The sequence below is a fragment of the Ranitomeya variabilis genome, chromosome 7 (assembly GCF_051348905.1).
Source record: "Ranitomeya variabilis isolate aRanVar5 chromosome 7, aRanVar5.hap1, whole genome shotgun sequence".
NCBI lineage: Eukaryota > Metazoa > Chordata > Amphibia > Anura > Dendrobatidae > Ranitomeya > Ranitomeya variabilis.
In genome coordinates, this window is record NC_135238.1 from 9,704,067 (window position 1) to 9,765,014 (window position 60,948).

At 46.8% G+C, this 60,948-nt stretch overlaps 2 protein-coding genes across 3 annotated transcripts; one reads left to right on the forward strand and one right to left on the reverse strand.

Annotated features, from left to right (window-relative positions):
- Positions 1-24,390: 24,390 nt before the first annotated feature.
- LOC143785183 (uncharacterized) lies at positions 24,391-41,013 on the reverse strand. Of its 2 annotated transcripts, none has more exons than XM_077273892.1 (4): positions 40,173-41,013; positions 37,521-38,415; positions 36,758-36,889; positions 24,391-24,903 (listed from the first exon to the last, which is right to left on the reverse strand). In XM_077273892.1, the coding sequence occupies exons 2-4, from the start codon at positions 37,711-37,713 to the stop codon at positions 24,626-24,628; spliced, it is 603 nt and encodes a 200-aa protein (XP_077130007.1). In that variant the 5' UTR covers positions 37,714-38,415; positions 40,173-41,013; the 3' UTR covers positions 24,391-24,625. The 2 variants fall into 2 exon arrangements, with proteins under 2 accessions (XP_077130007.1, XP_077130008.1); XM_077273893.1 differs by lacking the exon at positions 24,391-24,903 and adding an exon at positions 35,956-36,662.
- A 5,813-nt stretch (positions 41,014-46,826) lies between these two features.
- On the forward strand, positions 46,827-60,062 carry LOC143785185 (up-regulator of cell proliferation-like). Its single transcript, XM_077273895.1, has 4 exons — positions 46,827-46,939; positions 51,687-51,986; positions 54,421-59,154; positions 59,488-60,062. The coding sequence occupies exons 2-3, from the start codon at positions 51,704-51,706 to the stop codon at positions 59,127-59,129; spliced, it is 4,992 nt and encodes a 1,663-aa protein (XP_077130010.1). The 5' UTR covers positions 46,827-46,939; positions 51,687-51,703; the 3' UTR covers positions 59,130-59,154; positions 59,488-60,062.
- The last annotated feature ends 886 nt before the right edge of the window (positions 60,063-60,948 follow it).

The window sequence follows — 60,948 nt, forward strand, 5'->3', positions numbered from 1 at the left end:
CATTATGTGGCCAAATTTTATGCTAAGCATCTCAAAATTGTTTTCCTAATATTCAAAAGCCGTATTGCTATTCATATTTTTCACATTGACATGCCTTAGTGGAGCGCCCCCAGACGCAGGGCCGCGGGGTACTCGGTACCGGGCTCCTCTGTCTCAGTTCTGGGGTTGTCACGGTGGCTAGACCTGGTCCGTGACTCTGCTAAGGGGCATCCAATGAAAGTTGTAGGTGGTGGTGCGTGGTGCAGGTCGCCATGAATAACGAGGACACAGGGTTGCAGTCTCTTTACCTCTTTACTGAAGGCTTCAGGATCATCAATCCGGAGTACAGTTAACCGGGCTGCGCAAGTCCGGCCGGTCCGATGGCACCTCCCTTTGCAGGTGGAAATCTGTGCCTACCTTCTAGCGCCTGTGTGTTGTAGTACTTCCCTGCTGAGCACCACGGGATAGTCCTCACAACTGTTGTGTCTGTTTCTGATATTCTTTCCCACAACTTATGTCTGTTCTGATGTTCTTCTCCGTCCCCCAGATGATATGATTAGGACGCACCCGTATGACGGGTAGGCCTGGAGTTCTTCCGGGACCCTAGAGTCGCCCCTCTCCCACAGTTGCCCCCTATGTCTGCTTAGGTGATTTAGGTGAGACAGCCAACCTATAATTAACTGTCCTGCCGTAGGTTTGAAGTAATGCTTGGAGCCCAATACCAATAGTAGGATGTTGTCTCGATCTTACAGCACGACTCCTACTGGTGTTATCTCCTTTTTGCTGCGATCTCGTTTCTCACTCAGCACAATATACCTCGCTTCTTGTCCTTTCTTGAGATACCGCCGCGATGTAGTGCAGGCGCGGTTCCTTAACGTTCTTTCCTGGTCGCTAGGCCTCTGTCAGGATCCCACCCCTGACAGGGACCCCCCTGAATCTTCCCCTGCAACACCCTCTGCCACAGGATGTTGCCTGGTTCCAACCCAGTCAGCTTCTGTCTAACTTCCTATCCAACCCTCAGTTTTACCAGATTGTGAGGAGTGGCCTAATACATAGCACCCTTAGCTCCCCCTGGAGGCCAGACTGTGAAGTGTATTGGTGTCTGTGATACCTGGTCAGGTGAACTCCTTAAGTGCCATCACTCCCCTTAGCGGCGGAGCATCAGTACTGCAACGACCAGGACCCTGGGGCGCTGCACTCCCCCCCGGTTAAATCCAGTACTCCCGGACTGGGAAGAAAACAACAATACATGTCAGCAAAAGACACACAAATTTTGGAAATGCAATAAACCAGTAATAAGAAATAATAACAGTGCTTCCCTTTATGGGAGGTGAGGGCTCTTAAACGTTACAAACAAGACATGGTTAAATATTTTTAAATAACACACTATAAATAACTTTTATTACCCAGCCGGGTATTCTACTAAGTGCAAATTCTGAACAATAATTTAACTTTGCCTCTAAGGACGTATAAGCTGGATCCACTAAAGGCTTACTATAAAACTCCTAAAATATAAATTAACTCTTCTTCATTTCTCTCTTCTAAGTGCAACACCTTCTTCTTGATTTGTCTTATGCAGGACCGCCTGTCTATCTGCCCAGGCCTACTGCCTCTTTTTGTAGTACAGGATCACTGAGCCATCTCTCTATGGCTCCTAGGAGGACTCACCCACTAACCCCTACGGGTTCACTTCCTGTCCTCAATCTCTAGCAACATTATCAAACATTTTCTATAACTAACTAGCTACATATAACTCGCTATATAAAACATTATTACTGTTCATTTTCTTTTAAGGCAACATTGTAAATTAAATCCAACTGGTAAACATCCCCTTTAAGAGGGGACCAAGTCTCTTGGAGGTAGTGCAACTGCTCAAGTTGCAAGTCCGTGTAAGGCAGGAACTCCTGTACTGTTTCCGGGAACAGTTTCTTCGCAAAGAGTTCTTTTTCTTGTAAAACCAGTAGGGGGCACCCTTAACAGGGTGCAAACTATTTACAGCACAGTTTGTGAACCATTCACCATTCATGATTCCGCAGTCTTTTCCAAATAGGGGGTTAAAAGGAGCAAAAAGGGAAAACAAAAGCAAAAATAAAAGTGATAGGGATCCCGGGTAAACAAAGGGATCCCTTTAAGAACAACCCTGGTCGGGTACTAGCAGCAGAAAACACAGAAGACGAACAGTTAACTATTTACAGTATGTAGAACTTTAGGGCTTCATTCTTATTGATCAGGAGGTGGCCTCCTTGTCCCAGACAGGGGTCTGGGTGGCCACCGTTTTAATTCCGGCGCCAGCTTGGGCACCAGTTACCACCGCGGCCAGGCTTCCGGCCACCACAGCGGTGGTGGTAGCAACAGTGCAGGTTGTGGTCTTTACCACGGTGCAAGTTGGAGTAACCACCGTGGTCTTGGTAGTAACGGGGGATCGGTCGCAGGAGGGCTTCTTCACTACAGGGGGCTGTTTTGCTGGTGCAGCGCCCCAGAGTCCTGGTCGTTGCAGTACTGTTGCTCCGCCGCTAAGGGGGGCTATGGTACGTCTGATGGCACTGAAGGAGTTCATCTGACCAGGTATCACAGACACCAATACACTTCACACTCTGGCCTCCAGGGGGAGCTAAGGGTTCTATGTATTAGGCCACTCCTCACAATCTGGTAAAACTGGGGGTTGGATAGGAAGTTAGAGAGAAGCTGACTAGGAATCGAACAGGCAACATCCTGTGGCAGAGGGTGTTGCGGGGAGAGACTGTCAGGGGTGGGATCCTGACAGAGGCCTAGCGAACAGAGAGAACGTAACGGGACCGCGCCTGCACTAGATAGCGGCGGTGCCCTAAGAAAGGACAAGAAGCGAGGTTTATTGTGCTGAGTGAGAAACGAGATCAACGCAACAAGGAGAAATACCAGTAGGAGTCGTGCTGTAAGACGAGGCAACATCCTACTGAGGCGCGTAGCCGGTGGCCGGAACGCCGAGGAGGTACTAGGCTCCAAGCAGTACTTCAAACCTACGGCAGGACAGTCAGCTATAGTCGGGCTGTCTCACACCAATCACCTACGAAGACATAGGGGGCAACCAGTGGAGAGGGGCGACACTAGGGTCCTGGAAGAGCTCCGAGCCTACCCGTCATACGGGTGCGTCCTAGCCATATCATCTGGGGGACGAAGAAGAACATCAGAATCGAGTTGTGAGGGAACACGAGAAACAGACACAACAGTTGTGGGGACTATCCCGTGAGCACAGCAGGGGAGGACCGCAACACACAAGCGCTAGAAGGTAGGCACAGATTTCCACCTGCAAAGGGAACTCTGGAGGTGCCATCGGACCGGCCGGACTTGCGCAGCCTGGTTAACCGTATTCCGGACTGAGGATCCTGAAGCCTTCAGTAAAGAGGTAAAGAGACTGCAACCTGGTGTCCTCGTTATTTACTGTGACCAGCACTGCACCGCACTACCACCACCATCCACACCTTTCATTGGGCGCCCCTCAGCAGGGTCACGGACCGGGTCTAGCCACCGTGACAATCCCAGAGCAGAGATTCAGAGGCCCGGTACCGGGTACCCCTCGGCCCTGCGGCAGTGGGGGCGCTGCAACTTGGCGTCACGAATAGGATCTACTTAAGCCTGAAGAATCAGGTCATGTGTGCCTTGGAATTGTAATTTATTATACTTGGACTGTGACTTATTGCAAAGACTGTGTATTGCCACTTGCCGCCAAAACTAGTCGCCATTACAGCGCTGAGGAGAGCGCAGGAGAAGAAGAGGGGCGTGGAAGTGGGCGTAAACAAGCTGAAGAGCGCGAAAGACAATGGCCGCCCAGTCTAAATATTTCTGCACCGTGAGGACGTGTCCATCAGCGGCCGAGATCCGCCTCCTGATTCTCAATGGTGGGCGGAGACAGAGAAAAAGAAACCGCCCACGAAGGAGAGAGCGGGAAAAGAACCAGGAAGCGACCCATGCAGAGGACGCCATGATGAGTCGCTCAGACCAGGAATGCGGGGTTGAAGCCGAAGACTTCCCCAGCCACCCGGACGAGCCCAGTGGCCAGCTCTCCGCGATTGGGACTGGCCTCCTGCAAATGGAGATGGAGGGCCTGATCGAACAACTCCTCCAGCTGCGGACGGAGATGCCAGCGGAGGATCTTCTAACCTCGGACCCTGCGTTGTTGCCGGAACCTCAGCCGATGCTCCCATTGACCATACCGCTGGCGGAGCCGACCGAGGAGGAGGGACACGCGCCGACCGGTGAGTCCGCCAACCCTACCCCGCTGGCTGAGGGTCTGTTGATAGGCCCCGTCGCGGCACCCCCTCTCCCTGGGACCCATAGACTCCAGCGCTTGTTACCGTGGGAGGAGACAACGGGTATGGAACACTTCCTGAAAGCCCCGATTTCACCAATTACCCCGCTGAGTGAGGTCCATGCGGAGCGTACAGTATGCCGCTTGGTGAACCTAGGACCCGACCTCATGGGGTTCCCCGGGGTGAAGACACAGAAAGGGGAGATGGTACAGGCCCTGAGCTGGGAGGAATACCAGATCCAGCTGGAGCAGCAGTGGGAAGAGGGAGAAAGGGCGTACCAGGTTGGGCTAGAGGCCTACCACCAAAAGGACTTGGCGGTCAAGGACCAGGCCCGCAAGGACCCCATCGCTCACCAGGCCCCGCGCAGGCAGGGCACCGTTGTCGCCTTCAAGCTCCGCGGAGGCTGGGGCTTTATCAAAGAGCCGGGCCTGTACGCCGAAGTCTTTGTTAACCGACGGGATGTGGAGTCTCATCTCAGAGAGGGCCACCCAGACCGGGATCTCTACCCGGGGGACGAAGTTATTTACACCAGGCACTTTGGGGAAAAAGGGTGGTTCGCCCTGAATGTCCACAAGAAGCAGAGCCCCGTGACACCCCCGACTAAGGTGCCAGTGAAGCTGACCCCCGTGGCAAGGGTGCCCCCTCGTGGTCAGCCCCTGATCGTCACCAAGACCACCGAGGTCACTCCGACGTACACCGTCATTAAAACCACGACCTGCAACATTGTCACCTCAACCACTGTCGTGGCCAAGGGGGCGTCCTCCCAGGTGGTCGGTGCTCCAGCTGCCCCAGAACGGAAGACAGTGGGTACGCAGACCCCCAGATGGGACAGTACTCCCCCTTACGCAGTACCAGGTGGCGGGCAATATCCAACGGGGTTGCCTCCGCCGGTGCTGCCCCCTGATTGGTTCAAGTAAATGTCCTGATCTTCTGAATATGTATATAGTTAACTGTTTGTTCTTCTGATGTTTTGCTACAACCCGACTAGGGTTAACTCTTAAAGGGATCCCTTTGTTTACCCGGGATCCCTTCTTCTGCTTTTTGTTTTTGTTTCCTGTTTATTCATCATTGAAAGAACTGCTGAATCATGAACAATGCATGATTACAAACTTCTTGTAAATAGTTTGCACCTTCCTAAAGGTGCTCTCTACTGGTTTTACACAAGGAAAGGACTCTTTGCGAAGACACTGGTTTTGGAACCAGCACTGGAGTCCTTACTGCGAACAGACTTGCAGCTTGAGAAGTTGCGCTACCTCATAGAGACTTGGTCCCCTCTTAAAGGGGATGTTCACATATTGCACTTATGAACCGTGTTGCCTTAAGATGGTTAAATGGCAATAATGTCTTGAAAGAAGAAGTTAAATGTAGCTAACTAGTTGATTGTGAGAAATGTTTAATGATGTTGATAGAAGAATGAGGACAGAAAGTGAACCCGTACGGGGTTAGTCAGTGAGTCCTCCTAGGAGCCATACAGAGATGGCTCAGTAATCCTGAACTGAAAGATGGATGATAAGTTCTATACCGTGTATAGTAGTAGAAAGGCAGTAGGCCCGGGCGGAAAGGGGCGGTCCTGTAACAGAAAGGAGAGGCAGTAGGCCTGGAGCAGTTAGGACAGGCGGTCCTGCAGATGTAAAGAAGGAGAATGTAGAAAAGTTGATTAGCCTTATAATGCTTTATAAGAGGGTCTTTAGTGGATTTAGCGAGTACGTCCTTAAAGGCAATGTTAAATTATTGTTCAAAAATTTTGCACTTAGTAGAATACCCGGTTGGGCAAGAAAAGTTATTTATAGTATGTTATTTAAAATATTTAACCATGTTTGTAACGTTCAAGTGTCCTCACCTCCCATAAAGGGAAGCTCTGTTAAAAAGTTTACTTGTACTTGCATTTTCAAAATTGTATGTCTTTTTGCTGACATGTATTGTTGTTTTCTTCCCAGTCCAGGAGTACTGGATCTAACCGGGGGGGAGTGCAGCGCCCCAGAGTCCTGGTCGTTGCAGTACTGTTGCTCCGCCGCTAAGGGGGGCTATGGTACGTCTGATGGCACTGAAGGAGTTCATCTGACCAGGTATCACAGACACCAATACACTTCACAGTCTGGCCTCCAGGGGGAGCTAAGGGTTCTATGTATTAGGCCACTCCTCACAATCTGGTAAAACTGGGGGTTAGGCAGGAAGTTAGAGAGAAGCTGACTGGGAATCGAACAGGCAACATCCTGTGGCAGAGGGTGTTGCGGGGAGAGACTCAGGGGTCCCTGTCGGGTGGGATCCTGACAGAGGCCTAGCGAACAGAGAGAACGTTACGGGACCGCGCCTGCACTAGATAGCGGCGGTGCCCTAAGAAAGGACAAGAAGCGAGGTATATTGTGCTGAGTGAGAAACGAGATCAATGCAACAAGGAGAAATACCAGTAGGAGTCGTGCTGTAAGACGAGGCAACATCCTACTGAGGCGCGTAGCCGGTGGCCGGAACGCCGAGGAAGTACTAGGCTCCAAGCAATACTTCAAACCTTTGGCAGGACAGTCAGCTATAGGCGGGCTGTCTCACACCAATCACCTACGAAGACATAGGGGGCAACCAGTGGAGAGGGGCGACACTAGGGTCCCGGAAGAGCTCCGAGCCTACCCGTCATACGGGTGCGTCCTAGCCATATCATCTGGGGGACGAAGAAGAACATCAGAATCGAGTTGTGAGGGAACACGAGAAACAGACACAACAGTTGTGGGGACTGTTATGACCCCAATGGCAGAGGGTCTCAAAAGTAAATACCAAGTCTGCAAACACAAAAAACCAGCTCATAGGGCAGTGGTAACTGGGCTGACCGTATATCTAATCCTAGCACCACAAATAGCAGCAGCCGGGGAACGTGCCTATGTTGGTTCTAGACGTCTCGCGCCAGCCGGAGAACTAACTAACCCTAGAAGGAAAAAGATAGACCTTTCTGTCCTCCAGAGAAAAGACCCCAAAAGTTGGATACAAGCCCCCAACAAATAATAACGGTGAGGTAAGAAGAAAAGACAAACGTAAGAATGAACTAGATATTTAGCAAAGAGAGGCCCATTGACTAATAGCAGAATATAGTAAGATGACTTATACGGTCAGCAAAAACCCTATCAAAATTTCCACGCTGGATATTCAAGAACCCCCGAACCGTCTAACGGCCCGGGGGGAGAATACCAGCCCCCTAGAGCTTCCAGCAAAATCAGGAATCACATTTAGTACAAGCTGGACAAAAAATAAGAGCAATGCAAATAACCAAAAAACAAAGAAGCAGGACTTAGCTTAATTTTGCAAGATCCAGGACGAGCAGACAGGAGCAAACAGAAAGGAACTGATTACAACGATGCCAGGCACCAGACTGAGAATTCAGGAAGTTTATATAGCAACACCCCTGGACTAACGACCCAGGTGGGTGCCAAACTGAGGAAAGACAATCCCAGAGTCATATCACTAGTGACCACAAGAGGGAGCCAAAAAAAGTCTAATTCACAACAGTACCCCCCCTTTAAGGAGGGGTCACCGAACCCTCACCAAGACCACCAGGGCGATCAGGATGAGCAGCGTGAAAGGCACGAACTAAATCGGCCGCATGCACATCAGAGGCAACCACCCAGGAATTATCCTCCTGACCATAGCCCTTCCACTTGACCAGATACTGAAGCCTCCGCCTGGAGAGACGAGAATCCAAGATCTTCTCCACCACATACTCCAACTCGCCCTCAACCAACACCGGAGCAGGAGGCTGAACAGAAGGAACCACAGGTACAACGTACCGCCGCAACAAAGACCTATGGAACACGTTGTGAATGGCAAACGACACCGGAAGATCCAAGCGAAAGGACACAGGATTAAGGATTTCCAATATCTTGTAAGGACCGATGAAGCAAGGCTTAAATTTAGGAGAGGAGACCTTCATAGGAACAAATCGAGAAGACAGCCATACCAAATCCCCAACACGAAGTCGGGGACCCACACCGCGGCGGCGGTTGGCAAAACGCTGAGCCTTCTCCTGTGACAACTTTAAGTTGTCCACCACATGATTCCAAATCTGCTGCAACCTATTCACCACGGAATCTACCCCAGGACAGTCAGAAGGCTCCACATGTCCCGAGGAAAAACGAGGATGGAAACCAGAGTTGCAGAAAAATGGCGAAACCAAAGTAGCGGAACTAGCCCGATTATTAAGGGCAAACTCAGCCAACGGCAAGAAGGTCACCCAATCATCCTGATCTGCCGAAACAAAACACCTCAAATAAGCCTCCAGAGTCTGATTAGTTCGCTCCGTTTGTCCATTAGTCTGAGGATGAAAGGCAGACGAAAACGACAAATCAATGCCCATCTTAGCACAAAAGGATCGCCAGAACCTGGAAACAAACTGGGATCCTCTGTCAGACACAATATTCTCAGGAATGCCGTGTAAACGAACCACATTCTGAAAGAACAAAGGAACCAGATCGGAAGAGGAAGGCAGCTTAGGCAAAGATACCAAATGGACCATCTTGGAAAAGCGATCACATACCACCCAGATGACAGACATGCCCTGAGACACCGGAAGATCTGAAATGAAATCCATGGAAATGTGTGTCCAAGGCCTCTTCGGGACAGGCAAGGGCAAGAGCAACCCGCTGGCACGAGAACAGCAAGGCTTAGCTCGAGCACAAGTCCCACAGGACTGCACAAAAGACCGCACATCCCGCGACAAGGAAGGCCACCAAAAGGACCTAGCCACCAAATCTCTGGTGCCAAAAATTCCCGGATGCCCTGCCAACACCGAGGAATGAACCTCGGAAATGACTCTGCTGGTCCACTTATCAGGAACAAACAGTCTGTCAGGTGGACAAGAGTCAGGTCTACCAGCCTGAAATCTCTGCAACACACGTCGCAAATCCGGAGAAATGGCTGACAAAATAACTCCCTCTTTAAGAATACCAACTGGTTCTGCGACTCCAGGAGAGTCAGGCACAAAGCTCCTTGAAAGAGCATCAGCCTTCACATTCTTTGAACCTGGTAAATACGAGACCACAAAGTCAAAACGGGAGAAAAACAATGACCAACGGGCCTGTCTAGGATTCAGGCGTTTAGCAGACTCGAGATACATGAGATTTTTGTGATCAGTCAAGACCACCACACGATGCTTAGCACCCTCGAGCCAATGACGCCACTCCTCAAATGCCCACTTCATGGCCAACAACTCCCGATTGCCAACATCATAATTCCGCTCAGCAGGCGAAAACTTCCTAGAGAAAAAAGCACATGGTCTCATTACAGAGCAACCAGGGCCTCTCTGCGACAAAACGGCCCCTGCCCCAATCTCAGAAGCATCCACTTCAACCTGAAAGGGAAGTGAGACATCAGGCTGGCACAAAACAGGCGCCGAAGTAAACCGGCGCTTCAACTCTTGGAAAGCTTCCACGGCTGCAGGAGCCCAGTTAGAAACATCTGAACCCTTCTTGGTCATATCCGTCAAAGGTTTAACAACGCTAGAAAAGTTAGCGGTAAAACGACGGTAGAAGTTAGCAAAACCCAAGAACTTCTGAAGACTCTTAACTGACGTGGGTTGAGTCCAATCATGAATAGCTCGGACCTTGACTGGGTCCATCTCCACCGCAGAAGGGGAAAAAATAAAACCCAAAAAGGGAACCTTCTGTACTCCAAAGAGACACTTTGAGCCCTTAACAAACAAAGCATTCTCACGGAAAACCTGAAACACCATCCTGACCTGCTCTACATGCGAGTCCCAATCATCAGAAAAAACCAGAATATCATCCAGATAAACAATCATAAATTTATCCAGATACTTCCGGAAAATATCATGCATAAAGGACTGAAACACTGAAGGAGCATTAGAGAGCCCAAAAGGCATCACCAAGTACTCAAAATGACCTTCGGGCGTATTAAATGCAGTCTTCCATTCATCTCCTTGCTTAATGCGCACAAGGTTGTACGCACCACGAAGATCTATCTTGGTGAACCACTTGGCACCTTTAATCCGGGCAAACAAGTCCGACAACAGAGGCAAAGGATACTGAAATTTAACAGTGATGTTATTCAGAAGTCGATAGTCAATACAAGGTCTCAAAGATCCGTCCTTCTTGGCCACAAAAAAGAATCCCGCACCAAGAGGGGAAGAGGATGGATGGATATGCCCCTTCTCCAGAGATTCCTTGATATACGAACGCATTGCGGTATGCTCAGGTACAGACAGATTAAATAATCTTCCCTTAGGAAATTTACTACCTGGAATCAAATCTATAGCGCAGTCACAGTCCCTATGAGGAGGCAGAGCACTGGACCTGGACTCGCTGAATACATCCTGATAATCAGACAAATACTCAGGAACTTCCGAAGGAGTAGAGGAAGCAATAGACACCGGCGGGGAATCAGCATGAATTCCCTGACAGCCCCAACTTGACACAGACATTGCCTTCCAATCCAAGACTGGATTATGGGTCTGTAACCATGGCAGACCCAAAACGACCAAATCATGCATTTTATGCAGAACAAGAAAACGAATCACCTCCCGATGTTCAGGAGTCATGCACATGGTTACCTGTGTCCAAAACTGCGGTTTATTTTCCGCCAATGGCGTAGCATCAATACCCCTCAGAGGGATAGGATTAACCAACGGCTCAAGAACAAAACCACAGCGCCTGGCAAATGACAGATCCATAAGACTCAGGACAGCACCTGAATCCACAAACGCCATAACAGGGTAGGAGGACAATGAGCAAATTAAAGTCACAGACAAAATAAATTTAGGTTGCAAATTACCAATGGCGACAGGACTAACAACCCTTGTTAGGCGTTTAGAGCATGCTGATATAACATGTGTAGAATCACCACAGTAAAAACACAACCCATTCTGACGTCTATGATTTTTCCGTTCATTTCTAGTCTGAATTTTACCACATTGCATTAAATCAGGTGTTTGTTCAGACAACACCACCAGAGGATTCGCGGCTTTGCGCTCCCGCAAACGCCGGTCAATTTGAATAGCCAGCGCCATGGAATCATTCAGACCTGTAGGAATGGAGAAACCCACCATCACATTCTTAATGGCTTCAGAAAGGCCATTTCTGAAATTTGCGGCCAGAGCACACTCATTCCACTGAGTAAGCACGGACCATTTCCGAAATTTTTGGCAATACACTTCAGCTTCATCCTGGCCCTGAGAAATAGCCAGCAAGGCTTTTTCTGCCTGAATTTCAAGATTGGGTTCCTCGTAAAGCAATCCGAGCGCCAGAAAAAACACATCAATATTTGCCAATGCCGGATCTCCTGGCGCCAGCGAGAAAGCCCAATCCTGAGGGTCGCCCCGCAAGAAGGAGATAACAATTTTAACTTGCTGAGCTGAGTCTCCAGATGAACGGGGTCTCAGAGATAGAAACAATTTACAATTATTCCTGAAATTCCTAAACTTAAATCGGTCTCCAGAGAACAGTTCAGGAATAGGTATTTTAGGTTCAGACATAGGACTACTGGTAACAAAATCTTGTATGCCCTGCACATGAGCAGCAAGCTGATCTACACTTGTAATCAAGGTCTGGACATTCATGTCTGCAGCAAGCTCAAGCCACTCAGAGGTAAAGGGGAGGAAGAAAGGAAAAAAAAAAAACTCAGAATTTCCTTTCTTATTATCCCACTTCTGCAATGCATTAAACATTCAACTTGGGCCTGGCATACTGATATGACCCCAATGGCAGAGGGTCTCAAAAGTAAATACCAAGTCTGCAAACACAAAAAACCAGCTCATAGGGCAGTGGTAACTGGGCTGACCGTATATCTAATCCTAGCACCACAAATAGCAGCAGCCGGGGAACGTGCCTACGTTGGTTCTAGACGTCTCGCGCCAGCCGGAGAACTAACTAACCCTAGAAGGGAAAAGATAGACCTTTCTTGCCTCCAGAGAAAGGACCCCAAAAGTTGGATACAAGCCCCCAACAAATAATAACGGTGAGGTAAGGAGAAAAGACAAACGTAAGAATGAACTAGATATTTAGCAAAGAGAGGCCCACTGACTAATAGCAGAATATAGTAAGATGACTTATACGGTCAGCAAAAACCCTATCAAAATTTCCACGCTGGATATTCAAGAACCCCCGAACCGTCTAACGGCCCGGGGGGAGAATACCAGCCCCCTAGAGCTTCCAGCAAAATCAGGAATCACATTTAGTACAAGCTGGACAAAAAATAAGAGCAATGCAAATAACCAAAAAACAAAGAAGCAGGACTTAGCTTAATTTTGCAAGATCCAGGACCAGCAGACAGGAGCAAACAGAAAGGACTGATTACAACGATGCCAGGCACTGGACTGAGAATTCAGGAAGTTTATATAGCAACACCCCTGGACTAACGACCCAGGTGGGTGCCAAACTGAGGAAAGACAATCCCAGAGTCATATCACTAGTGACCACAAGAGGGAGCCAAAAAAAGTCTAATTCACAACAGGGGACTATCCCGTGAGCACAGCAGGGGAGGACCGCAACACACAAGCGCTAGAAGGTAGGCACAGATTTCCACCTGCAAAGGGAACTCTGGAGGTGCCATCGGACCGGCCGGACTTGCGCAGCCTGGTTAACCGTATTCCGGACTGAGGATCCTGAAGCCTTCAGTAAAGAGGTAAAGAGACTGCAACCTGGTGTCTTCGTTATTTACTGTGACCAGCACTGCACCGCACTACCACCACCATCCACACCTTTTATTGGGCGCCCCTCAGCAGGGTCACGGACCGGGTCTAGCCACCGTGACAACCCCAGAGCAGAGACTCAGAGGCCCGGTACCGGGTACCCCTCGGCCCTGCGGCAGTGGGGGCGCTGCACTGGCACCTTGGTTGGGGATGTCTTGGGGTCCTGTCTCTTGTGGACATTCAAAGCGAACCACCCCTTCTCCCCAAAGTGCCGGGTGTAGGTGACTTCGTCCCCTGGGTAGAGGTCCCGGTCCGGATGACCCTCTCTCAGGTGGGACTCGACATCCCTCCGGTTAACAAACACTTCGGCGTACAGGCCCGGCTCTTTAATAAAGCCCCAGCCTCCACGGAGCTTAAAGGCGATGGCGATGCCCTGCCTGCGCGGGGCCTGATGAGCGGTGGGGTCCTTGCGGGCCCGGTCCTTCACGGCTAAGTCTTTTTGGTGATGGGCCTCCAGCCCGGCCTGGTACACCTTCTCCCGTTTTTCCCACTGCCGTTCTAGCTGGGCCTGATTTTCTTCCCAGCTGAGGGCTTGCACCATCTCTCCTTCTTGGTATGCACACACAGGTGGAGGGCACCATCCGCACAAAGTAGCAAAAAAATATTTTTTATGAAATAGCGGGTCAACCAAAGCTTGATTAAGACAAAGTGCAGCCGAAAAAGGAGAAAAGCATCAAGCTATATATAGGGACCACCACTAATTATAATGCAAAATTTTTATTTGTCAACCAAAAACAGAAAACACCACACAATTAAAATCACTTAAAACCTCAATACAAATGTAACATGGGTTCCACAACGGGAGTCACCCCCCCTGGACATGGTTGGTAGAAAAAGGTGCACATGTAATACGCACACTATACAGGGTATATAGTAGTAAACTATGACTATTAGACTAATATGTCTATCCCATAAAGAAAAAATCCTATAATAGTACAAAACATGGCACAGCTCGCTGCATAATGACCAGAAATAAATGTGTGCAGGTGTTTACCCAAACAATAAAGGCAGGTTAGACAGTATGAACAATATAGGATGGAAATAGATAATATACAATAGGATTTAACCAGCACTACAATTTTCTGTTAATATGAAGAAATGCACCTATGTCATACATAAAAGACTGGTCACAAATGGACTAAGTGTTAACACATCCTACGTTTGACAGCCCTAAATGCAATGATATGAAATAATAATAATAATAATAATAATAATAATTTTATTTATATAGCGCCAACATATTCCGCAGCGCTTTACAACTTATAGAGGGGACTTATACAGACAATAGACATTACAGCATAACAGAAATCACAGTTCAAAACAGATACCAGTAGGAATGAGGGCCCTGCTCACAAGCTTACAATCTATGGTACATTAGAAAAAAAAAAAAAAGAGCTGACCGAACCTGTGCAAAATGTGGTGGGCTAGGATAGAGCCAACACCGCTAATAATGGGAAAGTAGCCTGCTGTAAGAACATGACCATTACCACCAAATCCTATTGTATATTATCTATTTCCATCCTATATTGTTCATACTGTCTAACCTGCCTTTATTGTTTGGGTAAACACCTGCACACATTTATTTCTGGTCATTATGCAGCGAGCTGTGCCATGTTTTGTACTATTATAGGATTTTTTCTTTATGGGATAGACATATTAGTGTAATAGTCATAGTTTACTACTATATACCCTGTATAGTGTGCGTATTACATGTGCACCTTTTTCTACCAACCATGTCCAGGGGGGGTGACTCCCGTTGTGGAACCCATGTTACATTTGTATTGAGGTTTTAAGTGATTTTAATTGTGTGGTGTTTTCTGTTTTTGGTTGACAAATAAAAATTTTGCATTATAATTAGTGGTGGTCCCTATTATATAGCTGGATGCTTTTCTACTTTTTCGGCTGCATCTCTCCTTGGGTCGCCACCCTGGGGAACCCCATAAAGTTGGACCCGGGGTTCACCCAGCGGCACACCGTGCGCTCAGCATAGGCCGCGCCCGGCAGGGTGACTGGCGAGATCGGGGCCTTTAGAAGGTGCTCCATGCCGGTGGCCTGGTCCCAGGGAAGGAGGTGCTGGAGTCGGTAGGTCCCAGGGGGAGGTGGCGCTGCAACTGGGCCTATCAGCAGGTCCTCTGCTAATGGGGCAGGGTCGGCGGGCTTACCGGCCGGTGCAACGTCCTCCCTCGCGGCTGGTCCCACTGGCGGTGACATCGGTGGAGACGTCGGCAGCAATTAGATCCGCTGGCGTCTCCTGGGGTGCGGCCTTGGCTTCCACCCGCAGCTGAAGAAGCTGTTCAATTAAGTCCTCCATCTCGAGTTGCAGGAGACCCACTTCGGCTGTGGAGACGGGACCGCTACGCTCCTCCGGGTAGTTGGGGGAGTTCTCCACTTCAACCCCACACTCTGGGTCTGAGCGGTCAGCCATCGCATCCTCCACGTGGGTCGCTTCCTGGTCTTTTTCCCGCTCTCTCCGTCGTGGGCGGTTTAGTTTCCGCTGTCTCTGCTCTCCATTAAGGATTAGGAGGCGGATCTCGGCTGCTGACGGACACGTCCTCAAGGTACAGAAATATTTAGACTGGGCGGCCATTGTCTTTCGCGCTCTCCAACTTGCCTACGCCCACTTCACGCCCCTCTTCTCCTGCGCTCCTCTTAGCGCTGCAATGGCGGCGGTTTTGGCGGGAACTTCTGGCGGCAAGTGGCAATCCACAGTCCTTGCAATAAGTCACAGTCCAAGCACAATAAATCACAGTTCCAAGGCACACATGACCTGATTCTTCAGGCTTAAGTAGATCCTGTTCGTGACGCCAAGTTTGGAGCGCCCCCAGACGCAGGGCCGCGGGGTACTCGGTACCGGGCCTCTCTGTCTCAGTTCTGGAGTTGTCACGGTGGCTAGACCCGGTCCGTGACCCTGCTAAGGGGCGTCCAATGAAAGGTGTAGGTGGTGGTGCGTGGTGCAGGTCGCGATGAATAACGAGGACACAGGGTTGCAGTCTCTTTACTGAAGGCTTCAAGATCCTCAATCCAAAGTACGGTTAACAGGGCTGTCTGAGACCGGCTGGTCCGATGGCACCTCCAGAGTTCCCTTTGCAGGTGGAAATTGGTGCCTACCTTCTAGCGCCTGTGTGTTGTAGTACCTCCCTGCTGAGCACCACGGGATAGTCCTCACAACTGTTGTGTCTGTTTCTGATGTTCTTTCCCACAACTTATGTCTGTTCTGATGTTCTTCTCCGTCCCCCAGATGATATGGCTAGGACGCACCCGTATGACGGGTAGGCCTGGAGTTCTTCCGGGACCCTAGTGACGCCCCTCTCCCACAGTTGCCCCCTATGTCTGCTTAGGTGATTTAGGTGAGACAGCCAACCTATAATTAACTGTCCTGCCGTTGGTTTGAAGTAATGCTTGGAGCCCAATACTTCCTTGGCGTTCCGGCCACCGGCTACGCGCCTCAGTAGGATGTTGCCTCGATCTTACAGCACGACTCTTACTGGTGTTATCTCCTTTTTGCTTTGATCTCGTTTCTCACTCTCCACAATAAACCTCGCTTCTTGTCCTTTCTTGAGATACCGCCGCGATGTAGTGCAGGCGCGGTTCCTTAACGTTCTGTCCTTTTCGCTAGGCCTCTGTCAGGATCCCACCCCTGACAGGGACCCCCCTGAATCTTCCCCTGCAACACCCTCTGCCACAGGATGTTGCCTGGTTCCAACCCAGTCAGCTTCTCACTAACTTCCTATCCAACCCCCAGTTTTACCAGATTGTGAGGAGTGGCCTAATACATAGCACCCTTAGCTCCCCCTGGAGGCCAGACTGTGAAGTGTATTGGTGTCTGTGATACCTGGTCAGGTGAACTCCTTCAGTGCCATCAGACGTACCATCACTCCCCTTAGCGGCGGAGCATCAGTACTGCAACGACCAGGTCTCTGGGGCGCTGCACTAGCACGATACTGTAGTTAGTGAATGAATACATGAATGAGAAAAAAGTACAGAATCAAAGTAACAGAAATTGGAAATATTAAGTAGCGCAGTGCTTAGTTTTACCTGGTGCTGGGAAATAGATGTATGATCTCAATGTAGTCACCATATGAGATGTGAGTGTGTGCAAACGCGGTAGGAACCATATAAACCCTGCGTGAGCTACACAATTGCTAAATGGTCAAAAATAATGAACTCTGGATTGATACCCCTGCCCCTCAACTAACCTCAAAATATGAGTAATCACAGGTCGTCCTTGGTGTCAAGTCCAATATTTTTCTCTTCCGATACATTTTTCAGGAGTGACAACTGCTAGAGCAATCTGAATTCCCAGTGTCTGCAGCCATTCCAGAAAGTATCTACACTGAGCTGCTCCCAGAGTTTCCTATGTCAGCAGCAGTTTCATTAATCCTCACTGAGCAGTAACAGCTTTCATCGTTTTCAGATGCTAAATCAGAAGATATCATCAATGAGTTGCAACTCAGCTTTCTCAGTATCAACAGAAGTCTTGGAAATCATCACTGAGCTGTACCTAAACTTTCCCAGGTCCAGCAGCAGTATCAGAAATAATTACTAAGCGTCAGCAGCAATCTCAGAATGTCTCATCAGTAATAAGCTGAAACTAAACTTTCCCAGTATCTGCAACAGTCCCAGAGCTGCAATCAAGCTTCACCCATGGTCATCAGCAGTCCCAGAAAGTTTCCACACTGAGCTGCTGCCTGGGTCCTCACCCATTGCTGAGCTGCAATCAAGCTTCACCCATGGTCAGCAGCGGTCCCAGAAAGTATCCACACTGAGCTGCTGTCTGGATCCTCACCTATCGCTGAGCTGCAATCAAGCTTCACCCATGGTCATCAGCAGTCCCAGAAAGTATCCACACTGAGCTGCTGTCTGGGTCCTCACCCATTGCTGAGCTGCAATCAAACTTCACCCATGGTCAGCAGCAGTCCCAGAAAGTATCCACACTGAGCTGCTGCCTGGGTCCTCACCCATTGCTGAGCTGCAATCAAGCTTCACCCATGGTCAGCAGCAGTCCCAGAAAGTATCCACACTGAGCTGCTGTCTGGATACTCACCCATTGCTGAGCTGCAATCAAGCTTCACCCATGGTCATCAGCAGTCCCAGAAAGTATCCACACTGAGCTGCTGCCTGGGTCCTCACCCATCGCTGAGCTGCAATCAAGCTGCACCCATGGTCAGCAGCAGTCCCAGAAAGTATCCACACTGAGCTGCTATCTGGGTCCTCACCCATTGCTGAGCTGCAATCAAGCTTCACCCATGGTCAGCAGCATTCCCAGAAAGTATCCACACTGAGCTGCTGCCTGGGTCCTCACCCATCGCTGAGCTGAAATCAAACTTCACCCATGGTCAGCAGTAGTCCCAGAAAGTATCCACACTGAGCTGCTGCCTGGGTCCTCACCGGTCTCCTCTTTTTCTTTTCTGGTGTGGTTGACACATGAGCGCTGCAGCTAGTGATTGGCTGCATAAGTCATGGACCAACAATGAGAAGATCGACAAGGAATTTGTAGGGGCGTATGTGAATTCAATTATCCGAAGATCTGAGTGGCAGCGCAGTGTAGATCCTTTCTGGGAATGCTGCTGACAATATCGATCATGTTGGTAAATAACAGCACAGAGGCAACCGATCTGTTCTGCTTCATATTTTTATTGTAGAATTTTGCATGTTGAAGTAAAAAAAAAAACGGAACCATGAGCTTCAATGAATGGAATTACGAGGGTTTGTGTTATGACCCCAATGGCAGAGGGTCTCAAAAGTAAATACCAAGTCTGCAAACACAAAAAAACAGCTCATAGGGCAGTGGTAACTGGGCTGACCGTATACCTAATCCTAGCACCACAAATAGCAGCAGCCGGGGACCGTGCCTACGTTGGTTCTAGACGTCTCGCGCCAGCCGGAGAACTAACTAACCCTAGAAGGGAAAAGATAGACCTTTCTTGCCTCCAGAGAAAAGACCCCAAAAGTTGGATACAAGCCCCCAACAAATAATAACGGTGAGGTAAGAAGAAAAGACAAACGTAAGAATGAACTAGATATTTAGCAAAGAGAGGCCCACTGACTAATAGCAGAATATAGTAAGATGACTTATACGGTCAGCAAAAACCCTATCAAAATTTCCACGCTGGATATTCAAGAACCCCTGAACCGTCTAACGGCCCGGGGGGAGAATACCAGCCCCCTAGAGCTTCCAGCAAAATCAGGAATCACATTTAGTACAAGCTGGACAAAAAATAAGAGCAAAGCAAAAACCAAAAAACAAAGAAGCAGGACTTAGCTTAATTTTGCAAGATCCAGGACCAGCAGACAGGAGCAAACAGAAAGGAACTGATTACAATGATGCCAGGCACCAGACTGAGAATTCAGGAAGTTTATATAGCAACACCCCTGGACTAACGACCCAAGTGGGTGCCAAACTGAGGAAAGACAATCCCAGAGTCATATCACTAGTGACCACAAGAGGGAGCCAAAAATGTCTAATTCACAACAGTACCCCCCCTTTAAGGAGGGGTCACCGAACCCTCACCAAGACCACCAGGGCGATCAGGATGAGCAGCGTGAAAGGCACAAACTAAATCGGCCGCATGCACATCAGAGGCAACCACCCAGGAATTATCCTCCTGACCATAGCCCTTCCACTTGACCAGATACTGAAGCCTCCGCCTGGAGAGACGAGAATCCAAGATCTTCTCCACCACATACTCCAACTCGCCCTCAACCAAGACCGGAGCAGGAGGCTCAACAGAAGGAACCACAGGTACAACGTACCGCCGCAACAAAGACCTATGGAACACGTTGTGAATGGCAAACGACACCGGAAGATCCAAGCGAAAGGACACAGGATTAAGGATTTCCAATATCTTGTAAGGACCGATGAAGCGAGGCTTAAATTTAGGAGAGGAGACCTTCATAGGAACAAATCGAGAAGACAGCCATACCAAATCCCCAACACGAAGTCGGGGACCCACACCGCGGCGGCGGTTGGCAAAACGCTGAGCCTTCTCCTGTGACAACTTTAAGTTGTCCACCACATGATTCCAAATCTGCTGCAACCTATCCACCACGGAATCTACCCCAGGACAGTCAGAAGGCTCCAAATGTCCCGAGGAAAAACGAGGATGGAAACCAGAGTTGCAGAAAAATGGCGAAACCAAAGTAGCGGAACTAGCCCGATTATTAAGGGCAAACTCAGCCAACGGCAAGAAGGTCACCCAATCATCCTGATCAGCAGAAACAAAACACCTCAAATAAGCCTCCAGAGTCTGATTAGTTCGCTCCGTTTGTCCATTAGTCTGAGGATGAAAGGCAGACGAAAACGACAAATCAATGCCCATCGTAGCACAAAAGGATCGCCAGAACCTGGAAACAAACTGGGATCCTCTGTCAGACACAATATTCTCAGGAATGCCGTGTAAACGAACCACATTCTGAAAGAACAAAGGAACCAGATCGGAAGAGGAAGGCAGCTTAGGCAAAGATACCAAATGGACCATCTTGGAAAAGCGATCACATACCACCCAGATGACAGACATGCCCTGAGACACCGGAAGATCTGAAATGAAATCCATGGAAATGTGTGTCCAAGGCCTCTTCGGGACAGGCAAGGGCAAGAGCAACCCGCTGGCACGAGAACAGCAAGGCTTAGCTCGAGCACAAGTCCCACAGGACTGCACAAAAGACCACACATCCCGTGACAAGGAAGGCCACCAAAAGGACCTAGCCACCAAATCTCTGGTGCCAAAAATTCCCGGATGCCCTGCCAACACCGAGGAATGAACCTCGGAAATGACTCTGCTGGTCCACTTATCAGGAACAAACAGTCTGTCAGGTGGACAAGAGTCAGGTGTACCAGCCTGAAATCTCTGCAACACACGTCGCAAATCCGGAGAAATGGCTGACAAAATAACTCCCTCTTTAAGAATACCAACTGGTTCTGCGACTCCAGGAGAGTCAGGCACAAAGCTCCTTGAAAGAGCATCAGCCTTCACATTCTTTGAACCTGGTAAATACGAGACCACAAAGTCAAAACGGGAGAAAAACAATGACCAACGGGCCTGTCTAGGATTCAGGCGTTTAGCAGACTCGAGATACATCAGATTTTTGTGATCAGTCAAGACCACCACACGATGCTTAGCACCCTCGAGCCAATGACGCCACTCCTCAAATGCCCACTTCATGGCCAACAACTCCCGATTGCCAACATCATAATTCCGCTCAGCAGGCGAAAACTTCCTAGAGAAAAAAGCACATGGTCTCATTACAGAGCAACCAGGGCCTCTCTGCGACAAAACGGCCCCTGCCCCAATCTCAGAAGCATCCACTTCAACCTGAAAGGGAAGTGAGACATCAGGCTGGCACAAAACAGGCGCCGAAGTAAACCGGCGCTTCAACTCTTGGAAAGCTTCCACGGCTGCAGGAGCCCAGTTAAAAACATCTGAACCTTTCTTGGTCATATCCGTCAAAAGGTTTAACAACGCTAGAAAAGTTAGGGATAAAACGACGGTAGAAGTTAGCAAAACCCAAGAACTTCTGAAGACTCTTAACTGACGTGGGTTGAGTCCAATCATGAATAGCTCGGACCTTGACTGGGTCCATCTCCACCGCAGAAGGGGAAAAAATAAAACCCAAAAAGGGAACCTTCTGTACTCCAAAGAGACACTTTGAGCCCTTAACAAACAAAGCATTCTCACGCAAAACCTGAAACACCATCCTGACCTGCTCCACATGCGAGTCCCAATCATCAGAAAAAAACAGAATATCATCCAGATAAACAATCATAAATTTATCCAGATACTTCCGGAAAATATCATGCATAAAGGACTGAAACACTGAAGGAGCATTAGACAGCCCAAAAGGCATCACCAAGTACTCAAAATGACCTTCGGGCGTATTAAATGCAGTTTTCCATTCATCTCCTTGCTTAATGCGCACAAGGTTGTACGCACCACGAAGATCTATCTTGGTGAACCACTTGGCACCTTTAATCCGGGCAAACAAGTCCGACAACAGAGGCAAAGGATACTGAAATTTAACAGTGATTTTATTCAGACGCCGATAGTCAATACAAGGTCTCAAAGATCCGTCCTTCTTGGCCACAAAAAAGAATCCCGCACCAAGAGGGGAAGAGGATGGACGGATATGCCCCTTCTCCAGAGATTCCTTGATATACGAACGCATTGCGGTATGCTCAGGTACAGACAGATTAAATAATCTTCCCTTAGGAAATTTACTACCTGGAATCAAATCTATAGCGCAGTCACAGTCCCTATGAGGAGGCAGAGCACTGGACCTGGACTCGCTGAATACATCCTGATAATCAGACAAATACTCAGGAACTTCCGAAGGAGTAGAGGAAGCAATAGACACCGGCGGGGAATCACTATGAATTCCCTGACAGCCCCAACTTGACACAGACATTGCCTTCCAATCCAAGACTGGATTATGGGTCTGTAACCATGGCAGACCCAAAACGACCAAATCATGCATTTTATGCAGAACAAGAAAACGAATCACCTCCCGATGTTCAGGAGTCATGCACATGGTTACCTGTGTCCAAAACTGTGGTTTATTTTCCGCCAATGGCGTAGCATCGATACCTCTAAGAGGAATAGGATTTACCAACGGTTCAAGAACAAAACCACAGCGCTTGGCAAATGACAGATCCATAAGACTCAGGGCAGCACCTGAATCCACAAACGCCATAACAGGGTAGGAGGACAATGAGCAAATTAAAGTCACAGACAAAATAAATTTAGGTTGCAAATTACCAATGGCGACAGGACTAACAACCCTTGTTAGGCGTTTAGAGCATGCTGATATAACATGTGTAGAATCACCACAGTAAAAACACAACCCATTCTGACGTCTATGATTTTTCCGTTCATTTCTAGTCTGAATTTTACCACATTGCATTAAATCAGGTGTTTGTTCAGACAACACCACCAGAGGATTAGCGGCTTTGCGCTCCCGCAAACGCCGGTCAATTTGAATAGCCAGCGCCATGGAATCATTCAGACTTGTAGGAATGGAGAAACCCACCATCACATTCTTAATGGCTTCAGAAAGGCCATTTCTGAAATTTGCGGCCAGAGCACACTCATTCCACTGAGTAAGCACGGACCATTTCCGAAATTTTTGGCAATACACTTCAGCTTCATCCTGGCCCTGAGAAATAGCCAGCAAGGCTTTTTCTGCCTGAATTTCAAGATTGGGTTCCTCGTAAAGCAATCCGAGCGCCAGAAAAAACGCATCAATATTTGCCAATGCCGGATCTCCTGGCGCTAGCGAGAAAGCCCAATCCTGAGGGTCGCCCCGTAAGAAAGAGATAACAATTTTAACTTGCTGAGCTGAGTCTCCAGATGAACGGGGTCTCAGAGATAGAAACAATTTACAATTATTCCTGAAATTCCTAAACTTAAATCGGTCTCCAGAGAACAGTTCAGGAATAGGTATTTTAGGTTCAGACATAGGACTACTGGTAACAAAATCTTGTATGCCCTGCACACGAGCAGCAAGCTGATCTACACTTGTAATCAAGGTCTGGACATTCATGTCTGCAGCAAGCTCAAGCCACTCAGAGGTAAAGGGGAGGAAGAAAGAGAGGAAAAAAAAAACAAAAAACTCAGAATTTCCTTTCTTATTATCCCACTTCTGCAATGCATTAAACATTCAACTTTGGCCTGGCATACTGTTATGACCCCAATGGCAGAGGGTCTCAGAAGTTATAACCAAGTCTGCAAACACAAAAAACCAGCTCATAGGGCAGTGGTAACTGGGCTGACCGTATATCTAATCCTAGCACCACAAATAGCAGCAGCCGGGGAACGTGCCTACGTTGGTTCTAGACGTCTCGCGCCAGCCGGAGAACTAACTAACCCTAGAAGGGAAAAGATAGACCTTTCTTGCCTCCAGAGAAAAGACCCCAAAAGTTGGATACAAGCCCCCAACAAATAATAGCGGTGAGGTAAGAAGAAAAGACAAACGTAAGAATGAACTAGATATTTAGCAAAGAGAGGCCCACTGACTAATAGCAGAATATAGTAAGATGACTTATATGGTCAGCAAAAACCCTATCAAAATTTCCACGCTGGATATTCAAGAACCCCCGAACCATCTAACGGCCCGGGGGGAGAATACCAGCCCCCTAGAGCTTCCAGCAAAATCAGGAATCACATTTAGTACAAGCTGGACAAAAAATAAGAGCAAAGCAAAAACCAAAAAACAAAGAAGCAGGACTTAGCTTAATTTTGCAAGATCCAGGACCAGCAGACAGGAGCAAACAGAAAGGAACTGATTACAACGATGCCAGGCACCAGACTGAGAATTCAGGAAGTTTATATAGCAACACCCCTGGACTAACGACCCAGGTGGGTGCCAAACTGAGGAAAGACAATCCCAGAGTCATATCACTAGTGACCACAAGAGGGAGCCAAAAATGTCTAATTCACAACAGGTTTGCACATTTTAGTAGTTACAAGATTTTTTGCAATATTGTTGCCCTCATATTACTAGAATTCCCAAGACTCTGCGTTCTTCCCTGACTACAGAGATTTGAGGTTGGGCAGAGTCTGTTGTGCTTCGGATGGTGTCCGCCACATAACTTCTGGAAGGTCTTATACTAAAGGATCGCATAAGCAATAGCAATGCGGGGTAATGGTGCTTCAGGCACATGAAAGCGTCGGCATTGGGCCGTCTACTTCTGTCCTTTGATATTTGCTTTCAGATTCTTAATGACTACTGGGTTATTTTTCTGCAAAATTGAGAGAAACGCGTCGTTATCTCCAGGACCCCAGGATCTCACATAACTGTAGAGTTCTCTCATTTTCTCTTGGCTGGTGTCTTTTTTTCGGATGATATCGTATTGTTCCTCTGTCAGTAACCCTTTATCCAAAAGATCGTCCAGAACTGAATCCACATCAGTGATGTTGTTAATTAACTTGTTTCGATTTTCAATCACAAAATGTTTCTTATCTGCAGTGAATATACAAGGATTGCGTCACTACAAGAAGACCTGATATTATCAAGGATTTCGATAGATATTTTTCAAAATCTGTGAACCTTAGGACATTACATGTAGAGAGGAGGGAACGAATCGCCATGTTGGGACTCTGCACCGTTCAGTGAGTTTTTGATCAATAAGTTATGTAATGTACTTTCTCAGGAGCACATCGCTCCTCTGCCTCTCCACATCCAACTGGGGGGCTGGTGCGCTCCTGAAGATTGACAGCTCAGGTCTGCAGCGCAGTCACACTGATGATCTGAGCTGTATGTTCTCCCATGTAGATGGCAGAAGTAGTTTTGCCTCTGCAGCATTGGAGATTGTGCAGCCATCGTCAGATGCAAAGAGCTTGTAAGCACTGTGCTCCTATACTAGGAAACTGACCATCTCTGATAGCTACCATTGCGGTCTAGGTAATGAACAGTAAACGCTAAAATTAAAAATCCCACTTTCTCGAGAACAAAGAGGATTTTTAATAAGAGGAAAGTTGCAAAGTTTGTTGTTTTTACAAGCACTTTGCAACTTTAAGCATCAGCATTTTCAGAGACATTTCTCATATAACTTCCACTACAATAGCTCCCACCAGAAAACCTCAGACACTGAAAGACAATGCAGCTGCTCGACGTCTCTGCTTAAAACTGTTCCCCATGAGCCAACAGTGGTGGAGTCAGAAGGAACTTTGTGAGTGGAGCTAGTGCACAATGCGCTCCCGGCCCACAGATGAAGACAGAAACAGCAGCCCCCGTGTCTCCTGTGATGTATATGCTCCAGCCCAATGTCTCCTGTGATGTACATGCTCCAGCCCAATGTCTCCTGTGATGTATATGCTCCAGCCCAATGTCTCCTGTGATGTACATGCTCCAGCCCAATGTCTCCTGTGACGTACGTGCTCCAGCCCAATGTCTCCTGTGATGGATGCTCCAGCCCAATGTCTCCTGTGATGTATATGCTCCAGCCCAATGTCTCCTGTGATATATGCTCCAGCCCAATGTCTCCTGTGATGTATATGCTCCAGCCCAATGTCTCCTGTGATGTATATGCTCCAGCCCAATGTCTCCTGTGATGGATACTCCAGCCCAATGTCTCCTGTGTTGTATGCTCCAGCCCAATGTCTCCTGTGATGTATGCTCCAGCCCAATGTCTCCTGTGATGGATGCTCCAGCCCAATGTCTCCTGTGATGGATGCTCCAGCCCAATGTCTCCTGTGATGTATATGCTCCAGCCCAATGTCTACTGTGATGTATATGCTCCAGCCCAATGTCTCCTGTGACGTATGTGCTCCAGCCCAATGTCTCCTGTGACGTATGTGCTCCAGCCCAATGTCTCCTGTGATGTATGCTCCAGCCCAATGTCTCCTGTGATGTATGCTCCAGCCCAATGTCTCCTGTGACGTATGTGCTCCAGCCCAATGTCTCCTGTGATGTATATACTCCAGCCCAATGTCTACTGTGATGTATGCTCCAGCCCAATGTCTCCTGTGATGTATGCTCCAGCCCAATGTCTCCTGTGACGTATGTGCTCCAGCCCAATGTCTCCTGTGATGTATATTATGCTCCAGCCCAATGTCTCCTGTGATGTATATGCTCCAGCCCAATGTCTCCTGTGATGTATGCTCCAGCCCAATGTCTCCTTTGACGTACGTGCTCCAGCCCAATGTCTCCTGTGATGTATGCTCCAGCCCAATGTCTCCTGTGATGTATATGCTCCAGCCCAATGTCTCCTGTGATGTATATTATGCTCCAGCCCAATGTCTCCTGTGATGTATATGCTCCAGCCCAATGTCTCCTGTGATGTATATTATGCTCCAGCCCAATGTCTCCTGTGATGTATATGCTCCAGCCCAATGTCTCCTGTGATGTATATTATGCTCCAGCCCAATGTCTCCTGTGATGTATGCTCCAGCCCAATGTCTCCTGTGATGTATATTATGCTCCAGCCCAATGTCTCCTGTGATGTATGCTCCAGCCCAATGTCTCCTGTGATGTATGCTCCAGCCCAATGTCTCCTTTGACGTACGTGCTCCAGCCCAATGTCTCCTGTGATGTATATTATGCTCCAGCCCAATATCTCCTGTGATGTATATGCTCCAGCCCAATGTCTCCTGTGATGTATATGCTCCAGCCCAATGTCTCCTGTGATGTATATGCTCCAGCCCCAGTATGTCCTATATTATGTACATACAGAAGTCCCGGCGTCTCCTATGTGACATATATACTGCAGTCCCAGCATTTCCTGTGATGTATATGTTCCTGCTCCAACGTCCCCAATGTGATGAATACACAGCAGCCCCACTGTCTCATATGTGATGTATATACAGCAATCCCAGCATCTCCTATGTGACAAATATACTCCAGTCCCAGAGTCTCTTATATGATGTGTATGCTCCTGCCGCAGTGTCTCCTATCTATCTATATATCTAATATATAAAGCTGAATGTGTGTGTGTGTGTGTATGTATGTATGTATGTATGTCCGGGATTGGCATCTGAACCGTAGCAGCTACAGCCACAAAATTTTGCACAGTCACACGTCTGGACCCCGAGAGCGTCATAGGCTATGTTGTGAGGTGAAATTTTAACCCCGCGCTTTCCAATTCACCAAACAATTTTGCCCCTATCTACATAATGGGGAAAAAGTGAAAGGAAAAGTGTTGGAGGCGTCGCAGCTACAGGCACAAAATTTTGCACAGTCACACGTCTGGACCCTGAGAGCGTCAAAGCTATATTGTGAGGTGAAATTTTAACCCCGCGCTTTCCAATTCACCAAACAATTTTGCCCCTATCTACATAATGGGGAAAAAATGAAAGGAAAAGTGTTGGAGGCAAATTAACAGCTGCCAGATGTGAACAAGGGGGACTTAAAGAATGACAGCGATGGCACCAAAGAGTATATACTGTACAGTTGCTAAGGTGGGGCCCCAACATGGGATAATCACACCACCACGGGGATATGAACACACACACAAAATGCGCCACACACTACCACGTGCTCGAACACATATACCACCCTCAGTGCACATTTCACCACACATACACCAACCTCGCCACATAAAAGTAGAAACACAAAAGTCGCCGCTCAAAACTCGCCACGCGCAAAACTCTCCACATGCAAAACTCGCCACACGTGCAAAACTCGCCACACGCAAAACTTGCACACGCAGAAAAATTGCCACACGCAGAAAAATTACCACATGCACAAAAGTTGCAACACATGCAAAAGTTGCCTCACACAAAACTTGCACATACTCAAAAGGCACCACACATAAAACTCGCCACGCGCAAAACTCGCCATGCGCAAAACTTGCTGCACACAACTTGCTACACTAACCTGTCACATGCAACTCGACACACAAAAAGTTGCTACACGCATGTCGCCACACAAAACTCATCTCACAAAAGTCCCTACATGCATGTCGCCACACGCAACTCAACACACACAACTTGACACACGAAACTCGCCCTAAAACACACACAAGTCTGGTATCCTTCAAAAATAAAAATCTGATTAATAAGCAGACAAACTACAAGAGCAACAAATGTACCATATAGGAATCCGGCAGCTGTCAGTCACATGACCAGTCTATTATGTGTATGTGTGAGCTAATATATACTGCCAGGGGGTGGGCTTACTGTTGGCTGGGGATTTATCAGGCTGCCATTTTAGCTTACAAATACTGAGGTAAAAATACTGACCAAATAACGTGTGAACGAGGGCTAATACAGGAGATGACATACAGCTATATACTATATACAGGAGATGACACACAGGTATATACTATTTACAGGGGAGATGACACACAGGTATATACTATATACAGGAGGAGATGACACACAGATATATACTATATACAGGAGAGATGACACACAGGTATATACTATATAGAGGAGGAGATGACATACAGGTACATACTACATACAGGAGGAGATGACATACAGGTATATACTATATACAGGAGGAGATGACACACAGGTATATACTATATACAGGAGCAGATTACCTACAGGTATATAGTATATACAGGAGGAGATGACACAGGTATATGCTATGTATAGGAGGAGATGACATACAGGTATATACTATATACAGGAGATGACACACAGATATATACTATATATAGGTGAGATGACACACAGGTATATACTATATACAGGAGATTACATACAGGTATATCTAATATATAAAGCTGAATGTGTGTATGTATGTATGTGTGTATGTCCGGGATTGGCATCTGTACCGTCGCAGCTACAGCCACAAAATTTTGCACAGTCACACGTCTGGACCCCGAGAGCGTCATAGGCTATGTTGTGAGGTGAAATTTTAACCCCGCGCGTTCCAATTCACCAAACAATTTTGCTCCTATCTACATAATGGGGAAAAAGTGAAGGGAAAAGTGTTGGAGGAAAATTGACAGCTGCCAGATGTGAACAATGAGGACTTAAAGAATGAGAGCGATGGCGACAAAGAGTATATACCGTACAGTTGCTAAGGTGGGGCCCCGACATGGGATACTCACCACACACGGGGATATGAACACAAACACAAAATGCGCCACACACTACCACGTGCTTGAACACATATACCACCCTCAGCACACATTTCACCACACACACACACCAACCTCGCCACATAAAAGTCGAAACACAAAAGTCACCACTCAAAACTCGCTACATGCAAAACTCGCCATATGCAAAACTAGGCTCACGCAAAACTCGCCACACGTGCAAAACTCACCTCATGGAAAACTCACCTCATGCAAAACTTGCACACACAGAAAAATTGCCACATGTACAAAAGTTGCACCACATGCAAAAGTTGCCTCACACAAAACTTGCACATACTCAAAATGCACCACACATAAAACTCGCCACGCGCAAAACTCGCCATGCACAAATCTTGCTGCACACAACTTGCTACACTAACCTGTCACATGCAACTCAACACACAAAATGTTGCTACACGCATGTCGCCACACAAAACTCATCTCACAAAAGTCGCTACATGCATGTCGCCACACGCAACTCAACACACACAACTTGACACATAAAACTCGCCCTAAAACACACACAAGTCTGGTATTGTCCTTCAAAAATAAAAAGCAAACTACAAGAGCAACAAATGTACCATATAGGAAATACGGCAGCTGTCAGTCACATGACCTGTCTATTATGTGTATGTGTGAGCTAATATATACTGCCAGGGGGGAGGGCTTCCTGTTGGCTGGGGATTTATCAGGCTGCCAATAGCAACCAATCACAGCTCAGCTTCTATTTTGCTACAGTTAATTAACCTGAGCTCTGATTGGTTAATATAGGCAACAAAGACATTCTCAGTATAACAAAGCTAATATATGTTGTGAAATGCTTCTATTTGCTTAGTTTTTGCCTTTTAATAATTACATTTCTATCTATTTGTTTTGTGGTTTTTGTGTGCAGAATAAATTTTTGTTAACACATTCTATTTTGCTAACAGCAGTCATTAACCCGGGCGAAGCCGGGTAGTACAGCTAGTATATATATATATATATATATATATATATATATATATATATAATCGTCTAAGGTCCATTTCCGTCTGTTTGTCTGTAACGGAAATCCTGCGTCGCTGATTGGTCACACCCGGCCGCGCATGACCAATCAGCGAAGCGGTGTTTAAATTCCGTGCCAATATCGCTGATTGGTAGCGGCCGGCTGGTGCGACCAATCAGCGACACAGGATTTCCGTTATAGACAAACAGACAAACAGACTGTAACAGAAATCCCGCGGAATTGGTAGCGGCCAGCTGGTGCGACCAATCAGCGACGCAGGATTTCCGTTACAGACAAACAAACAGACTGTAACAGAAATCCTGCGTCGTTGATTGTTCGCGACCGGATGGCCGCGACCAATCAGCGACAGGCTTTGCTATTGATGCTGCCTATGCAGCATCAATAGTAAAAAGATATAATGTTAAAAATAATTTAAAAAATAAAAAATCGTGCTATTCTCACCTTCTGGCAGCCCCCGAAGCCTTGCCCATCCTCGCGATGCTCCCGGCAGCTCCGTTCCCAGTGATGCTTTGCGAAATGACCCCAGATGATGTAGGATCATGCGAGACCGCTACGTCATCACGGGTTATTGCCGCAAAGCATCGCTGGGAACGGACCTGGCAAGAGCATCGCTAACTCCTGGGCTGAATCCGGGGGCCGCCGGAAGGTGAGTATATAACTATTTTTTATTTTAATTATTTTTTTAATGGATATGGTGCCCACACTGCTATATACTACGTGGCTATGCTATATACTACGTGGGCTGTGCTATATGCTATGTGGGCTGTGTTATATGCTACATGGCTGTGCTATATACTACGTGGCTGTGCTATATGCTACGTGGCTGTGCTGTATGCTACGTGGGCTGTTGTATGCTATGTGGCTGTGCAATATACTACGTGGCTGTGCTATATACTACGTGGGCTTTTATATGCTACGTGGCTGTGCTATATACTACGTGGCTGTGTCACATACTACGTGGCTGTGCTATATACTACGTGGGCTGTTATATGCTACGTGGGCTGTGCTATATGCTATGTGGTTGTGTTATATGCTACGTGGCTGTGCTATAAACTACGTGACTGTGCTATATGCTGTGTGGGCTGTGTTATATGCTACGTGGCTGTGCCATATACTACGTGACTGTGTTATATACTTCATGGGCTGTTATATGCTACGTGGCTGTGCTATATACTAGGTGGGCTGTGTTATATTCTACGTGGCTGTGCTATATACTACGTGGGCTGTGTTATATGCTACGTGGCTGTGCTATATACTACGTGGGCTGTTATATGCTACTACTGTCAAGGAAGGCCACCAAAAGGACCTAGCCACCAAATCTCTGGTACCGAAAATCCCAGGGTGACCAGCCAACACCGAACAATGAACCTCAGAAATTACCCTGCTAGTCCATCTATCAGGAACAAACAGCTTCCCCACAGGACAGCGGTCAGGTTTATCAGCCTGAAACTCCTGAAGTACCCGCCGCAAATCAGGGGAGATGGCAGAAAGAATCACCCCCTCCTTGAGAATCCCAGCCGGCTCAAGAACTCTCGGAGAATCAGGCAAAAAACTCCTAGAAAGGGCATCAGCCTTCACATTCTTAGATCCCGGAATATACGAGACCACAAAATCAAAACGGGAGAAAAACAGAGACCACCGAGCTTGTCCAGGATTCAACCGCTTAGCAGACTCGAGATAAATCATATTCTTATGATCAGTCAAGACCACAACGCGGTGCTTGGCTCCCTCAAGCCAATGTCGCCACTCCTCAAATGCCCACTTCATAGCCAACAACTCCCGATTGCCGACATCATAATTGCGCTCAGCAGGCGAAAACTTTCTGGAGAAGAAAGCACATGGTTTCATCAAAGAGCCATCAGAATTTCTCTGAGACAAAACGGCCCCTGCCCCAATCTCAGAAGCGTCAACCTCAACCTGAAAAGGGAGAGAAACATCCGGCTGACGCAACACAGGGGCAGAAGTAAAACGACGTTTAAGCTCCTGAAAGACAGAAACGGCCTCAGAGGACCAATTCATCACCTCAGCGCCCTTCCTCGTCAAATCGGTCAGAGGCTTCACCACACTAGAAAAATTAGCAATAAAGCGGCGATAAAAATTAGCAAAGCCCAAAAATTTTTGAAGGCTCTTTACAGATGTGGGTTGAGTCCAATCATGAATGGCCTGGACTTTAACAGGGTCCATTTCAATAGCCGAGGGAGAAAAAATGAAACCCAAAAAAGAAACTTTCTGAACTTCAAAGAGGCACTTAGACCCTTTCACAAACAACGCATTAGCACGAAGGACCTGAAATACCATCCTGACCTGCTTCACATGAGACTCCCAATCATCGGAAAAAAACAAAATATCATCCAAATACACAATTATGAATTTATCCAGATAATTCCGGAAGATATCATGCATGAAGGACTGAAATACCGATGGAGCATTAGAGAGCCCGAAAGGCATCACAAGATACTCAAAATGGCCTTCGGGCGTATTAAATGCTGTTTTCCATTCATCACTTTGTTTAATACGCACGAGATTATACGCCCCTCGAAGGTCGATTTTAGTAAACCAACTAGCCCCCTTAATCCGAGCAAACAAATCAGAAAGCAAAGGTAAAGGGTACTGGAATTTGACCGTGATCTTATTGATAAGGCGATAATCTATACAGGGCCTCAAGGAGCCATCCTTCTTGGCAACAAAAAAGAACCCCGCTCCCAACGGTGACGAAGACGGGCGAATATGCCCCTTCTCCAAGGACTCCTTTACATAACTCCGCATAGCGGCATGCTCTGGCACAGACAGATTGAAAAGTCGGCCCTTAGGGAACTTACAGCCAGGAATCAAATCACAGTCCCTATGAGGAGGCAGGGAACTGGACTTGGGCTCATCAAATATATCCTGGAAATCCGACAAAAACTCAGGAACTTCAGAAGAAGGGGACGAGGAAATGGACATCAAAGGAATATCACTATGTATCCCCTGACAACCCCAACCAGTCACAGACATAGATCTCCAATCCAGCACTGGATTATGTACCTGTAACCATGGAAACCCAGCACAACAACATCATGCAAATTATGCAACACCAAAAAGCGAATATTTTCCTGATGTGCTGAAGCCATGTACATGGTTAACTGTGTCCAGTACTGAGGTTTATTCTTGGCCAATGGTGTAGCATCAATCCCCCTTAAGGGAATAGGGCTCCGCAAAGGCTCCAAGGAAAAACCACAGCGCTTGGCAAATTCTAAGTCCATTAAGTTCAGGGCAGCGCCAGAATCCACAAATGCCATAACAGAAAAGGACGACAATGAGCAAATCAGGGTAACAGACAAAAGAAATTTAGGCTGTACAGTACTAATGGTAACAGACCTAGGGACCCTCTTAGTACGCTTAGGGCAATCAGAAATAGCATGAGTAGAATCACCGCAGTAAAAACACAGGCCATTCTGACGTCTGAATTTCTGCCTTTCTGCTCTAGTCAAAATCCGATCAAATTGCATAGGCTCAGGACTCTGCTCAGAGGACACCGCCATATGGTGCACCACCTTGCGCTCGCGCAGGCGCCGATCAATCTGAATGGCCAAAGACATTGACTCATTCAGACCAGCAGGCGTGGGAAACCCCACCATAACATCTTTAAGGGCTTCAGAAAGACCCTTTCTGAAAATCGCTGCCAGGGCACACTCATTCCATTTTGTGAGCACAGACCACTTTCTAAATTTCTGGCAGTATACTTCTGCTGCTTCCTGACCCTGACACAGAGCCAGCAAAGTTTTTTCTGCCTGATCCACAGAATTAGGCTCGTCATACAGCAATCCGAGCGCTTGAAAAAATGCATCAACATTGAGCAATGCAGGATTTCCTGGCTCAAGGGAGAATGCCCAGTCCTGCGGGTCGCCACGCAGCAAAGAAATAACAATCTTCACCTGCTGAATGGGGTCACCAGAGGAACGGGGTCTCAGAGCAAAAAACAATCTGCAATTATTTTTAAAGTTCAGAAATTTAGATCTATCCCCAGAAAATAAATCAGGAATAGGAATTCTAGTCTGTAATACCGGAGTCTGGACAACATAACCTTGGATACCCTGTACCCTTGCAGCGAGTTGATCCACGCGCAAGGACAGACCCTGAACCTCCATATCAGTACCAAAATCCTGAACCACCCAGAGATTAAGGGGAAAAAAAGACAAAACAAGCTACAAAGGAAAAAAAAATGACTCAGAACTTTCTTTTCCCTCTTTTGAGATGCATTTAACACATTGTGGGCCAGCTGTACTGTTATGACCTGGTGGTTAAGAGGCCACACTGATATGACCTGGTGGCTAAAACGCAACATGGGACGAGCTCTGAGGAGGTGGTATCTCTACTGACCGCAGTCCCTAATCCTAACAACAACACTAGTAATAGCCGTGGGATGTTCCTGACTCTCCCTAGACACCTCTTCACAGCCTAAGAATTAACTACCCCTAAAGAAGGAAATAGAAAGCTATGTTGCCTCAGAGAAAACCCCAAAAGGAAAGATAGCCCCCCACAAATATTGACTGTGAGTGGAGAGGGAAATGACATACACAGAAATGAAATCAGTTTTCAGCAAAGGAGGCCAATACTAAACTTGATAGACAGAGAGAAAAGGATACTGTGCGGTCAGTATTAAAAACTACAAAAATCCACGCAGAGTTTACAAAAATGAACTCCACACCGACTCACGGTGTGGAGGGGCAAATCTGCTTCCCAGAGTTTCCAGCTAGCCTGAATATGACATAGTGACTAGCTGGACAAAAAGAGACATATTTGCAAAGCAATAGAGTACAACGCAAATGGACAAACAAGAACTGACAAACAAGAACTAGCAGAAACTTATCTTTTGCTGACAAGGACAGGCCAAATGAGAAATCCAAGGAGAGAACAAAATCCAACCTAAGACATGGACTGCTGGCATGAACTAAAGCCCAGAGCAGGTTTAAATAACAAACCCAGGCAAGGCGATCAGTGATGGCAGCTGCTACAGCTACGTAAAGGAGCAGCAGTTCCACTCGAAACCACCAGAGGGAGCCCAAGGGCAGAACTCACAAAAATACCATTAGCAACCACAGGAGGGAGCTCCAGAACAGAATTCACAACATACTACATGGGCTGTGCTATATGCTACGTGGGCTGTGCAATATACTACGTGGGCTGTGCAATATACTACATGGGCTGTGCTATATGCTACGTGGGCTGTAATATACTACCTTTACTGAGCAAGTCCTGTCATACATATTCTAGAATACCCGATGCGTTAGAATCGGGCCACCATCTAGTGTATTGTATATCTCTCTTATGATGTATACAGCATTTTCAGTGTCTCCTATGTGATGTATACAGCAGATCTTCCACTGCTTGAGGTCTATAAATGTAACATGAGCAGTGATGACTTTCCTCCTGTGAGGAGACCTGCAATGTAATATACATCTGTGTTCAGTACATCTTACTGCTCTGAGTCCTTTACAAAACTTGTAATCGCAAAGAGTCTCCTGTGTTCCAGACCAACGCAAATCTGGAAAAGCGGCTGCAAGTAGCGACATCATCCATACCACCTACCATCACAGCCGCACCAAGAGAAGCAGCTCCAGCCATCACATTGGGGGGGGGAGGTAATTAATTGTTTGACAAAATAAAGCAGGATCATATTCAAGTTAATAATTTTCTGTGCCCCCCGAATGATGGTACAAATACCCGAATGGCCCTTGGTAGAAAAAAGGTTCCTCACCCCTGTTTTTGAGCAACACCCTGTAGGACCCATTATTCACTGCACATTTTGGTGACCTTCTCAAAGATATTTGACTTTTATAAAAGGGTAAAAGTGATAATCCCATCTCGGTCTTTCATGCCTGAGACCGGAACAAGTCAGTCCAGTTGCCGACCACTGATGGTTCTGTGGAAGCTGCTGAGCGCGGCAGAGCTTCGCTGTCCTACCTCCAATTTGTCGTATTTCTAAACAGAGTAGCTCAGCCGCGCTCAGATGTTCCCGTAGCTCGTCTTAGGTGCCTGGATGGAGTAATTCTCATCTCTGTCATCACAGACTGAGATGTTAATGAGAGCTTCACACCGGCCAGTCACTTTAAGAAGAGTCTGGGCTCTGACAATAACGCGTCCTCCTATTTGTCTGATGGACATATCTGGCCGGGAAGCCTTTCCATGTTTATCCCTCTCCCGGGTCTAGAAGCAAAACACAACATAAAAACACTAATACAATGTGACAAACATGTAAAGTGACACAACGGTGATGTTCTTCCTTCGCTCAGGTCATTTACCGCTTGTCTTTGATTTTCTTGCTCTTTTTGGTTTCTCATCTTCCTCTCTCGGCTCCTCTGTTGCTCGTTTGCCGCCCGTGGCTCCACCGGAGGTTTCCGCTTTTACTGCTGACTGCTCAGTGGTTTTTGTCTCTGTAAAAACATAAATGCAACCTGCTCATAACTCCATGAATAACATCGTCATCTGCAGATATGTGTCCAGCAGAAGAGGTCACATCTGGGGAACGCCTGTAGATTAAGGGCCGTTAAAAGATCGGCGATCGGCTACGTGCAGACCGATCTGCTGACACTTCATTGCCTGTGCAGACAGTCTGACCTCACTTCTACGTGCACAGAATGGTCATAAGGAAAGTCGTTCTGTGTGCGTGGAACATTATGTGGTCGGCAGCACATCCCCCCCCCCCCCCCCATTTACACAGAACGTGCTGCCAAGAACCATGATGTGTAAACCAGCTTATAAATCGTTTTGGCCTGATGAATGAACATTTTGCTCTTTTGTTGGGTCACTGCCGACTTGTTTAGAAAGACCAATAATCGGGAAGGAGATTCCTTGAAATTCTCGTTTCTCAAATGGACCCTAAGAATGAAATTACATTTCCGTAATGTGAACACTGCGTGATCGTGACCATTATACCGCCGCTGATCAGCTGTTTAGGCCAGCCTAAGAGCGCTGTTTCCCAACTCTCTCCCTGTCCAAATGGAGTCAGTCCTGACCTACATCACTTTGTTATTCCGCACCACCCAATGCTGCACGGCTGGTTACCGCTTTTTGGTTTCCTTCTTCTCTTAGGTTTGGGTTGTTCTCCAGGTTCTTGGCTTGTCCCCGGCTCACATCCCGTATGAGCCTCCATAGGTTTCACGGTCACAGTCGGCTTAGAGATTTTTCCTACTTTCACGTTCTGCTTCTGATCCGCTCCGCTGACCAATTCACCACTAGTCCCAGAAGCTTCATGCATGAAATAGAAGAAACACAACAAATGTCATAACAAAGAAATCAACAATTTACACAAACCATGATTTGTCCTTGTTGTCGCTGGGTCCCGCACATCCACGTAACCCAGTTCCAGTCTTGGGCGCTGTTCACATTGCGTGTGAGTCCTTCGTCTACTAAACACATGGGGAGAGTGATCTGAAACATATGATTTGCACTAAACTCTCCTTTTTATTTACACCTCTTTTAAAGTCTATTTTATGTGTTCTCATTTATTTTATGTTTGTCGATAAGGGGGTGTTTTTTTTGTTTACCAGTTGATTATGGCCAATTTTTTTGCACAAATTTACTCAATTTTCCCTTCTCCTGGTGTAATTTTATGTACGCCTGAAATTTTTGTGCAAAAATTATTCAATATTTTCATAGAACATGCAACTATTTGCTCAAAGAAGGCACAAAAATGTAATCCACAACATTTTTTTTATTTTGTGCAAAATTTATCAACACCGTGCAAAATTTTGAAGAATTTGGAGCAAAAAAATGACAAGAAACACAAATAAAAGAAAGAGAAAAGTAACTTAAAAAAAAATGATAGTCTCAAACCCCGAAAGACCATGGATCGTGCTCCCCACCTTCTGGACCTTTCTTATGTTTGCCCCCAATTTCAATGGTCTAATATTACACTTACCGGCCTCTGATTTCTTTGGACGCTTCTTTACATTTTTATCTGGTGAGATAAAAGCAACACATTACCTTACTGCCATGTTGTGGTCCGGCAGATGGACCCCCAGTCGTCCCACGGTAGGAGGGTTGTATATGGGCTCACTACACTCTTACCAACATTGCGGACCGTTTCTAAGTGAACTCCATTGCCATATGCAACATGGTCCAGGACTGGGATAACGGTGACTGGCTGCCATTTACTACCCCTAACACTGTTGCAGTGAAGAAACCACCTAAACTGCAGGTTCACTGAGCTGATGCCTTGTTAAAATATGGTAATCTGTACTGCAATGTTATACTTTGCCCTCTATTTATATATATATATATATATATATATATATATATATATATATATATATATACTGAGACCACTGTACAACAGATCATGTACAGACCTTCAGGGAGAAGTGCCCGGGTCTATCATGCCCAGACAGGATGCCACTGGGCAGCTGAAGTGGAATATGACATGATGAGAAAGAAGAGCCTAAACAGTTAGCACACTGAGCTGCTGAGTCGTGGAGATAGCCTTAGCATGTATGGTCTTGCACAGAGAACTGGATTCTCCTGTGTTACTTCGTAGACAGAAGAGACACTTGGAGATGATCTGTCAAGCAGGAGAACATGTCTACATCACAGAAAGATAGCAAGTATGGGGCAACGCTTGACCACTGTTGTGGCATTCTAGGGAGCTAGTGAGGGTCAAAGAGGAACATGTAAGAAGCTCTATCATCTGAAGTTGATGTAGTCTGCCCAGGTGGAAGAGATAATTCCTCCTGGATGAAAGCGCTGCCATTACAGAGGAAGGGTGAAGATTGCCACCACAGAACGAGCACAGAGGCTTATTCTTGACTGTGAGACTTGTCACACAAGAAGTATTTGAGTGCTTATTCCTGAGAGATAAGATCCTGTGTGTGTGAGCGCAAAAACTGAAAGCGTGAGGGACAAGAGCGTGCACATTGCCAGACAAGAGGTGGCGCTGCTACCAAGAGAGGTGGCACTGCAGCCAAAAGAGGTGGCACTGCTGCCAAGAGAGGTGGCACTGCTGCCAAGAGAGGTGGCATTGCTGCCAAGAGAGGTGGCGCTGCTGCCAAGAGAGGTGGTGCTGCTGCCAAGAGAGGTGGCCCTGCTGCCAAGAGAGGTGGCACTGCTGCCAAGAGAGGTGGCACTGCTGCCAAGAGAGGTGGCACTGCTGCCAAGAGAGGTGGCGCTGCTGCCAAGAGAGGTGGTGCTGCTGCCAAGAGAGGTGGTACTGCTGCCAAGAGAGGTGGCGCTGCTGCCGAGAGAGGTGGCACTGCTGCCAAGAGAGGTGGTGCTGCTGCCAAGAGAGGTGGTGCTGCTGCCAAGAGAGGTGGTGCTGCTGCCAAGAGAGGTGGTACTGCTGCCAAGAGAGGTGGTGCTGCTGCCAAGAGAGGTGGTACTGCTGCCAAGAGAGGTGGTACTGCTACCAAGAGAGGTGGTGCTGCTGCCAAGAGAGGTGGTGCTGCTGCCAAGAGAGGTGGCACTGCAGCCAAAAGAGGTGGCACTGCTGCCAAGAGAGGTGGCGCTGCTGCCGAGAGGTGGCCATGAGAAGGGACCAAGCCCAGCATTAACGAGATTGTGTCTGTGTGAGGAGAGTGTTCTGAATGTTATCTTGTTGGAGCTCGTTGCCTCCAGCAGACATTGTGTAGAGAAATTTGTTTCCTTTCACTGAGTGAAATCCACTTGAACTATTGCAGACAGCCATCTACTTCACCGAATCAGAGTGAGGAGACCACTTCTCACCTCCTTGGAGATCTTTCTGAAGTTCGATCCTCATCTGATTTTTGTTCATGTTCTTCAGAACTTCTAAGACCTTTTTTGGCCCGTGCCTCACAGTGTAGGACTCTATGATGATGTCGGCCACCTCCATTGCAGTTTTCCCTTTGAGATCTTCCATCTGGATTTTGTTACATCCTTGAGGAGCTTGGAGACCACAGAGGGCCCCAATGAAGGCGTCTAGACCGGCATTAGTCAACTGTTTCAGATGTTTGGCCAGAATTTTTGCCGTATCTTTACCCATAGTTGAAAAATTACAAGTCCTGAAATCAGTAAAAAAAAAAAAAAATCAGCGTTCAGTAACTGAGGAGCACAGAAGAGAGAGGAACATTGCTCCACGAGACATCTGAGCGGGAAGGAAAAGCTCCGATGTTTTATCAATTGGAATTACTACACGTCTGGTGGAAATTCTCATTCACGTCCTAGAAGAAAAGTTACTTTGTAACACAGTGATAACTCTGAGTACAGATAATGTAGTAGATGTCACCGGCAGTCCTATGTAACACCACAGATAACACAGTGATAACTCTCTGAGTACAGATAATGTAGTAGATGTCACCTGCAGTCCTATGTAACACCACAGATAACACAGTGATAACTCTCTGAGTACAGATAATGTAGTAGATGTCACCTGCAGTCCTATGTAACACCACAGATAACACAGTGATAACTCTCTGAGTACAGATAATGTAGATGTCACCTGCAGTCCTATGTAACACCACAGATAACACAGTGATAACTCTCTGAGTACAGATAATGTAGTAGATGTCACCTGCAGTCCTATGTAACACCACAGATAACACAGTGATAACTCTCTGAGTACAGATAATGTAGATGTCACCTGCAGTCCTATGTAACACCACATATAACACAGTGATAACTCTCTGAGTACAGATAATGTAGTAGATCTTGCCTGCAGTCCTATGTAACACCACAGATAACACAGTGATCACTCTGAGTACAGATAATGTAGTAGATCTTGCCTGCAGTCCTATGTAACATCACAGATAACACAGTGATGACTCTCTGAGTACAGATAATGTAGTAGATGTCACCTGCAGTCCTATGTAACACCACAGATACCGCAGGGATATCTCTCTGAGTACAGATAATGTAGTAGATGTCACCTGCAGTCCTATGTAACACCACAGATAACGCAGGGATATCTCTCTGAGTACAGATAGTGTAGATGACACCGGCAGTCCTATGTAACACCACAGATAACACAGTGATACCTCTCTGTGTACAGATAATGTAGTAGATGTCACCTGCAGTCCTATGTAACACCACAGATAACACAGTGATCACTCTCTGAGTACAGATAATGTAGTAGATGTCACCTGCAGTCCTATGTAACACCACAGATAACACAGTGATCACTCTCTGAGTACAGATAAACCAGTTGCCTTACCTGCAGTCCTATGTAACACAGTGATAGCTCTCCCGTCCGTACCTCGGTGCTTCTTACCTGTGGATTATTTCTTTCCTTCTCCTCCGCTCCCGCGGGGCGCCTTCTGCCCCATAATCACCTGTTGTTCTGTCTCTTTGTTTCCTTTGTTTTTCCGTTTCTGACGTTCTGTACCAGGCTTCTTCCTCTTAGGTTTTGTGCTTTTGTTATCGTGTATTTTGTGTGGATCTTTTTTGCAGATATAGAGAATTAAGCGTCTTTTTGTTTTGTTTTTTTCCTACTTTTTACGATTCATGCTTCACACTCAGTAAGGCCGGCGTCACACTGGCGTTTTAAACGGCCGAGTGCAATGCGATAAAAAATCGCATTGCACTCGGACCAATGTTCAGCTATGGGGCAGCATGCTGCGATTGTCTCGGACCGAGGAAAACTCTGGGCTCACTCGCACCCATATAAGCCTATGGGTGCGAGTGAGACAGCGCACACCACTCGGATATCATCCGAGTGATGTGCGTTATAAGCGGACCCCAGCAATGGAGGAGATGGAGAAATTCATTTCTCCGCCTCCTCCGCAGCTGCGCTCCGATCCTCCCTGTGCGAGAGAATCGGAGCACAGACGCATGACACTCGGCTCCTGGTCTGCTGCGAGCAGGAGCCGAGTGTCATTAGCATATCGCATCCGATGCTCTCGCAGTGTGACGCCGGCCTAACACATTGAAATGTGTTTTTTTCCGGGTTTTTACACTCGTGGGAATCAATAATATGTGAACTTTGTGTTTGTTGTAAGTTTGTAATAACAATCTGCACTTTTTGCTTTCCTATTACTTTGGTCATTTCTTGTTGAACATTTTGATACATTTTGTTCTGCCTTCTAGAAGCAGTGACCGTGCGGTGAAGTGACCGCTGCGGCTCCTTCTTCTTCCTCACCATTATTTTGGGGCGATATTACTGCGACTATGAGGCGCCACCTCCGGTCTGAAGAGCAGAAAATAGAAAAAAGTGTTTAAGGCAAATTAAAATTTCCCAGGCGGTTTTAGGAAGTGGATCGCTATGTTATTTAATGATTTGTAATTATCTTTATTTTTTTACACTAATACTTGTAATATTTTGATGATTATTTTTTATGACCCTTTTTATTTTCAGGTGTATAAAGCCTCGTTCCCACCATGAGTTTTTGATGTTGTGGATTTCCTGCAGCTTTCGGTGAGATTGATTACTTTTCTATCTTCCTTTTGACTTGTGGTTTTTGTCTCCTCGGTTTGTCGCGTTCTCGCTCTTCTTTGTTATTGATGCCTCCTGGACTTGTGCTCACAGATAATCGCAGTGATCGCGGCCATTGTCTGCTCTGATTACAGTGATTACTGTCAGAGGGCGGGGATGATGTTATTTCTGTCTGTTCCTGGAAAATCGGGTGACGAGCGCTGAACAGATACAACTAACAGCGGGCGAAGAGCCTAATAACAGCAGGAGGAGCGAGGGGAAATAGTCAATCTCCCCATATATGACCCAATTCATCCTCCCTTCAATATGGTGCAGTCGTCCTGTCCCCTTTGCAGAAAAGCAGCCTCAAAGTATGATGTTTCTCCCACCATGCTTCATGGTTGGGATGGTGTTCTTGGGGTTGTACTCATCCTTCTTCTTTCTCCAACCACGGCGAGTTGGGTTGATAACAAATAGTTATATTTTGGTCTCATCTGACCACATGACCTTCTGCCGTGCCTCCTCTTGATCATCCAGATGGTCACTGATGATCTTCAAACAGGCCTGGACATGTGCTGGCGTGAACATGGGGAACTTGTGTGCCCTTCAGGATTGTAATCCATGATGGCGCAGTGTGTTACCAATCGTAATGCTTGAGACTGTGGTCCCAGCTCTCTTCAGGTCATTGTCCAGCTCCTCCTGTGTAGTTCTGGGCTGATTCCTGACCTTTCTCAGAATCATCCTTACCCCACAAGGTGAGATCCTGCATGGAGCCCCAGACCGTCATGATTGACCGTCATCTTGTGTTTCTTCCATGTTCTAATAATTGCTCCAACATTTCTTCCCTTCTCACCAAGCTGCTGCCTGTTGTCCTGTAGTCATCCCAGCCTGGTGATGCTGATATTGTCCAAGTTATCCTTATTTTTTTTGTTGTATTTTTGTGATTGAAAATCTTTTAACCTTTCAATAAAAATTTAATTTAGAAAAATTACAGCCCTCTCCATTCTTTGTAGGTGGGAAAACTTGCAAAATCGGCAGAACATCAAATACTTATTTTCCCCAATGTCCCCAATGCCGTAGTACTGCTGTATATAGCAAAAATCAGCGTCTCCTGCAGCAGCTGGAAAACCGCCCCGTTAATAAAGTTTTGTTTTATTCACAAACAAATGCAGCAAAAAAACAAACAAACATTTGTTGTGGGTTTTTTTACAGTGTTTTCCCACTTTCTCATTGCTTTCTATGGGTGAAAAAAACACTGCATGTGAACATGGCCGTAGGCTGGAATCATGGTGGGATTTGATGCAGTTTTAGGACAATGTTTAGTGCAGGTTTAGAGGCTTCAAAGTCGAGAAGAAAAGTCCACAGTAACGAGGTCTCCGTCCCCAGAAGCCGCGGTCACTCCGGCTCCGTCACAGGCAACAGCTTTCTGCTGCTAAAGAAAAATGTCAAGAAATTTTCCCTGAACGATTTACAATTTTTTTGTGGTCGGATTTACTTTTATGTTGGAAAACCTCCCTGGGCGGCACGTCCTCATACATGGTGCAGCGGAGCACGAGACAGAGCCGTGAGAGCGGCGGAGCACGAGATAGAGCCGTGAGAGCGGCGGAGTACGAGATAGAGCCGTGAGAGTGGCGGAGTACGAGATAGAGCCGTGAGAGCGCAAGACAGAGCGGCGGAGCACAAGACAGAGCCGTGAGAGCGGCGGAGTACGAGATAGAGCCGTGAGAGCGCAAGACAGAGCGGCGGAGCACAAGACAGAGCCGTGAGAGCGGCGGAGCACGAGATAGAGCCGTGAGAGCGGCGGAGCACGAGATAGAGCCGTGAGAGCGGCGGAGTACGAGATAGAGCCGTGAGAGCGCAAGACAGAGCGGCGGAGCACAAGACAGAGCCGTGAGAGCGGCGGAGCACGAGATAGAGCCGTGAGAGCGGCGGAGCACAAGACAGAGCGGCGGAGCACAAGACAGAGCGGCGGAGCACAAGACAGAGCCGTGAGAGCGGCGGAGCACGAGATAGAGCCGTGAGAGCGCAAGACAGAGCGGCGGAGCACAAGACAGAGCCGTGAGAGCGGCGGAGCACGAGATAGAGCCGCGAGAGCGCAAGACAGAGCGGCGGAGCACAAGACAGAGCCACGAGAGCGCAAGACAGAGCGGCGGAGCACAAGACAGAGCCGTGAGAGCGCAAGACAGAGCCACGAGAGCGCAAGACAGAGCCACGAGAGCGCAAGACAGAGCCACGAGAGCGCAAGACAGAGCGGCGGAGCACAAGACAGAGCCGTGAGAGCGCAAGACAGCCACGAGAGCGCAAGACAGAGCCACGAGAGCGCAAGACAGAGCCACGAGAGCGCAAGACAGAGCGGCGGAGCACAAGACAGAGCCGTGAGAGCGGCGGAGTACGAGATAGAGCCATGAGAGCGCAAGACAGAGCGGCGGAGCATAAGACAGAGCCACGAGAGCGCAAGACAGAGCCACGAGAGCGCAAGACAGAGCCACGAGAGCGCAAGACAGAGCCACGAGAGCGCAAGACAGAGCCGCGAGAGCACAAGACAGAACCGCGAGAGCGCAAGACAGAGCCACGAGAGCGCAAGACAGAGCCACGAGAGCGCAAGACAGAGCCGCGAGAGCGCAAGACAGAACCGCGAGAGCGCAAGACAGAGCCACGAGAGCGCAAGACAGATCCGTGAGAGCGCAAGACAGAGCCACGAGCGCAAGACAGTGCCACGAGAGCGCAAGACAGAGCCACGAGAGCGCAAGACAGAGCCACGAGAGCGCAAGACAGAGCGGCGGAGCATAAGACAGAGCCGCGAGAGTGCAAGACAGAGCCACGAGAGCGCAAGACAGAGCGGCGGAGCACAAGACAGAGCCACGAGAGCGCAAGACAGAGCCGTGAGAGCGCAAGACAGAGCCACGAGAGCGCAAAACAGAGCGGCGGAGCACAAGGCAGAGCCATGAGAGCGCAAGACAGAGCCGTGAGAGCGGCGGAGTACGAGATAGAGCCATGAGAGCGCAAGACAGAGCGGCGGAGCATAAGACAGAGCCACGAGAGCGCAAGACAGAGCCACGAGAGCGCAAGACAGAGCCACGAGAGCGCAAGACAGAGCCACAAGAGCGCAAGACAGAGCCGCGAGAGCGCAAGACAGAACCGCGAGAGCGCAAGACAGAGCCGCGAGAGCGCAAGACAGAGCCACGAGAGCGCAAGACAGAGCCGCGAGAGCGCAAGACAGAACCGCGAGAGCGCAAGACAGAGTCACGAGAGCGCAAGACAGATCCGTGAGAGCGCAAGACAGAGCCACGAGCGCAAGACAGTGCCACGAGAGCGCAAGACAGAGCCACGAGAGCGCAAGACAGAGCCACGAGAGCGCAAGACAGAGCAGCGGAGCATAAGACAGAGCCGCGAGAGTGCAAGACAGAGCCACGAGAGCGCAAGACAGAGCGGCGGAGCACAAGACAGAGCCACGAGAGCGCAAGACAGAGCCGTGAGAGCGCAAGACAGAGCCGTGAGAGCGCAAAACAGAGCGGCGGAGCACAAGGCAGAGCCATGAGAGCGCAAGACAGAGCCGCGAGAGCGCAAGACAGAGCCACGAGAGCGCAAGACAGAGCCACGAGAGCGCAAGACAGAGCCGCAAGAGCGGCGGAGCGCAAGACAGAGCCACGAGAGCGCAAGACAGAGCCGCAAGAGCGGCGGAGCGCAAGACAGAGCCGTGAGAGCGCAAGACAGAGCCATGAGAGCGCAAGACAGAGCCATGAGAGTGCAAGACAGAGCCGTGAGAGCGCAAGACAGAGCCGCGAGAGCGCAAGACAGAGCCACGAGAGCGCAAGACAGAGCCGTGAGAGCGCAAGACAGAGCCACGAGAGCGCAAGACAGAGCCACGAGAGCGCAAGACAGAGCTGGGAGAGCGCAAGACAGAGCCACGAGAGCGCAAGACAGAGCCACGAGAGCGCAAGACAGAGCCACGAGAGCGCAAGACAGAGCCGTGAGAGCGCAAAACAGAGCCGTGAGAGCGGTGGAGCACATGTTCTGTCTCCTCAGGTCCAGCGCTCCACCCATTGGACCCAGGTGCCTATAAATTAGCAGGAGATTGAGGTCTTCTGCTTGTTCTGACCTCAGCTCTGTGCTGGACTCCACATAGGTGAGTGTTGGGTTTATGGCTCCGGCTCTTGGTTCCGCTGTGGCCCAGAGATGTGGGGGCTTTGCCTGCAGTATGATTGTGGGCTCTTGGGTGGCTCCCCCTGCTGGCGCAGTGCCACAGTGTCCTTGGATAATGTTTACATGTTGTATTTTTTTTTTTTTTAGTGCAGATTATGTAATTGTTTCCAGTGCATGTTTTATTCACCCCAAAATGCAGCAAGCAGCACCTGAGGCTATGTTGTTGTTGTCGTCATTGCTTTCTAAGTGTGAAAAAATAAATTAATAAATAAAATGAAAACTTAATTTTAAATAAATCTTTTGCCTGCTGCAGGTTTCAGTTCTCAGTCAGGAATAAAAACCGAGTGCGGGAGACTTCTGAAATCAGAGCTTTTGCTGGAGATGTTAAGAGCAGCCTTTATTTTTTATTTTAAAAAACCTGAAAAAAAAAAAAAAATGCAACATGTGAACATAGTCTTGGGCATTTAACCACTGAACAATGAAGTCTTCATTCAATGAGTTTCTCATTCGTACAAAATTGAGACGACCCACACCTGATCTGTCGTTAAGAAATCCCAGAGCTGAGGATATCACTTTAATTAGGTTTTATCATTTCCCCAAAAAAAATTTCATGTATCTGTTTATTTATTTTTTTAGCATCAATGTTTCTGCTGAGACAAATTTCACACAAGGCTCTAAGGGTACGTGCACACGCTGCGGATTACTCTGGATTTTTCCGGACTGATTTTGGTAAATCCACACTGCAGATTTCCTGCGGAATTACTGTGGATTTACTGCGATTTTTGTGCGGATTCCTATTGTGGAATAGGTGTAAACCGCTGCAGAATCTGCACAAAGAATTGACATGCTGCAGAATAAACAATGCTACATTTCGGCGTGTTTATTTTTTTCCGCACCATGTGCACTGCGGATTTTGTTTTCCATAGGTTTACATGGTGCTGTAAACTCAGGGAGAACTGCTGTGAATCTGCAGCAAAATCCGCAGCGTGTGCACATAGCCTTAGTGCGGAGTTTAATCAGTCACTTCACAGCAGTTTCCTTTAGGGGGCGCTCCTGTGCATGTAGACAGCAGAATGGGAACCACTGCTCCTGGTTTATTAGTCCCTCTCTGCTGTGTGGTGTCCTCTTGTTTTTTGCAGGACAAGTTGTGATGCCATTCACTTTATCGTGTGGGGGGGGATATTCAAGTGCAATGTCTCAATATTTAATTAATTTACCGTGTCCCTGTACAGTAAACCTGACCTGGCGGTATAAGGCTATGTGCACACGTTGCAGATTTGCCTCTGGAATTTTTTTTGTGCGGATTCTACATCTCTTGGCAGAAAATGCACGTGCGGATTTGATGCGTATTGACCCCTGTGGATTTCTATAATGGAATGGGTACAAAAACGCTGCCGATCCGCACAAAATAAGTGACCTGCTCCTGCTTTTAATCCACAGAATTTTCTGCACCATTAGCACAGTATTTTTTATTTTTTTCCATTGGTTTACATTGTACTGTAAATCACTTGTGGGTCAGCAGCTTTTCTGCGCGGAAAAAAATGCGGATCCCGAGGAAATCTGCAACGTGTGTGCACACAGCCTAAGGCTATGTCCACACGCTGCAAGTCTGCAGCAGTTTCCCATGCGTTTACAGTACAATGTAAACCTATGGGAAATGCAATCCGCAGTGCCCATGCTGCGGAAAAAACTGCGCAAAAATGCAGCGGTTTACATTCCGCAGCATGTCAGTTCTTTGTGTGGAATCCGCAGCGGTTTTACACCTGCTCCATAATAGAAAACCGCAGTGGAATCCACACAAAAACCGCGATAAATCCGCAGGAAAAACGCAGTGTGTTTGCCCTACGTGTGCTCCAGGTCAGTCCGAGCATGCAGATGCCAAACATGCATAGAGGGGGGTTGTTGAGGGGGGTTGTTGGGGGGGGGGGGTTCACAGCTTACCAATTAAATTCACTTATATTGTATCTTGAGAAGTTGAATATTTTGGAACGCAGCAATATCAAAGGTGTGCTTTTTTTTTTTTTTTTTTTTTTTTTTTTTTTTTTTTTTGAGAAACTAAAAAAACAAAACTTTTTTTCACTGTATTTTCATCCCCTGCAATCGTCCGGTCACTTGTGCTGTACTGGCAGAGCTTCAGCCCTACCATGTAGAGAATCAGGATCTCCTATGAACACCAGCTGACTCTGGCTTTCACAGTAATGGCTGGCACGGGGGTCATCTGCAGACCCCTGACTTTCCCGACAACCCATCTGACGTGCTCACAGCGTTAAACATCCTCGAGCGACGCACCACTCCACCTGTGGCTTTTAGAGGCAGATGATTAAATCAGCCATCATGTGCACGAACGTGAGCCCGCATCAGAGGCAGGACACAACGCGTGGCGTACATGCACATCATATGTCGTGAAGGGTTCAGCCTTAAAGGCCATGTTCACACTTTGCGGGTTTTACTGCGGATCCGCGGCGATTTTGATGCTGCGGGTCCGCAGCAGTTTCCATAGCGTTTACATTAACATGTAAACCCTATGGAAACCGCAAACCGCTGTGCACATGCTGCGGGAAAAACCGCGCAGAAACGCAGCGGTTTACATTCCGCAGCATGTCACTTCTTTGTGCAGAATCGCAGCGATTCTGCACACATAGAAATGCATTGATCTGCTTACTTCCCGCATGGGGCTGTGCCCACGATGCGGGAAGTAAGCGGATAATGTGCGGGTGGTACCCGGGGTGGAGGAGAGGAGACTCTCCTCCAGGCCCTGGGAACCATATTTGTGGTAAAAAAAAAAAAAAAAAAAAGAATTAAAATAAAAAATAATGCTATACTCACCTCTCAGCGCTGCACGCGGCCGTCCGGTCTCAGTTGCTGTGCGAGCAGGGCCTACGGTGACGTCGCGGTCACATGACCGTGATGACGCCGCGGTCACATGACCGTGATGACGCCGCGGTCACATGACCGTGACGTCACGAAGGTCCTTGTCGCACAGCATCTTTGGAAACGGAGCGTCGCGTGCAGCGCCGAGGAGATCGGGACGTCAGAGGGGGTGAGTATAACCATTTTTTTTTTTTTTTTTTTTTTTTTTTTTTTTTTTTTTACATTACTATTGAGGCTGCACATGCAGCATCAATAGTAAAACCAACGCCTGCAACGGAAACCGCAAGACAAACCGCGATAAATCTGCAGGGATAATCCGCTGCGGGAGAACCTACGTGTGCACATAGCCAAAGGATCTGGGAATTTATCAACTTTGCTGTTTGTTTATTTATTTATTTTTTTCTCTTGTTCCAAGAGCCATTATTTTAATTTCTAAATCCCCCAACAGCTCGTTCCTTGTATTTTGCAGGACAGGTGGCAGTATTTCATGTCACCATTACAGCACAGGGACATTTTATTTCTTTATTTTATAATGATCCCATCCAATTGTGGAACTTTATTTTATTCCAAGAGCTACTGATTAAACTGAACTTTGTTGGTGGGAAAACCCGTTTTGTGTGACCTCCTTCTTGTATTACCCTCCTGATGTCTTTGGCTGCTTTCATACATCAGTTTTTTGCCGTCAGGCACAATCCGGCAAATTTTTTTAAAAAGACGGATTCATTGCAAATTGTGAAACTGATGCAACGGATCCGTTTTTATGCTGGAGAGAGAGATGGGAAAATGCAAAAATCGTTGCGTGATCAGTGTAAAAAAAAACAAAAACGGAATCTGTCGCTGGATTCGATCATATGACGGATCCGGCGCCATAGGCTTCCATTATAGCAAAACCCGGATCCATCACTGTCCGTTTTTTTTGACGGACACAAATGTTACAATGTCAGTTTTCTCCGGCTGCCGGAAATCAAATTTTCAACGGATCCGGCATAAAACGTCTGAATATCTTCCTCTTCTCCAACCTCTCCTTCGTTCTGCATGACCTTGTACTTTGAAACCTTTACTTCTGGGTATTCTCCTACCCTGCAGTCTCCTGGCTGCCCCCAACTTATTTTTTTCTCTTCATTCTTTTAAATGTCCTCTTCTGCAGCTTTCCTACTTGATGGCCTCTTTTCTCCAGTCTTTCCCTATTCCCCTAGGGGGCTCCTGCTTTGTTGCCACCCCTATGTCTTTCACTGTGTCATCCACTCTAGCCATCTTGTTTGCCCCCTCACCCCAATCTTTGTCCTGTATTTTTATTTATTTTCCTCACTTATATAGCGCCATTAATTCGGCAGCTTTATATACATTACCATCGCTGTCCCCATTGGGGCTCCCAATCTACAGTAGATTACTTATCAGTACATCTTTGGAGTGTGGGTGAAAATCTGAGAACGCGGAGGAAGCCCACAGACCAGGGGGAGAACATACGAACTCCTTCCAGATGTTGTCCTTGGTGGCATTTGAATCCGGGACTGCAGTAGTAACCACTGAGCCACCATATTGTTTTTCCATTGGTATTTATCTCCACAGCCACCCCCTTGTCCTCTTCTCTAACCTTTTTTTCTTCCCACCCCCTTGTCCATCCATGGGTGTCCTCTTTTGCAGAATTCCCCTTGGTCATCCAGGAAAACTCTTCCTCTTCTTTTTCCCTGTTCTTCCCTAGCTGTCCGCTTGTTTCTTCTCGAAGGTCCTCACCGCTCGCTCTGTGGCATGGATACCTTATAATATTATTGCACAGTGCTCAGTTTTTATACTTTTTCCTTAGGGCTGTGTCTTTCTGTTGATGCAGAAGTAACTGATCTCTTAAATTTTTCTTGCAGGCTGACCTTCAGTTATCATGGCGGCATCCAAGACCATCAACCGTCTGAGATGGAAATTCTCCGAGGTGTTTGAGAAGGACGTGGATGGTTTCATGGATGAAGTGGACTCTCTCCAGCTTATAACATCTGAAGAACATAGAAATCTGTGTGAAGTTGAGAGTCCGGTGGAGAAAACGCTTAATCTGATGGATCTAATTCTTCACGAGGGAGAAGAGGCCTGCCAGAAGTTCCTAAATCACCGAGAGAACATGATTCCCAGATTTCCAGGACTGTCATCGGTATATGAACACCTCCAGGACAGTGAGTATCTTGCTTCCATTGTGTCAGGTGGGGGAGCGGCACTCACACAATCCATTATTAATGGCAAAAAAATGGGGGGGGGGGGGAAACCTTATTTAGAGGGGGGCAGGGGGAGTAAGTGTTTAGGAAGGTAGGAGAAACAAGTGCAAAAAAAATGTAAAATTGGTTGTGGGGAAGGAAATCCTGGATGGGGGATTTGAGAACAACTTGCTTCCTGAGATGGAAGAATTTTTTTTAACTAGTTTATGGAAGTAAATCAGTCTAGTAGCCTGAATGGACAATGTGGATTTAATTGTCCATGAAGTAGGAAACGTGCCATCCGACCATAGTCTTGTTACTGATGACGTGCCATCTGAACTCTGGCTTATCTTTACTGGTGCCTCTAGGGTTTGTCCAACTTTATTGCCTTTGTAACTGGGCTCTTAATGTTTGGTAGCTCTTCTTTCTCTGCATTTATGATCTTGAAGCATCTGTAGATGGTTAGTTTCGTGATGCTTCCATGCTGCCACCATTCTTATTATGGCACATCCACTTTAAGGCTCTAGACCCCCTAAAAGAGGATGCTGGAGGTCCCTCTGATTATCATCCTGGTCCCTTGACCTAAACAATTCAAGGGCTTTTTAATCTTAATGGGAAAGTGTCTTCCCAAAGTCTTCTCCTCCCCTCCATCCAAGGTGGTCCCCTTTGTCTCATCCATTATTTTGAATTCTTCCACCTGAATAATGGACTCTGTTTGCATGGCATGGCCGGCTGGTGCCTGGTGTCTGGGGCGCTCCCCGGCCGGCTGGTGTCTGGGGCGCTCCCCGGCCAGCTGGTGTCTGTGCTCTGGGGTGCTCCCCGGCTGGCTGGTGCCTGTGGTCTGGGGCACTCCCCGGCTGGCTGGTGCCTGTGCTCTGGGGCGCTCCCCAGAACTCTGACTGGAATAACTGTTCCAGCTATTTATAGTCCACCCACCAAGCGATCGGTCTAGCAACTGCCTCAGTGATGCTGTGTGCTATGTCCGCCATGGCAAAAAATGTACGTCTCAGCTACATCCACTTACAATTTTGTTCTCTCTTGGCCGCATTAAGAAACATTTAAATAGTAATCGGGAAATTACGAGGGAACATGGATGCCTGCCTCTGGGCCGCTCCCAAGGCTCTGGGCCTCCAGGCTGAAACAAGGCCTCGGCCTTCTGTGCTGATGGCCTTCATTTAAAAGACAACTCGTGAGCCTTCCTGCTGGTGGAAGGTTGGTCACAGCTTCTCTTGAACCCAACAATGGCCGTTATTGATGCATATAAACCAGTATTCAGCCAGGGAGCTAGAAAGTGATGTGGCCACTCGATTCCAGACTGGCACGTCCACCTCAAAGCTCAATCACCACAGATCTGTGATCTCACCACCAGCAGTGACTCACAGCAGTTTTTCAAAGCGACTATCCAGATTAGAATTTTTTTTTTTTTTTTTTTTCCCTGTATTAACTCATGTAAATTGCAGGAGTCTGCCATGTACAGAAACAGATGGTTGGGTGATTTTGCTGACCATATATCATATAATCAGAGGGAGGACTGAAAGATCAGCCATAATGTGCTGGGGCTGACAGGAGGCCGCTCTTCACTTTGGTACACACGATTATAGATTTTTTTTTTTTTTTTTCTCTCTCCTCTTGATCTGTGGCAACATTAGAAATGGGTTTTGTTCACTGAGCTGTTTTGACTCTTATTCTCAAAAGATGGAAACTTTACACTTTCTCTTTCGTTGTGGAATAATCCTGCACACAGATTCTCAAGACAAAACTGCACTGTTGTAATGGAGATGGGTAATAATAAAAATAAGAAAAATACAAACTGCCTTAGGCTAGGGTCACATTGCGTTAGGGCAATCCGTTAAGCGCATAGCGCTAGAGGATTGCGCTAATGCAATGCTTCTCTAGGGTCCGCGTTCGGCGTCCACGCTAGCGCAGATCCCCGATCTGCACTAGCGAGGAACGGACCGCGGACGCTGCAAGCAGCATCCGAGGTCCGTCACTCAAATGACGCCACATCGCTAGCGCACGCCCAATGTGGGCGGGCGCTAGCGACGTGTTCATCATTACAGGCTATGGCGGCGTTAACGGACTACGTTAACACCGCGTTATGCCGCGGTGTAACGTAGTCCGTTAAACGCGGTCACATAACGCAATGTGACCCTAGCCTAACTCTGCACACCGCGGAGGAGAGTTCTGTGTGTATTGCAATGAACAGATGGGGCAGTATTAGTAGAACTGCTGGACGGAGCAGATGGATGGTACAAGGAGCCTTTTTGCTGCACCTGTAACTGCTGTTGGTTTAGAGAAGGGACAAATGGTGGTGAGCTACAGAAATGCAGCTACATAAACTAAAGGGGTCTGGATAACTGTTGGTGCGTCAAATATTAAATTTAGATTCTTCAATAATTTATTTTTTATTTTATAGGCAAACTAAAAACATTTAAGGCGCTCTTGGTTGATATGGGAATGGAGAAATCTACAAATTCAATGTTGACTCTGAGGAACATTTTGAGCATTGGTCCAGAGAATCTACATCATGAAAAACCAAAAACCACAGCAGACCTTCCTGAACATTTCCTAATGAATCTTATAGCCTTACACAGAAATGCAAGAAAAACCGAACTTGATGATCTGCTAAGCCTGGGATCAAGTGCAGAAGATGAGTCATTGGATTTGTTCACCAGTAAAACAATGCAAAATCAGAAATCGAAATCTATTCACCCTCTGGATGTTCTGTGCGCAGTCCTGAGCTGTTCAGATGAATGTCTTCAGCAAGAACTCGTATCCAAAATGTCCATGTGCCAGTTTCCAGTTCCTCTTTTGCTTCCCTCTGATGATGGTTCAGGATCTATCTTCATGCGTTGGACAATGAGAGATATTGTGAAGAAATGGAGACCTCAGTCTCTAGCAGACAGTAAAGGGTTCAGAGAAGACAATGTGGTGAACATTGAGATGCCGATCTTCTCTTTCGTCAGGCTGGGGCCAAATAAGTTATCGAAATCTAAGATCTTAAACCAAGTTCTTAACCCAGCCCAACAACATCATGAGTTCTTCATACACGACAACATGGATGGAGGAAACATTGAGAGGAAGATATCTGACGGGCTGGTGGAAATGTCCTGGTACTTTCCTTGTGGGAAATCTGATGTCTTCCCGGAGCCGATTGCTGTGGCCAATCTACGTGGAGACCTGGAATCCAACTGGGAACAGTTCACCTTTCTCACTCGGATCTCATCGGCCACCTTTATATTTATTGAGAGTATTTGCGAGAGACAATTCAGGTTACTATCTTCCTTCAGTCCCTCTGACACTGAATTTTATTTCATTATCACTCCAGGTAAAGACAAAGCTGTTGACCCAGAGACCAAGACACACATGCAAAATCTAATGTCTCTCCTAAAGATTGAGAAAAACAATGTTGTTCTAAAATCATCCACCATGAATGATGCAGAATTCATGAACATGGTTCAAAAAATCATCAATGGTCAACTGAAGAGAAATCCTAAACTTGTAAAAGTAAAAGATATTACTATAGAATTCTTTGATCTTAACATCCATATAGATGACTCTTCTCCCGAATTTCTGAGAACAAGTGACTATGCCCTCAACATCACCTCAATGATAGAAAATGTAGAAAAGTTTAAGAATGAAAGCTTAACCCTGCAAGGAGATCTGTGGAAAAAGTTATCTAAATTAGAAAAGGAACTCTGCAGAATGAAAAAACAAGGTGGAGAAGATCAGGAAATATATCGGTCAAAGCTGAAAGTGAAACGTACATTACTTCATAGTGAACAAAATAAGCATGCTCTCCCTGGACCCATGACTCTATTTATCAATGTTCTTGTGCATTTATCTAAAGATGAGAAACAATATTTTCTTAAATGGATGAAGTTTGAGCTTGATTGTATTGCAAGAAAAAATGTATCCAAGCTACAGGCGGAATATAAAGAGATGTGTAGCCAATCGGATGCAGCAGACAATGCCCAAGAACTGAAGCAGCTTGACAAGAGAATTTCAGAGAGTTCATTAGGTATTGAGCATTTCCTTCGTGAGTTAGGACAATTTTATGAAGCTGAATTTTCTACAGTGAAAAATGAATCTGCTAAAAGGTTCCATCACCTTCCAGGCACTGTCGCTGATCTTCTGTTGGATGGTTTCCCGTTGGAGCTGATTGATGGAGATGCCTCCAACATTCCCTTACAGTGGATAACTGATGTCCTGACTAAGCTGAACAAGAAGACTGGAGGACAATGCAGGATGAGGGTGATAACTGTGCTGGGAGTGCAGAGTACGGGGAAGTCCACCCTCCTGAACACCATGTTTGGTCTACAGTTCCCTGTGGCCAGTGGTCGATGCACACGAGGAGCCTTCATGACTCTCATTAAAGTGAAGGAGAACTTCCAGAAGATGATGGGTTGTGAATTTATTCTGGTGATCGACACTGAAGGGTTGAAAGCTCCTGAATTGTTTTCTCTTGAGGACAGTTATGAACATGACAATGAGTTGGCCACACTAGTGGTTGGGCTGAGTGACATCACTATAGTGAATATGGCCATGGAAAATACCACAGAGATGAAGGATATTTTACAGATAATTGTCCATGCATTTCTAAGGATGAGAGAAGTTGGCAAGAAACCCAACTGCCAGTTTGTCCATCAGAACGTGAGTGATGTGTCTGCACATGATAAGAATATTAGAGACCGGAAGAAACTTCTAGAACAATTAAATGAAATGACAAAAGTGGCTGCAAAAATGGAAAAGAAAAGTGGCTTTGACAAATTCAGTGACGTCATGGACTATGACTTGGACAAACACAACTGGTACATCCCCGGACTGTGGCAGGGGGTCCCTCCAATGGCTCCTGTAAATTGTGGATACAGTGAACACGTTTCTGAACTTAAAAAATATCTGTTAGAATTCCTACAATCCAAGACGCTAGACAAGGCCATAACAATACCAGACTTTTGTGAGTGGGTGAAAAACTTGTGGAATGCTGTCAAAAATGAGAAATTCATCTTTAGCTTCAGGAACAGTCTGGTGGCTGAAGCTTATAATAAGCTGTCGATGCAGTTCTCTCGGTGGGAATGGGATTTTACCAAAGAGGTCCATAATTGGGTAATGAGGAAAGAAACGAACATTAAGAATCAACCGACTCACCATTTTGATGAAAACGCCAACGAGACTATCAAAGATCTGGATCAACTGCTGCATAAAGAAGAGAAGAAAATGATGGACCTGTTGGAGAAATATTATGAAAGGGATTTAGAAAACATTAATTTGATAGAAAGATATCGGGAGGATTTTCAAAAGAGCATTACAGGTCTAAGAAGAGAGCTCCGGAGAAATGCGATTGACAAGTATCGAAGACTACTTTCTATACAAAAGGGGAACCTAAAGATTCGGGACATCAAGAAGAAGTACCAGGCGTTGATTGAAGAGAAAATCGATGGACTGTTGAAAACCTGCAGAGAGAAGGACCATGAGCTGAGTGATGAAGAAGTAAAACGTGAATTTAATGCCATGTGGGAGAAGACCCTGTCAGATTTACAAATTGAGAAACTGGAGAGATGTAAAGTGAGTGATGCAATTCTCCGACAACTTAGAAATGATATGAGCAACAAAGGACCGGATATAAATGAAGCGTTATTGGCTGAGAATACGTTGGCTGATCAACACGCCAACTTTATTATTTATGAAAGCCATATAGATCTGCACTGGTTTTCAAAAATATGGGAACAAAATGTTGGGAAAAGAGAAGAATCTTATGACGAGCTTGATGATCTTGCCACCTCACTTATAGAAATGTGCGACAGAAATGTCAGCGAGATGGAGAACACCAATGAGGACTATGATGACACTTATTGCCAGGAAATTCTGCAGATGATTAATAGAAAACTTGAAGATGAACAGAATAAAAATCTCCACTTCACATTGCAGTTTGAGTTGGACATCAAGCTCTTTATCTTTAGAAAAGCATCAACCAGATTTCAGGAGATGCACGATCACTTTATAGAGAGGAACGACCCAAAAACCTGCTTGGACAACCTGAAGCCGGATTATCTGACTGTATTTCTTGATGTGTTTAAAGCAAAAGATGAATCACAAAGCAGAGTCAAACAGTTTTGTGTAAAGTGTCTGAGCCCCGCAATAATCGATTACGTTTACAATCATCTGGGGAAGAAGATGGTCGATGACATTTTAGAAGATTCAAGCAACCAAATATTCCAAAGTCGTAGCTTTTTCCAGTATAATCTACTGAAGGACTTACTGGATGAAATGTCTTTCAAAAAATATGTTCAATATACAAAATTTTATGAAACCTTTTGTAAAGAATGGATCCAAAATAAAATTAAAGGAATGTATGAGGAGCGAGCAACTCTCCAACCATTACAGGCAGATCTCATCAGCTCTGTCCTCAAAGATGTGAAGGACGTCCTTAGAGATGAGACCATTCTGGAGAGTGAAGACATTCCTCAGTTTTTAGAAAATGTCCAGAAGAAGTTGGATGATAAGCTTGTGATTTCACAGGAAGCAATGGCAATCATAGCATTCAATAACACCATTAATGTTCGTCAGTTCTCTACTACTAGTCAGGATTTTCTTGCATCTACACAACAACAGATCTTGTCACAGCTGAAGTCAATGACTTTCTCAGATTTACTTTCCAAACTAAAACTGAAGCCTCAGGATGAGCTGTTCAGTAAAGTGATTGGATGTGGACATCAGTGTCCATTCTGTAGAGTCCCCTGTGAGGCTGAAGGTGCCGACCATACTGAACACTTTGCTTCTGTTCATAGACCTCAAGGTTTGGGTCATTACAAATGGGAAGGAGGAAAAAAATTAGTGACCGACATTTGTACATCATCTGTTGTGTCTGAAAACTCATTCAGTAACTTATACACTGGTTGTAAATGTCACCCATACAAAGATTATCGCACGTACTATCCAGACTGGACCATCCAACCGGACCCCAGCATCAAGTCCTCGGATTACTGGAAATTCATTTTTGCCAAATTTAACAGAGAATTTGCTAAAGAATTTTATGCGGAACCAGCAAGACTGCCTGATGACTGGAGAGCAATGACAGAAGAAGACGCCCTCAACAGCTTAAAGGAAACCTTTAATATCTCCTAGGATCAGCAGCAGCAACCCGAGAACTGTAAGTAATTTCCACCACTACAAAACAGCTTTAATTGGGGGATTCCACTTGTATGTATAAATTGCTGTCAGGACCACTAGTGAGCCTGTGAGCCCTGCTGCCCACTGTCACACGTATACTCATCGGAGAGTGGCCAATCAGCAGTGTGGGGGTGAGGTCAGGAGGACTCACAAGCTCATGGTTCCTCCCAGCAATTAAATAAAAGCGGTATATAATTGCGTCTCGTGTCTTTATCTCTATACTAGGTAATCTCCCTGATCAAACTGCTATTAATGAGAGCGCCTATGTAGTAATCCAGAAACTAACCTCAATTCATTGACTTAATTCTTTTAGGCTCCATTGATCTCGCTGAACACCTGTTGGGATGAGGACATCTAATCCATCCACAACCATCCTATGGACCTGCTGCTATTACTGCTCCTCAGTCCAGGGTAAAGCCGTCCTCAAACTCTGGACTCCAGAATTCATGAACTCTCCTTCAGGATTATTTTAGGTTGTTAAAGGAACTGGGATTATTTGTTTGGCGGTGAGGTGACCATTGATCAGAGGTTCTGAGGAGGATTCTTATTACGTCTGTGAGAAGTTCAGGTTTTCTCCAATGGTCTGGTCCCATCTATAGATGTTATCGGCAAAAGAGCTGAGATTTGAGCGATGGTTCCTCAGGTTCTTCTTGCGGTGCTCTATGAATGGTGATATTGGGTTCGGATACTATCTGTGCTTCCACCAAACACGTATTAACCTTCCACTAATCACATCTTCTCATGTGTGGTGCCGGAGCTCTTCCTTCATTTTCTATATAGTAAATGCACTTCTAAGCTTTATGATGATTTTCTGAGGTCTTTGACATTTTGTAATATGTCCATATGATGTTAGATATAGTATCAATGAATTAAACGCATAATTAATTACTTGGTTTGTTTTGTGAATCCTTGTTTTAATTCCGAAGACCCTGGAGGTAGGTGAACACTGATTGCTTTGGCTTTTTCTTATTTTAAGCTTGGTGCAGCCTCCTGAACCCAAAATAATTTCCGTTTTTAAAATTCTTTTCTTCCAAGTATTGGAGGATCCTCCCCCAACAAATCTCCATATCCTTACAGAGTTATGGCAGTTTGGAGGTGAGGAGAGAGAATAATAGTAATATTATTTCTATAGCACTGACAATTGCTTTCATTGTTCGGACCAGCCATAATGTAAGAAATCGGGTGTTCATGTAACGCTGCATGAACCAGTCACCAATGAGAATTGTAGCAGAACAGTCACAGAGGGCTATTAAATGCATAAAGCTTGTGAGAGCATGATACGAGGAACCTGATTATGGTGAAAATTTTGAATGGGCCACTCAGGGATAGTTAGATAAACGTGAGGCGGTAGGCCAGTCTGAAGAAATGCGTTTTTAAGGCATGCTTAAAACAGTGGGTATTGGGGATTAATGGTATTAACCTGGGTAGTGCATTCCAAAGAATTGTCGCAGCACGTGAGAAGTGTTGGAGACAGTAGTGGGAGGTTCTGATTATTGAGGATGCTAACCTGAGGTCATTAGCAGAATGGAGGGCACGGGTAGGGTGGTAGACTGGGACCAGGGAGGAGATGTAGGGTGGTGTTAAACCGTGGAGAGCTTTGTGGGGGGAGAGTGATGCATTTATATTGAATTCTGGAGTGGATAGGTAACCAGTGTAATGACTGGCACAAGGTAGAGGCATCTGTGTAAGTGGCAGCAGCATGTAGGACAGATTGGAGAGGGGAAAGTTTGGTAAGAGGGAGGCCGATTAGTAGAGAGTTAATTATAACTCCAGA

Coding starts and splice junctions, on each gene's coding strand:
- LOC143785183 (XM_077273892.1), bottom strand. CDS start 37,713: ATGCATGAAGCTTCTGGGACTAGTGGTGAATTGGTCAGCGGAGCGGAT. Junction 36,890..37,520: donor AAGAAGGAAACCAAAAAGCG/GTAACCAGCCGT, acceptor ATGTTTTTACAG/AGACAAAAACCACTGAGCAG. Junction 24,904..36,757: donor AAGAAAATCAAAGACAAGCG/GTAAATGACCTG, acceptor TATTCACTGCAG/ATAAGAAACATTTTGTGATT.
- LOC143785185 (XM_077273895.1), top strand. CDS start 51,704: ATGGCGGCATCCAAGACCATCAACCGTCTGAGATGGAAATTCTCCGAG. Junction 51,987..54,420: donor ATATGAACACCTCCAGGACA/GTGAGTATCTTG, acceptor TTTATTTTATAG/GCAAACTAAAAACATTTAAG.